This window comes from Rhinichthys klamathensis, unplaced genomic scaffold (genome assembly GCF_029890125.1).
Source record: "Rhinichthys klamathensis goyatoka isolate OS25496 unplaced genomic scaffold, OSU_Roscu_1.1 h1tg000303l_1, whole genome shotgun sequence".
Lineage (NCBI taxonomy): Eukaryota > Metazoa > Chordata > Actinopteri > Cypriniformes > Leuciscidae > Rhinichthys > Rhinichthys klamathensis.
This window is the reverse complement of record NW_026606822.1, coordinates 2225846-2297934: the sequence shown is the minus strand read 5'-3', so window position 1 is coordinate 2297934 and position 72089 is coordinate 2225846.

Genomic DNA, 72089 nt, shown 5'->3' with positions numbered 1-72089 from the left:
ACACCCGTAACACTCTCTACGGTTTACTGATTTATTGGTTTCTTTATTATTTTAGTTTGTTGTTTTTGGAGGTATTTTGGGGGGGGAGGCTTGCCTCTCAATTGGTACCCTCTGAAGACTAGAGGTCTTAGTTAGGTTACGGATAGGTGGGCTTAGGTCCGGAATCGTTTGTTCTATTATATTAGTTCGTTTTGTTTTCTGCTCATCAATTTATTATGGCAACTTTTGATTTAAATGAGTTTATAAATCAACCGAGTGATGCGGTGCTAGAAACGTGTAGAAAGGACGATTTGTTCCTTAATGCTCAACATTTTGAAATACCTGTTTCTAGAACATTGCTTAAGAAAGACTTAAAAGCTTGTTTGTTTGTTAGCTGGTTTAATTAGTAAAAGGGTGTTACCTTTAGTGGAGGATGTTCTTAAATCAGCAGAGTTTGCACCTTTGTAAAACAGGAAATGATGTAGGCCAGGCTCAAACTCACGTAGCTACTTCCCTGTTAGACTTTGCAAATTGTGTTTACTGAAAAAAGAGACAATCTTATTCCAAGGGTTTCTGAGCTGGTTTGAGACACTTCAAGAGGTTAAAAATGCAGCGCTTGGGCCACGGGCGGAGCTGTAACGGTGGTCGCTCCATCATCTCTAGATCACTTCATAGCATCTGTCAGTCAGTTCTGTCCGCCGACGGGCTTTTTCTCTCACATCCACAAATTATTAATCCCCCTCTCGCAGCAAGGCCATTGCGAGTCAGGTCAGCACTGATGAATTATTAACAGTTTATAAACATTATTTTTTCACACCTGTGGTATATGTGAGGAACCTATGGAGAGCTGCAGCCAGCGGTTTCACTCCGAGTAAAACACACCCAAGGTTGTCAGAAGATTGGACTGCCCTGCTGCGTGATCCGTCGGTGAAGCTGCGAAAATCAAGAAAACGATGCTTTGATCTCATGGAAAATCACATGTGGATTTGTGTTTGATTGAACTGTCTTTCTTTAATTATAGATTAGAGGCTCAAACAGATGATGAAAAATATACTAAATAATCCCAATTGAATGAACCTTTAACAAGATGACAGTATGTCAATGCGAGCAAGTATATATATCTGAGTGTTGACTGGGAAGATCAGCTTCCCTTAAGATTTCATAAAAATGTGACTGTAATGAGTTTTATCTCTGTACATGTCATATATACATACAGTATATACCCTACCGTTCGAGAGTTTGGGGTTAAAAGTGAAAGACATTTATAATGTAACAAATAGATTTCTATTTCTATTAGAAATAAACAAATTATTTGGTAACCCTTCCTTTTACAGTACAGTACTTATGTGTACTTACCTAGAAAGTACTGGCTTATAGAAGGTAAGTACATGGGTTAGGGGTAGGTTCAGGGTTAGTACCTAGTTATTACCCAGTAATTATAATTACTATAATAAGTACATAGTAAGTACATGGGTAACAGGACTGTAAAAGGAAGCGTTACCAATTATTTTCTAAAATATGTAATTCTGCATTTATATTTTGCACAACGTGTTTTAATGACTTGACATGATGTTATCCGACAAGCGCAGGGCCGGTTGGCAGTCACTGCGACCTTATCCAGCACGATTAACTGATGGCCGAGACATTAACACAAACCTGCAGGCTGAGTGAATGAGTAAACGCCCCGGTGACGATCAAGTTAGTATGATCAGATCAGCTGTCATTCAGTACAGTAACCAAAATCATAACAACAGTGAGATTTATACATTTTCGGAGGGAAATGCTGGTTGTCACATTCCTAAAGTGGCTTCTCAGCATATGATTTAAGCATCATTCATATCCGGAGAAGTATGTGGGAAGAGTTACATGTGGAAATGCATTTTAGGAATCACAGTTAAGGCCATGACAAAGTAGAATTCATTAGTTGGCCTTAGTGAATGACAAACTGTTCAAGTTCTTTGGAAGACAATTTGGAATCCTCCCTCTGCCAGTCCCTTAATGGAAATCATTTCAAATTCAATTCTAAATCTGGGCTCGCAACAAGGAATCACACATCCACTGGGAATTCCACATTTAATCTGTAAAGGTTACCCATTTGGCAAATAATGGCAACATCACGCGAGTGGCGCAAGATTGCGACCAATTTGGTTGAAGTACAGATATTTTCCCCTCTCTCCGACCTTGAAAGCTGGGAAAGCGGTCAGAGAGACGGGATCTGCTCCGGTCTGTCCGCTCTGGTGCTGGCGGAGGATCTTGGCACAGAGTCAGGGCTGTTTGGAGACGCTCGGAGGGAGGACTGAGAGGACTGAGGGCTGCGGGCCTTGCAGATGCTGCCAGATTCTGATACAAGTGGAGGTCAGCGGATTTAGAAACGGAGAGCAGAGAGAGGGGAATAATTCAGGAAGTCAGACGCCATTGATTCCTGAGAGTGGCAGACTGGGGCTGGGTGGGAATGGAGAGACCACAAGGGACAAAGTAGAGACAGAGAGAGAGAGAGAGAGAGAGAGAGAGAGAGAGAGAGAGAGAGAGAGAGAGAGAGAGAGAGAGAGAGAGAGAGAGAGAGAGAGAGAGAGAGAGAGAGAGAAAATGTGAGGGGAAAGGGTTGGAAATGACTCACAAACCACAGTACAGAGCTGTACAAAGGAAATGTTGTTGTGTTGGGTGATCTTAGAGTTGGGAAGTAACTACTTACAAGAAGTGACAAGAAAGTAAAAGCTCTTTGAGTAGAGGCAGACCAGTGCGAGTTTTATGTACTTGATATAGTTATACTGAACTAACAACATTTCATCATGTATCCACAGACCTGGGGATAGAGCTGGTAAGTCCCGCCCATCCGTAAAACTCCAAGTGGACCTCTAGGTTGAAAAAGCGTCAATGCAAGTGAATGAGAGAAAATAATTATTTTCTGATCCCGTTTGAATTGTGCCATGAATGTGAACATATGTTGTCTGTGAATTTTTAATATAATTTCTCATGTAACGAGTTTGACAGTATATTGTATGATTCTTTGGCTAGCAGTTGTGGAATACACATAACGAGAAAGACTACACGTCGCATATGTGACGTCACCGCATAACACATTTTCCCTCCACAAATCATGGTGCGATAATCTAAGGAATTAGATCGAGATGCATGTGTGTTTTGTACCCAAATGTCACCATTCAAACAAAGGCATGTTTAGCGGGATCCGTGTGCTAGTGGTGGTGACGTATATCAAACGCGTCGAAAGCAGCGAAGAGTTGTAGTCCACAAAGTGCTCTCACACAAAGTCTAACCGTATGAAAATTCTACCCGCTAAATTGTAGCATTCTTTACCCTAAAAATTATATAAAAAATTCACAGACAACATATGTTCACATTCATTGCAAAATTCAAACGGGATTAGAAAATAATTATTTTCTCTCATTCACTTGCATTGACGATTTTTCAACCTAGAGGTCCAGCGGGGTAAGAGGAAGGGGCGGGACTTACCAGCATGCACCACGGCTCAGTTGGACAATAAAAAATTATTGTTTTGTCACTCAAAACATTTTCCCTATGGAACACAAGATAATACAAGAGATGTTATCAAAATGTCAGACCTGCTCTTTCCATACATTCCATCCAAATGCACTGTGACAATATATATACTTCCATTGACAGTTTGTGTGTGTGTGTGTGTGTGATCGTAAAGACATTTAATGTCACAAAAGATTTCTATCTCTGAATAAATGCTTTTTTTCAAAGAATCCTGAAAAAAAAAAAGATTACATTTTCCATACACAAACAAAAAGCAGCTCTCTTCAACTCTTCATCAGTGATGATAATGTTTCTTGAGCATAAAATCATCATATTAGAATGATTCCTGAAGGATCATGTGACACTGAAGACTGGAGTAATGATGCTGAAAATTCAGCTTTGCATCACAGGAATAAATTACATTTTAAAATATATTCAAATAGAAAAAAAGTTGGAATGATATTTCACAATATTGCTGTTTTTTTACCAGATTTTTGAACCAAGAAATGCATCCCGGGTAAGCATAAGAGACCTCCTTCAAAAACATTTAAAAAATCCTACAGATTCCAAACTTTCACTGGATAATACCGCATAAGATGATTAGAAAAATACAACGTACAGTCGCTGTGGCAAATCCAATGTTCTTGTTTCCAGCTCATTGCAGAACAAAGATGATGATGATATTATTGAAGCCTTTGGGCAACACCACCTCGGCTTGAACCCGCATTACACACATTACAACTAAAGAGACAGCTGGACCAGGTCTGATGGCCAATCACACGACCAGACAATTCAAAGCCAAACTTCCTCAGACAGCCAATATAACTCTAAACCGCACGGCCCATGCCCTCTAATAGTATCATTTCTCAGTACATTTCTATCATTATTTGCTATTCCTCTAACAGGGCCAATCACAGGGGTTAGACGACAAAAAGCACAATGTAATTTTGCAAAATTGCCAAAGGTTCGTGCTTTCCTCATATACACTCTCTGGTCCAGTGTGTAAGTGGGACGTTGTATAAGCATATACAATTACACGGTGGCTCCGGCGAGCTTTTCACACCTCCAATAAAAGCCCACAAGAGCAGCATTTTGCCGTGTTGTATAAGGTCACTGATAATGGTTATGCAACACAATAATTGCATGTTCCACAAGATAGCAATTTTCTTTGAACACAATCTTTTGTGATTCATTTTAAGTCGCTGAAGCCGACTGTGAAGGTCAGCGTCTGATGCGAGTCGTGATGCGTCTTCTATGATTAGGCAACGATTTTGCCAGACGTTACCGTTCCCAAAGTAATTGCCTCTCGGAGACGGACGTGCTAATTTAATTGTGTAAATACATGTGGCTTGTTTTGTGGCGCTCCGAAAAGCGATGATGAAATGTTTGCGTTGAAGGGCTGACTGTTGCAAAGTGACTAGATTAAATTGTATGGTGCACGAGTCCTCGGAAAGGTCTCTAAGAAGATCCAATTACAGCACTTCACACACTCATCGTTTTACAGAGACCTAAAGAGAGGATGAAACTCAATTTTGCATTATTTCATCGAATGCATATTTTATTAGATTGTATATTTGGTTTCCTCCATAGCATGTCTCTCGTATTACTCCACAGTCTCTTTCCTCTCAAATATTGAAGTCATTTGAACTCAACATTAATAATTAATGAGCATTTGATTGCAAAGTAGCCATGTGATGAGCGGGATGCAGTCAGCAAGATCACGCTGTTGGGGTTTATTTTGTGATGATGACCAGATGACTGTACATTACCCATCACACATTGTTTTCTATATGACAAAGGAATTATTCCACTGTTTTCTTTTGTATATTTGCATTTCATCTTCGTGGGATCTTGCACAAAAACAAACACTTGTGATTTAGTTATAAGCACCAGCTGAGGTGCTTATGCCACATTTACCAGTGAGAAAAAAAGTTGTGTGTGACAATCACTGAGCTTTTCTTACACTGACAGTTAGTATGATTGCGATTTAATTGCCACAGATTAAAAAAATAATAATAATAATAACTAATTAAATTATTCAACTAATTCAATGGCTATTATTGAATTAGTTGAATAATTTAATTAGTTATTTTGAATTATTTTTTATACTGGTTTCATTCAATTTTAGTTAAAATTTTAGTCATTTTTATGGGTTTTTTATATTTCTATTTAGCTTTAATTTTTTTGGTTTCATTCAATTTTAGTTAAAATTTTAGTCATTTTTATGGTTTTTTTATATTTCTATTTAGCTTTCATTTTTTTTATTTCAGTTTTTTTGTACTGTCATTTAACAAACTTATTTCAGTTAGTTGTTAAAACAAGGTTTTTTTTAAGTTTAAGTTTTTTTTATCTAATATATATATATATTTTTTTCAATTACCAAAAACAATTCTTCTTAATAGTTTTAGTTTGGGGTTTTAGTTAACAATAACAACACTGAACTGTAAGGCTCTTTTCCCAAATTGAAAACTTGTGCCTACATTTTTAACTCCGATTTGACCAATATGAAAGTGTATGATGCCACACTATTGATAACAAAATACAGCATAAACCAGCCTAAGGTTGTTATCTGCTAATATGAAAAGTCGTCATGAAACGGAAGTTGTGTTAGTTGTGAAAGGGCTTCTCGAACAAGAAGAAATGTAGGCGGGACTTGATTTTGTGCATGGGGAATTGATTGCACGGTTGAGACTTTCTATTGGTGGATCTCATGTGAGTGACAGGTTACCCCACCCTCATCCCAGTAAACACGTCATCCGAGAAGAGAAGAGATGTTGCTGCAAGAAGAAGAGAAAGTTATTTTGATTAAAGATTATGAGGGCACATGAATTGTAAAAAATAATGATGTGCACGGATAAATCATTTATAATAAATCTAGCAATATTTTGATTTAATGGTGACTAAGATGTTATTTTCAAACTGGCTAGTACATTATTTACTCTCCACAACCAGTCTGGTGCTTAGGTAAGCAGTCTTCTATATGAGTCTGAACTATATAGTTGAAGATGACAGTAAATCTGAGGTGAGGGTTTGTTCTCCTGAGGATAGAGAGTCTACATCCTCCCCTCCTGCAATTCCTCACACCTCTTCTCCTCATCACACATCGCTGCCCTTGAAAAATGACCAGCGCGTCCGTCGAGCTTTCTGCCCTGTGTCTCGCTGCTCTGATGTCATTTAAATCTGCCGGTCGATGATGCTTTTCGGGGCCGGGTTTCATCTCAGTGTCATTGAGTAACAGAGGTTCCCCCACCTACTGTCCTTTGTGACTTCATCAAACCAGGTCAGGGAATGAGCGCCACCCCCTCTCGAAGCACTGACACCCCAGCGGTGTGGGTAATAAGAAAATATTAAAGGGAATTGAATCATGGGCTTCTCCCGCTGAATTGGTTATTGGTTTACGTGTGGAGGGGTGAAATTGTGAAAGTTATAAATATGAAGGGAACTGCCAGAGCAGCAGCAAAGATCGACTACATAACCAGAGGGGTGGAAGACAAAAACAAGAAGAAAATCAGCTGATGAATAGGACTGTCAGGCTAGGAAAGTTGCCATCTAAATGTAATGACGGAAATAACTAAACGACACTACCGTTCAAAAGATTTAGTTATATTTTTGGAAAAAAAATCTCTTAATGCTCACCAATCAAGGCTGCATTTATTTGATAAAGAAATACAGTAAAAGTAGTAATATTGTGAAATATTTACAATTTATTCCTGTGATGCAAAGCTGAATTTTCAGCATCATTCCTCCAGTCTTCAGTGTCACATGATCCTTCAGAAATCATTCTAATATGATGATTTGCTGCTCAAGAAACATTTCTTATTGTTATCAATGTTGAAAACAGATGTGCTGCGTGCTTAATATTTTTAGATTTTTTCAGGATTCTTTGATTAATAGAAAGTTCAAAAGAACAACATTTATTTGAAAACTTTGTAACGTTAAATGTTTTTAGTCACTTTTGAGTAGTTAAATCTCTCCTTGCGGAAAAAAAATCTTAATTTCTTTTTTTTTAAAACCATACTGGCGCCAAACTTTTGAACGCCAGTGTATATTTATCTGTAACTCAATAATAATATCCTAAACTACACATATTCTTATATTTAGTAAATCATATGTTCAGACGGATCATGTACATCAAGCGGTCCATTAACAATCAACATACACTGTAAAAAATGTCTAACCTCCCAACTCAACATTTTCTAGTGATTGGTCGCATCTAAATTTTTCAATTGGTAAAATATCATTTGCAGCATTTTACTTGGGCCAATTGAAAAATTTAGATGTGACCAGTCACTAGAGGTTAGACATTTTTTACACATTTGAGTCATTTTACATATCTTTTTTGCAAAATATTTAGTTAAAGGAATAGTAAAAATACAATTCTGTAACCATTTACTCAACATTATGTTGTTCCAAAACTGCATCACTTTGTTTCTTTTGTTGAACACAAAAGGACAGATTAAAGTCCAAACTGGCAGTTGTGCTATAGGTCTTCTGAAGGCATGTAATATAGTTGGAACAGGACCAGTGAATGAATCGTTCTTTTGAGCTGGTTCTTTTAAATAAGCCTGCTGATTAATGGACTGATTGATTCATTTAGATGAATTGGATTGTAACTCACTGACTCCAGTCGCAGCAGTTCACTGAGGGAAAGATGGAAAGTTCAGTCTGTTCCTCACACAATACTAAGGGAGAAGACTTAAAAATATCAAAATATGACATCTTTTGTTCCATAGAAGAAAGAAAGTCATTCAAGTTTGGATTCTTCTCCCTTAAATAGCTTCAATGTAGCCAGCAATGTTTCTTTAGTATCTTGTAGTAAGTACTTTTTCAAATGGGTAGTTTGAGTTTAAGCTCTTTAAAGTATGAGTAGCTTGGGAAGCTGTGATTTTGAAATATTTTCCTCAACATCGTTTCCTCATTCAACAGCTTTGAGACTTTTAGAGCTGCATTATACAGGCTGTAATTGTAACTGTGAGGTTTTAAATAATAAATTATGAATGTCAGACAGGATTTATGCGGGTAAGGCAGCTTGAAAACCATCAATTCTCCTAGGCACTACAAGACGCGTTTATCCTTGGGAGAACAGACGTGATGGGTTTATGTATTTTCATGAGATAGGCATCACTCACTTTTCTGCAGCACGCCAATGATTATTTTACCAAGTTCCTGAACTTTTCGTTTCATAACAAAATATTTATTAGCTTGCAGAAGCGACGTCTGAGCAGTAACTGAAGGAGGATGTGATTATGCAGCAAAAGAACATGTTTTTAACGTCTGCACCTGCGAGCGGATTGTTGATGTATAGACAAACACCTATGATTCGTCCCCATCGTGTTTCTTGTTTATATGATAACAAGTTGAGTTTCATTAGTATTCTATAAAGACAGTAGCTAAAGGCTTCGCTGATTGAATGGATTTGGAAGAAGAAACGCCATCCATAGAGAATCATTTTGGATGCAATTTGCAAGATTGCACAGTTATTGAGGGGTTGGGAAGCGCTGTACAATGCATTTTCAAACATGGAAACTATTCAACTCACCGGCTCCTATAGGGATCGAGATAGATAGGGAGTATTTGTGAGATTTATGTTCCATTGCTTGAGTGAATCGTTTCACCATTTGCTTTTGTTCTCTAATGGATTTCAAACAGAGACGGGTGTGTGATTACAGGTTTATGTGACACCGTGATGTTTGCAAAAGTCCTGGGACAATTCTAAAAAGCATGATACGTATCATAACGGTTTAAAAAAACATTACAAATTATAATAAAATGACAAGTTAAAGGAATAGTTCACCCAAAAATGACAATTATTCTTTCAGCCGAACATAATCAGAGTTACATTACCGTAAATACTATCCTGTCTCTTACCAGGTTATTTAATATAAATCTGATTGTGTTTGGCTGATAAAAGAAAGTCATATACATCTAGGATGGCTTGAGGGTGAGTAAATGATGGGATAATTTTCATTTTTAGGTGAGCTTCCTTTAAAGGTCCAGCAGAGACTATGAACACAATCAGAGTTACATTAAATACCATCCTGTCTCTTCCCAGCCTTGTAATGACATTGAATAGCACCAACGTTTTTGAAGCTCCAAAAACCGCATCCATCCATCATAAATGTAATCCACACGACTCCAGTGGGTTAATAAAGGCCTTCTGAAGCGAAGCGATGGGTTTTTTGTAAAAAAACTCGGGCACTATTCAATGCTATTACAAAGCTAGGCAGAGCCAGGTTATTTACCGTAATATAAATCTGATTGTGTTCGGCTGAAAAAAGAAAGTCATATACATCTAGGATGGCTTGAGGCTGAGTAAATTATGGTATAATTTTTATTTTTGAGTGAGCTATTCCTTTAAAGGTCCAGCAGAGACTAAAAGACCCATTGCTAACCAACCAATCCTTGAGCCCTTGGGTGGTGTGGTCAAGATTTGTCTGGTTTAGAACCATGGTAGTTATCTACCAGCTCGAATATTCAAACATTTTAAATTAAAATATAAAATGTTTGAATATTTGGTTTAATTTTGCACTCAATTAATTTCTCATTAACTAAAATTTTATTTTTGTTGACTAAAATTAGATTCCCTTTTAGTAAAACTGACTAAAGTTAATGACTGACATGCTGAAATATTGACAATATATTTTATTAAAAAACAAAATGTATGATTAAAAATGTGTAAAAACAATAACACTGGCCAAAAAGCATCTTCCTCATTGACGGCTATCCAAAAGTAGGCATCTATCCTGCTCAAATAAACAGTTTTGTAAGCAAAATACACAAACAATTAAATAATTATTTATAAATATACATACAAATATATATTACACACAAAATATAAATACAAAATAATATAAATCACTAATATTTCATTTTAGCATATAGTATAATGTTTCTCAACTGGTGGCATTGCACCGATGCATCTCAGAGTGTATCTTTAATGCGGTCTTTACTAAATATATAGTCAAAAACTGCTAGAAGGCACATCATATACTGTAAAACTACAGGAATAACAGGTAAAACAAGTATTTATATGGATGCCCACTACTGTATGATTGTAGGTTTTCTGAATTTGTGCTTGGTCATGCTTGTGGAGGTCTAACTGCCCTCACATCCTCTAATCTGGTTTCAGGTCCAGCTCTGCAACGCTTGTGTCCCGACAGCCCGACGGGCCTGATCAAACACACCAGGTCCTGCTTCTCTTTGAAACAGTGTGGCTGGGCTAATACTGAGCTGAGAAGTCACATCTGACAGGACCCGTGTCAGCGAGAGCCCATTAAAGATAAATGAGGAATGCTGATGGCATAGCTGTGCTGACAGGTCCAAGATCAGCCTGTGCCTCTCTGATCCTCTTCATTTCAAAACGCTCACAAAGGCTGGGATCTTTAGTTGAGCACATCACCTGGGTTTAATTGCACCATCGAATCACAAATCTATCAAACTGAATTATTGCGCTTAGCCATTCAGTGGCTTTTGAGACTCTAACAAAGGCACTTTGCTATACCTAAACTGGCTTTGCTATTCAGATATCAGGTGGTTGAATCTGAATATAATGCCCTTTAGATAAAGAGGGAGGACCTAGAAAGTGTGAGAGAAGATCATACGTGTGTGTGTGTGTGTGTGTGTGTGTGTGTGTGTGTGTGTGTGTGTGTGTGTGTGTGTGTGTGTGTGTGTGTGTGTGTGTGTGTGTGTGTGTGTGTGTGTGTGTGTGTGTGTGTGTGTGTGTGTACTTTTATGTGTGTGTGTGTGTGTGTGTGTGTGTGTATACTGTATATCCTTTAAATCCTTAAAAGTATTTCTGTAGTGTTTGAATGATTTCTATAGGGATTTTTAAAGCATAATGCATTTTTCTAGTTCCTTCTTCTCTATCTAAACGACATTATAATCAAATTTACCCACACAATATCTGAAGGACGGCACTATACACACACGCACACACACACACACACACACACACACACACACACACACACACACACACGCACGCACGCACGCACACACACACACACGCACACACACACACACACACACACAAAGGGCCAGACAACAAACATCAAAAACACACTCGTTTAAACTGAAAAATGATAAGTGTTGGCATTAGACTAGTTTGATAGATTTGCTTCCTAATCTTGTCTGTGTAGAGTTACATCTAGTCTTTCAAATTCAATGTCATGAACCCGACGACAACTCTTTCATGAGAAGTGCAAAGAGACCAGAAAGAGACTATTGCTGGAAACAAGCAAAAAGTCTGAATAAAAAGAAGATTGAGCCCTGAATCAAAACCAGTTAAGAAGAAGCAAGTTACTTGGAAGTAATTCAAGTGCTGACAAAAAAGATCTCCATATTTCCGCTTCTATAAACTTATGCACACATTTTTACTTTCAAGTGCATTATTCAAACTACAATTTTTTAAAGAAAGATCTGAGGGATAACATTTGTCAAAAGAATAAAAAATCTGCCACAAATGTTGAGAGCCTCAGAACATCTCTTTCCCTAATATAAGCCTGTCTTATATTAGTCAGGCTCTGAGAATGTGGCGGCGTCTCCCCAATGTGCCAAAAATGTCTCACTTTGTTCCACTCCAAAGCAAGACAACAGGCTTTCCCTGGATTAAGAACTTCTCTTGTTGTATACTGTCTCTCTCTCTCTCTTTTGCCATAAGCTGGTTGCGAACAGCAAACTGGTACCAGCACATGAATGTGGAAGGAACTTTGGCCTAGAGGTTCTGCTCAAAGAAACAGACTTGTTCTGTAATGAAAAGAGGGAGCATACGAGCATAAAGTGAATGCAGCAGGGGGTGCATGCATCTTTTATTATTTACAGATTCATTCACAGCAGACAACCTTGTATTGAACATTTTCTGTCTACATGTTTTATTTGTATGCATGTATGTGTGTATTTATTTACTTGCTTATTTATTTCTGCCAGCTTTAATGAATTCTTGATGGGTTTCCTGTCAGTTCAGGTCATAAAATCCACACTTTTGAGGGGAAATTCACTTCAAGATTATGTAAAAAAAAAATATATATATATATATATATATATATATATATATACACACCACCAACACATGGACAACAGCAACTTCTGAGGAAAAAATTATACTGACAATAGATCTGGAAATAAACAACAATAAATTGACACTAATGTAATCTCGTTGATTTAATGTCATTGTTTTCTCTCAAATATTTTCATATGCAATTAATCAGCATACCATGTCATTAATTTGATTCAAATCAGCCTGAATTCAAAATACAGCACATACATTACTCAACTTTCAACCAATAGCCTAATATAATATATATACCTACAATAGCCAAACCTATTCTTTTCCAGAAATATAATCTTTTTAAGCCATTTCATGTTCCCACTTGAATAGACCATAAGGGCTCATCTGTGCATTTCTGTTCTTGTCATTTCAGCAAGAAACGAAAGAAAGTCTCTCAATTTCCCCCTGAAACCCAAATGTCTTCCAGTGCCTTTTCCCTCCTATTTCAGAGCAATTACCAAAAGCAGACTTGACAGAGTGTCAAAGGACAAAAAGATCTGAGGAATTCACCTTCGTTCCATAATTGCAATTCAGTGTTAAATCTATAAAAGAAAATGCTGCATGTCAAGAGAAACACCTTTTCCATTGAGGATTAGTTTATTTATTTTCTTGAAATAAAATCAGTCCAAGCAGGAGGTCAAGGCTTGTAGTTAGCATGCTCCAGTTAGACCCTGCTGGTAAATGTCGTAGCACCATTATGCTTGCAAAATGTAAGTTTCTTCAAAAGCTCTGCATTTGGACTAAATACATACTTTACACATAAATAAATAAATAGCAAATGTAAATTAACTGCTTATAAACGCATCAAGTAATTTAGTTTTCAGACGCATGACATTTAAAATTGCATTTGATATGAGCTATTGAGATGAATGGGAATGCTAATGGATAGCTTTCTCAAGATAATACAGACTTTCAGCAGATTCTCTTATTAGGTTGCTCCCTTTAATAACTTATGCTGCAAGTCACTTCAATAAAAGCATCTCCTAAGTCACTACAGCTCCTTATTTACCATGTTTATTTGCATGCTTATGTTACACAGTCAAATACACCTTACTGTAAATTAATTCATGTCAAAGTCATTGATACTCACATCCAATAAACACCTCTACTAAAGATACAGAACACATTTAGTGGTAAATGCTTGAATTGCACTCTAGGCTAAAACATTAGCTAAAGTTGCCTTGGCACTAAGTGAAATTCAGAACCCATGCGAAACATCACCCAGTGGACATTAGCTTAAGTAATGCCACGTAGCTGTGAAAAATTTCAAAATTGCTTTTAAAGTACACAATCTTCACAAAAAAAGAAAACTAATGTAGGACTATTGGCTAATGAAGCGTAAATAGCATGGCTGTTGCCGCGTGCATCAAGGTGCTTTCCTATGGAGGAGATTGAAAATTGATTTTGTGGAGAATGACTGCAAATGAACTGCGGGGGGAATAGGGAGCACAATTTCCTCTCTCTGCAATAAAGCCGCGCTCGCTTGGGCTTTATTTCATTTTTAAACCACAAATCGTGTTAAACCTCAATACCTTTTTAATACTGTGATATCAGCATTTGTTTTACAAACAAAAAAGGAATTTGTGGTATCCAATCCATGCTAAATTTCTCACTTTATTTAGATTTTTTTTCTCTCCACTGCAGCCTCACCTGAGCTGAGCGTCTTATTTCCTCCAAATGATCAGAAGCCTCTAGAAAAGCAATTTGTCTGAAAATAACACACTGCATTTAGAAGCGCACTCATTCTGCTGAGAGTGAGGATGTACGCTGCCGCATAGTTACTTGTTTTACACTAGCAAAAGTACAGAAAATTACAATGTTGGGTTTTTTGTGGACATTGGCACCATGGTAATATTTAGTATTATACCACGGGCTGTTTAAATACTCGATTCTGATTGGCTGGAAGGTGTGCAGTAAAACCGTTTAATGCACAGGTAGTTCCAGTCAGTTTGATTACAGTTCGAAATTAATCTGCTACTATAAACATTGGTAACCATAGTAACAGAGTTACACTTGCAAAAGAGTGAGAGAGAGAGACACATATGAAAACGTTAGGTAGGCTCAGAGCCATAGAGAGAAAGAGTTGCGACGCTCTTTCGCTCGCGATGGCTGTCACGTGGTTCATGTAAGCCCCAATAGTTCCAAAACATACGCGGGCTGTCATGTTCTTCTATGGGACAGACAGCAGCGATTGCATTATTGACCGGTAAATATAAAATAAAACACACACCCAAGTACTTTTTCAGCTGTTACTGCATTATTGCATTTTGTTAATGTCAGTTATGCATTTGGAGAGGCATGTGACAACGAAATAGCCTACTACTGTATATTACTTAGATACGTTTTAGGCTCTTTTTTTTTTTTAAGGGAAAAGACAGAGCTAGATAAGATCGAAGATGACAAAGATGAGGTCAATACGAAAAAGACAACTAAATGGGCAGTTAACACTTTCAGTGACTTGTTGCGCCAAAGACAGAACAATTGTGATTTCGAGACCTATAACGTTACTCTGCTTCTCTTTTAAATGAGACATTTCGGGAGTTTTATGCCTCTGTTCAGTCTACCGCTGGACGCGAATACAGTGTTGCAAGTTTGATGCGTCTCAGAGCAGGTATAAACCGTCACATTACAAAATACAACATCATAAGGGATAAAGACTTCAAGTCAAGCAATGCCGTCTTTAACTCAGTTTTAAAGCGCTACAGGAAAAATGGAAAAGACACCAGCGTTCATCATCCGCGTAAGAAAAGTTTGGTTTGACATACAGCTAATTCATTTAAAATAAATGACATGATTAGTTCAAATAAAGCTTGCCTTGTCACTGTCAGTGTTGCCTATCATTCATAAATAATTTTAATAAATCCATGAATCATTAAGTTATAGGCCTATGCTTAAGCAACGAGGGGACTGTAGACTTTAAAGAAGAGACGCTCATAGGTAACTTGCGCACGCATCTCTATCTCTTTCTCTTTCTTCTCTTTCAGTTCTCTGTCTCTCTCTCTTAATAATGAATTTAAATAAATGTGATAATTCATTCAAATAAAAGCAATCCGGTGGCTCTACTTTATTTAAAGCGGACGGAGTGCTAGAACTAACGAGCCGTAACTTAAGAAAATAACCGTCATTTTTACACGTCTGTTAAAAAATTACATTGTAAACATCAGTTACAGCTTTAACTTCTTATTAACTTGGCAAATAACCGAGGTATAAGCGGGATAATCCACGGCTAGCCATGCATTAAAGGATTTTAATGCACGACGTAGAGGCAACCACCCTCCGCGTACGTCGTGCATTAAAATCCTTTAATGCATGGCTAGCCGTGGATTATCCCTTACTTGTTTTTTCATATATAAACTAAAGTAACATCATGTTATTCCTTTAATTGCTGTACCTTGGAGCACTGTGTAAATACATGAATGCTGTTCGATGTTCATACCACGGTATTCACGTTATTCAAACTACAGTAGTATGAACATCAGATATCAATCATCAAATATTATATTTGGTGCAATATGCAAATACCATTGTGCATGAATACAGTACTCATTATATGGTCAGTATATCACCATATGAACCATCACTGTACCATGGTACCACTACAGTACTGAACTACTGTAAGTGCTTGTTGAGATGCTACCTAACCTTGCAACCAAATACCATAGTATTACTACCGGTATACATACATGAATGTTGTCTGATGACCACAGTATTCTTTGAATCTTACAAAAGCTGAATTACTGTTGGACCAAACAGAATGGCAAAATAACGACTGCTTTTTAAAGATAATTACCAAACTGAGTGTATCCAATGCCATGTAAAATAATGGTGAGCAATATTCTCTTCTTATAAGCAAATATCTATGGCTTTTCTATACATAATATCTAATAATTATTATAATTATTTTTAAATATTCAAATTGCAATAAAAGGGGTGCATTATTTTGTAATGAAGCGTACAGTATAATCAGACTATTACAGCTTCTGAATACCGGCTCTCTGTGTAGAATATTTAAGTCCATTGTCAGCCATTTCATTTTCCAGTTCTCATTCTGGTTGACACCATCTGTGCACGGGTATAAAACAAGAGCCTATTTTCCTAAAGCAATTTTTAAAACATCTAATTTAGGAAAGCATAATTTATCAGTTGGACGCAGCGCATTCACTAACTAACCTCTCGACCGTAAAAATGAGTTGAAAATTAAAAATTCTTTACTCAAAGAGAGCCAAGTGATCAGTTGTGCTTGGCTGAAATGTAATTTTGGTGCAGTAATTAGTTGAATTAGACATATGAAGTTTGAGTCTGAAAATGATGTGACCCTGAATTAAACTGTAATGTTCTAGGTTTCCATTACAGTGAAAAATAAGCAGCAAGAGCACACTATACTAAATTCGAGAAGTTTGATATACTTGATATATACTTTACAGCTATGGTCATAAAATGTAGTTCTAACATCTACCATCAGGGGCAACCTGTCAAGGCAAACCATCTCGACACTTCGTGGTGACAAAAATATATATAATACTTTTATTCTGACATGGAACAGGTTTAAATAGGTTCTTTCATTTTCTGGTTCCCATAACATAAAAGGCCTATTTCAAAGACACTGTTGATGTTTTTATATAACAGTACATATGCTAATCAGCCATTTTAGAAAAAATTGCAACCATACACGGCATCGGTTTCAGCCAAGAACACTGAATTCAAATGCAAAGTCTTACTATTACAAAAGCAGAAAATGTAATTACATCAGTGACTGGTGTTTGAAATTCCTCAGAAACATTTCTTAACTCGCATACACAAGCTGCAGCATTTACATGGGCTTTAAATCCATGCCGGATTTGTGAAGGAAAACAATGAGCGAGAAAACATGAAGCACACCATGAGCATGGTAAAAAGTGATATTTGCCAAACATGCTGCTTAACTGCACAAAAGCAACCACATTATTTGGAATGAATAAACTTTGTTACGAGACTTTGGGATGTTCTTCTGGCCTTTAAAATGTATTCATTGTAACTTGATTAAACAAAGAGCTGAAGTTATCCACTGCTCACTGTGGGAATGGGTCATCATGTGGTTGACTTCACTCCAAAATGATGTCACTTCCTGGAGGATGATGTAGTTAAGGATTTGGCTTTTTCTATTGTTGTTAAAGGTGCAGTATGTAATATGGACTACTAGTGTTTGAAATGGGTACTGCAGGCCAAATTCAAAATATTGGAGTTGTTCCTCGTCCTCAGACTCGACGCTCACGCGGGTTGCCAAATATTTCTAAAAAATAGTAACTGGCTGTAGCATTGTTTTTCGGTGAAACAAGTATTTGAAGTTAGCCTCTTCCTAAATCTCTGCAAATATATCATGGTATTTTTATGCTTTACTATAGTCCAAAAAATTACATACAGCACACTTAAAGCTGCAGTCGGCAAGTCTGGCAGATTGAGTGGATTTAGGAAAATTTTGAATGTTTACAACTCTCATGCCCCTCCCCCACTATCAACGGACACCCTCCCACAGTCCCACCGAGTTCATGCTCGTCAGTGCGTGTGCACCAGATTTTCAGTGTACGCGCCCGTCTCATCAGCATCCATCAACACCATGGAGTATTTGGAGGTAGGGATGGGCGATATGGCCTAAAATCCATATTGCGATATACATTGCAGCCTCTTGCGATAACGATATATATCACGATATATAAATTATAATAGAACCATTTCAGAACAGGTTAGACAGACCATTAGGAAAGCCAAACTGCTAAATGTATTTGTTTTAAAAACATTTATTATGCAAAACTGTAATTATAGAACATAATGTTGTAGATGAATAGAATTCAAGTACACTAGCTGCAGAGACTTTAACAAAGAAAAAGCTTAAAGTATTGGGTTTCTTTCCTTTAGTGCACGCCTGTTTCACACATACTCCGTGTGCAGTGCATATGCAGTGCGGTGGTATGCGGCGCAGGAGCAGCACGCGCTATTGTGCTTTCACATATGGTGCGTTTGCAGTGCGCAACTGATCTACGGCTGTACCACAAACAACATTAATCCTCTATTTTTTATTTCAAATCACTATTTTTATTATTAGTGTCTTTTATAAAATAATATAAAAGAGTTTCAGCATTGTGATTCTATTTGTACACAGACATTAGGCTATTAATACGCACTCTTTCACAAGACTTAGGCTATTCACGTTTAAACTTAATACACATAAAAACGTATTATTACTTCTATATAGATGTATATATTAAGTTGCTCAAGCAAGTGGCAAAACATTTATACATTTATGTTAACATCGCAAACATTTTAAATTAAAACATACATAATTGACAAAAACAGCTCTCTCATACCTTTTCTTTTGCATTTAAATCTTTTTTACAAGAAATATTGCAATCACAAAGAACTTGTTTCACGAAGAGACAAGTGCATCCATTATGTCGCGTTGTTGAGGTAATGTTACTGTGTAGTTTCCTTGCTTTAATTACCCCGAGCTTAAAGTTAAAAAGAAAATGATTGAAAAATAGTATAATTTTTTTTTACTATATTAGTAAAAAAGATTACTATATTTTCATATCAATCCGTGTTCATTTTGACCATGAACCATGCGCTGTCACTTTAATTCAGCACGTGCAGCACAGCAGAAATAGACTGTGTGGAAACGATCGCTGCACTGCTGTATACACACCGCTCCTGAAACGCATTGCCGCACCGCATCCACGTGCAGGCCTGTTAACATGGGTACGGAAAAAATACATACATATACACTGCAAACAGAGTATGTGTGAAACAGGCGTTAGCCAGAACTGTTGCCCCTACAGAGTATAGTTTGCTGCTGCTCGTCGGACGGCTTAAATCTGAAGCAATGGATGTTGCACCGGTTTTTTTCACCAGCTCCTCCGTTTCGCTTTCAGACATGTTTACTCAAGATGACGAATACGATGATGCGTTGCAGCCGTTTGCAGCTCGTGGCTCTAAATTTTGCGGGTAGATTGCGTCAACATGCATTATCGCGATAGTGCAATATAATTAAAATTCATATCGTAGACCAATTTTTTATCGTTTATATTGCATATCGTTTATATCGCCCATTACTATTTGGAGGTATGCTGTCCTGGCTAATCTACCGATAGATTGCAATTGCTAACGTCATTTATACTCTAAATGAGCTAACTTGATTTTCCGCCATCACTCTTCGTTACTGCGCGAACTTCCGCGAACTTCAGGCGTGTGCATGTGTGATTGTAACGGGCGCGAGGGTGGCGTGTGCCCGATCTGTGATTGACAGTCAGATCTCACACCCCCCTGCGCTGATTGGACATGATGAACCGGGAGCTGTGGATTTTTGCTAAACAAATAACACGCTCCAGGTGGAGTTAGAAGCTCGGGTTTTTTTCTAAAACCACTTTATTTATGTTGTTCTGTCAGATTATAGTGTCGATTACACTGAATATGATCAAAAAAATGTAAAAGAATCAAATAAGGTATATTACAAACAACCAACAGGATGAAAAGTGATACTGAGGACACATGGGGGGGAATGGAAATTAATTACCAATTAAAATAATATTTCCAAGGGAAACATATTTTGTTTGTATCATTTTGATAAGAAAAAGGGGAACTTTTTTTAATAAATTGCCCTATTTTTTAAGGTTCATAAGGAGGCATGACAAAAACAGACATCTGTTCAAACTACGGGAAAGAAATTATTTACATATTATTTTATTTATTATTATTATTATTATTATTATATTTAATTAATATTATTATATTGAAAATATATTATTAATATATATTTATATATATATATAGGCTACTTTTATTATAGAATTATTTTATATTTGATCCAATATCAATATATTATGAGGACATCAAAACATAGGAATTACCTTTTTTTCAGTATTTGTCTCATTTTTACCACATGGACCTCATATGGCAGAAAATGTGATCTAAAGGTAAAGGAGCTCATGCTAATAAAACGTTTACAGGTCTGATCCATGCAGTTAAGAAGTGAACCACATACTGGAAGGCTACTAACATAAACCACTGAAAATACAGTATCACTTAAAGGTGCAATGTGTAACATTTTTGAGTATCTATTAACAGAAATGCCATATGACATCCATAACTATGTGTTCAGTGGTGTATAAAGAACTTACTTAATAAACCGTAATGTTTTTATTACCTTAGAATGAGGCATTTATATCTACATAGGCGCGGGAAGCGATATTTTTTTTCACAAGATGGTAGGGGAAGACTCATGAATATTCATTAGGGAACTCATCCCTGATTGGTCTTAACCCCAGTGACGGGTAGGTTTAGGGGCGGGGTTAGGGGTAGGTCATCAGACCAATCAGGGATGAGTTCCCTAATGAATATTCATGAGTCTTCCCCTACCATCCTGTGAAAAAAAATATCGCGCGCGGGAATCCCCTTCTATGAAGGTCGCCATATTGTGACGTCTTGTTTCTACAGTAGCCGAACGCGAACAAACAGCGCTACAGACCGCGTTTCGTCACTACCTTGAAAGAGAAGCCGCAGGAAGCTAGAAGAAGCTAGTCATAAACACCGTGAGTAGTGACTTTTCCCTTGTCAGTGGAGTAAATATGTAGTTGGATTGTTTCATGTAACTTAGTTCTTCTCCCTCGCTGTGTTATGGCTTTGCTATGTGGGGATAAATGTGCTGGTTAAGTTCGTGAGACAGCTGATTAGTAGGCTACTCTTGTCATTGACCGTAAAACAGTTACAGGAATCACCAACCCGTCGATCTTGGAAGCATTTTAAGTCGATCGAGTTTCCAAAATCAGAGAAAAAAAGCCTATTGTGTGTAGTAAGTGGTGTCTAGGGGATGCGGAGGCGCGCGCGCTGTTACAATCACGTCATTTTTGCCGCACGCACCTTTGGGCTCATGCGGACGCGTCGAGTTTAAACAAGGCTTAACGCTTTAACCAGCTCAGCCACAGTAACAGCTCATATTAGCCAGCTAAACTTTTACTACCCTATTAGAAAAAATATATAGTTGCACCCCCCGCCGCGCTCAAGTCAAAAAGACCGTCTCCACACACGCCCCAAATCAAATCAAACACACCTGAACAAGCTAATTAATGTCTTCAGGATTACTAAGGCTATAGGCAGGAGAGGTTTTTTTCAGTGTTGGAGCCAAACTCTGCAGGACAGCGGCTCTCTAGGACCGAACTTGCCTACCCCTGCTCTAGAGAGATTGTCCCTGTAGTTTGTACTGTACATTGCAAAAGAATATGCAACATGACAAATGGCCACACACTTCTAACGCAAGTAAAACATCCCATAACCAAACTTAACTTATCAAAATACACTAACTAAGAGAAGATAAAGAAGAGAGTTGTGGTGAGGACAGTACAGAGAGGGTTTTTTTAGCCTGATCCTCTACTTTATGTTCAGCAGAGCATCTCTGAAGGTGATTTATTTGGGTGTTAATCTGGTTTGGCAGTGCTTGTGTGTACGTGTGTGTGCTATATTTACAGGCTGGAGATGTGTCCCTACGACCTGCTTCACAGCTGCACACCAGAGATAGGAGCTTCAATCCAGAGGCCCCCACAAACACACACACACACACGTGTGTGTAACACTCACTGGCTGACAGACAGCTATACACGAAGACACACATGTATTGAGGAGCACTCCATCATGGGCAACACAGGACAGATAGTGCTGTTGTTTACAAAACCGAAGTGGCTTTAGGTGAAGGATAATTTCCTGTCTTTTTTGATTGGTTGTGTAAGAGAGGAAAAAATAAGACATCTTGTGGGTTTGGACTCATAGAAAAAAATCTGATGGATACATGCATGTGTGTGTATATGTGATTTTCAAGAACAACTAAAACATTACAAATATATCAATAGTTATGAAATATACTTCTCAGAGTAATTAAAAGATTATCTTTTTTTTTTATCAAGAGAAATATCTCAAACTCAACATGAAATGAAAAATGGACCATTCTTGTTTTATGGAATATTACAGTATTTATTATAAATGATAACTTCCCCCTCTTGCATTAACACCTCTTCTCCTCTCTGATGACGTGTTTACTGGCACGAGGGCGGGACTACCTGTCACTCACATGAGATCCACCAATCAATTCCGATTGGACAAAATCACCTTTTTTTGTGTTTTGTTTGAGAAGCCATTTCACTCACATATTATGTCACAATATGGAGGAAAAGATCACAAGTCTCCTTTTGCTCACTTTAATCTCATTACTGTCAAGGAGAAATCGTTGAGACATTCTCACTGTGATCTCATTGTGATTTTTCACATCAATAACTATCTCACGCGACATTCAATGACCATCACAAATCAAACTGAATCATGCATCATTCAATGCTTTCTTTTTTCTACCATTCCAAATTCTCTTGATGAGTTATTCCTCTCGTTAGCATACTCTGTTCAGTAAGGCGTGAAAACGCAGCTTTGAGGGGGATGGCATTCGGATTCGAGAAACAACAGGCATAGATGTCATAGAATGAGTTTAAGTGCGTAGAATTGTTTTTTACAGAGGCGGTACTCTTTCAGATGTAGATTGCTGTAAAATAATCAAGCATCAAACCACGTCTGCAATATCATCATCCGCAAATCAGCCAACAGGTGACAGCTGCCCAGCTATATTTAATTCTATCAGACATCCAGCGTGAGAGGATAGTGTAATTACCACTTCTTTCGATCTGTTTCTCTCTATATATCTTTCTGCTTTATTTATGGGTTTGCTAAGACGAGTATTTCTTTTAATGATTTGTTCAAAAATGAGGGGCGCAAACCAGGGTCCAGAAGATCACAGAGAAATATGATACAGAACACCCTAGCATAACATAGGAATGCTAAAGTAAACACATTAGCAACCACATATCAATGCCCTAGCAACCACCCAGAACCTCTTATCAACTACGCAGCAATACTCTTGCAACCCCTTTTTCTTCAGATAATGTCACAAATCTAGTTTACTATTTGTTTTCCCTCCCTTGCCCTATGATGTCCTTCTCCTGTAATCTCTAAATATTCCTTTTCAGCTGTTTTTTCATTTTCCAGCACCTTCTCCAGCTGTCGCTCCTCCATTCGCTCACAAATCTTCCCAGCGCTGGATCAGTGTCAGACAGCAGTGGTGTATAGTTAGATCAAATGTTTGCTGGTGAGTCTGACCACCCCTGAGAAGAAGTGACTGATAAAGGAGGGAATGGAGGACGAGTGGGGTTAGACAGGCCATATACTGCTGATAAAGTCAGGAAGCAGGAAGCATCAGGCCAAACACATTTCACAGGCTTTTTGCTTTCCTCCATGCACTAGTTGTTTATGATATTAAAGCTGTCTTTTTAGATGTTGTCTAAAACCCCTCACTGAAAAAAAGCAAAAATGCAACTGTAAATAGTGTGCGCTGGTTCTGGAATTTGTTTATTTTTTCATTCATTTTTTCCCATAGGGATTTTAAAATAGTCTTCGTTAAAGAGTTAAGCCATGAACCAAGCCAATCAGCTTGGAATCATAACATCGGGTGAATCATAACACTACAAACTTTGATTTGAAGCAAAACACTTTTTGAAAATCAGACAAAAATACATAAGGTACAAGACTGTGTACTTAATGAAGTTTTATGTAACAAAGTTCGGGAGGAGGACGTTCAGGTAATCAACCAATCAGCTCAAGAGGAAGCCGGTATAAATAAAGCTTTTCCTCACCTCCTGTCTCACGACAAGTGTCTCAGCATCCCTCCACCACCCCATCAACTCACACTCGGCTGGGTTTACCCCAGTATAGGGGGAGGACTCTGGGTTCGAGCTCTGAGCCCTCCCCCGGACAGCAAGCCAAATACGCATAAATACAACTTTAGATTTCATGTACGTGTGAACTTGTGAAACGGTTTTAGTGAAGGAAAGAACTACAATCCCATGAAGCATTGCGAACAGCTAGTTAGGGTTAAACTACTTATTTACAAACGTTATGTTAGACTACTAATTTACAAATGCTGATTATGTAAACATAAAACAATACGTTTATGGCAAAATATGCATATATATATATATATATATATATATATATATATATATATATATATATATATATATATATATATATACACACAAACATTTCAGTATTTTTAGAGCTTAGGGAGATCGATTCCGTCATTCGCAGTTGCTCATGGGAGTGGGTGGAGCTAAAGAGATATTTTGGAGCGTGTTGCTTTTTTCGACTCTCTGATTGGTGGAATCTTCTGCATCATAGGTGATGTCGTTTTTCAGCAGGAATTCCACTGTTAAACACGATTATTTCAAAAATAAGATGAAATAATGCGGGCTGACGCCTTCAGCAGAAGCAAATACCATGAACAACCTCATAGCTCACAGTAGGTCTGTCTTTAAAGGTTAATAAGTTATCATTCAAAATCAATTTCCTTCGTTTTTACTTCCGAATCCCAACTGTTGCACTCTATATAGTGTGTATTATCATCTATCATATCACATACGTTTTTGTTTTCCTGCTTGGGGTGCACTTGCAATATTAGTTTCTCGTTCCAAAAGCTATTGTAATTTAGTTTTATGTGACCATTTGACGCCCTCTTTCTGACTATTAAAATGTAACATGTTTTTGCTACTAAGATTATGTACAGTAAAATCCCGTACCTAGGAAGTCAGCAGGGAAGCTCAGTAGGTTTTAGCTACACACAGATTGAGTTCAGTAGCCTGAAGGTCATATTGCAGCAGGTTATTGTCTACAGAGGACATTGTCACTGAGGAGCCACATCTCTACAGGTGCTGTCTGAATGCCCAGAGGCACATTATCAATAGACTCACTGTCTCCCCCTTCCAGTTCAATGAAAAAAGCAGAAACAATTCAGTGAAACGTGTTACATGACCATGTTATACGACAAGTTTCTATACTGCTCTTCACATGTCGTACTGTTTTGTATGGCTGGCTGGAAAATTGAATGTTCAATAATTCACGATTTGCTCAATGAACAACTTTGCAGTGAAGTGCATGACATTTCTCACCCCAAATAACACATAAATAATTACTTCATTGACTCAACTGATTTTCGCTGTATTAACACAATATTATTATGAGCTAAAGTTCAAGATTAGTAACAGCAGGAGACTGGATAAAATCCTCCAATGTATGAAGTCCTGACAGACTCATTTTTTTCATGTCAAATGAACTTTGAATGATATATTCAGTATCACACTGCTCAGTGAAAAGCCCAGAGAAATTACCTTGACTGCTTTCTAAGACAAGCATCACTGTTGTTATTATTGCTCATACTTAGTGTTAGAGATTTAAACAATCTTTAAACTCATATATTACATTTCAGAACATAAATTACCCAGATCAAAATCCATTCATGTGGTGCTGGATAAGTTATCACTCCAAACAAACACCCAAACACACACCTGCAAAGCAAAACCATTGATAACACCCTACTAACTGCATAGCAACCTGCTAAAAACCTTTCAAAACATCTCAGCAACTGTAAAACACAGCAACACCCTGGCAAGCACACACAGAACACACAAAAAAAAGCATTCAAAATGCATCAACATCTGCATAGCAAAGCCATAGCAACCACACAAAACCCTAGCAACACCTTGGCAACCAATCACAACACCCCACCATCAGTTTGGTGCGTTTTGTATCAACAAAAGTAAAAACCTAGTTTAGAGTTTCCAAACTTTTCTGGATGGTAAACATTTCTCAAGCAAGGGACAAAGAAAAATGTCAGCATGACTGCTGAGCACCTGTTGTATCCGAAATGGTATTGTTACACAGATTATCTTCTGTCCTCCTTTCTGATGCAGATGTGGCAATTGGAGGATTTGATTCTGACTGCAGCTTATGACAAAATGCCAGGATGAGAGGAAGAAAAGGATGAGATGAGAGGGGAAGTAGCGGGAGGCAGAAGGTTTTTTGTTGTGCTGTTTGTCTCCTGCAGAGGAGGAGTGCTGAGAGGAGCAGGAAAGGGTGATTGAAACACAGTCCTGAAAAAATGCCCATTGTGAAAGACCAAAAGAAGATGAGAAAGAAACAAAAAGAGCAACAAAATGACTCTTAAGATTTTGTCATCTTCTGTCACTTCTACAGGTAACTCTCACCCTGTGGTTCTAAAATGCCGAACTGCAGTACACCTTTGCAATAAATGACAAAACTGCTTAATGCCATTCTGTAATCGTGTGCAGCAAACCTCTAAATCAGATTTGAATCACAAACAGCTCATGCAGCGAAAGTGTCATTTCCATAAACAGCTTCACAAATCTCTTTTCAAGGAATAGCTCACCCAAAAAATGAAGAAAATTCTGTCATCATTTACTCACCCTAATGTTGTTTCCAAACTGTATGGCTTTCCTCCTTTATTTTTCAGTGCTGTATGTTAGATTGATGCACCATAGGTGGTGACAAGTGACTTTATGAGTGAGTTGGTTCAATCTTTCACTCAAACGATTCATTCAAACTGCTGATTCATGCAGGAACAAAACAAACGCTGCGTCCGAAATCAAATACTTTCCTAGTATGCAAAAAGCAGTACGCCAACAGAGTATGTTCAAATACATAGTATTTTGAAAAATAGTAAGCGAAAAGTCCCCAGATGACCTACTACTACCAACGAGATTCTGTGCGAATTCGATGGACACATCCCGTGAGGCCATGGGAGAGGATTTATGAATGGAAGTGAAGCGACTACTGACGCTGGTAGGTAACATGATAATGACAGCATGGCGAGTGCCCCTTACAAAAAATAAGTAAACTTCAAGTACATTTTATTAAGTATACTTAAGTAAAGTTCAAGTATAAAGTATACTTGTAAGTATACTAATATCAGTGTAGCTAGAAGTATAGAGGGAATGCATTAACGTCACTTCCCCGCCGGAACACGCCCCCCTCAGCGGGACTGAGTGGCAGAAGAGCTGCTGCGTGACTGGAGTTAATAGGGGAAACTGCGTTAACGCGAGTAAAACAAACTATTATCAGTTTAAACTAAAAGTTGGACTCGATATAGTGTTCCTTACAACTTATCAAAAATCCAGTGATCCATGGATATTGACATGCAGCCAGGAATCGTGTTTCCTGACATTTATATGTGCCTGATTTCGACGCCGGGGAAATAAATGAAGACAATTTGCCTGTAAACGTTTTATATAAATACAATATAGATAGGTCTAAATCCGAGTGATCACTTACAATAATGTTATACTGTATATCATCATATCGTCCAGCCCTAAAACTTGTATAGTTTTTTGTCAGTGTTTATTTAAAAACATTATGCAGAATATAGTCTGTTCTGTAGCTTTTTGCAGTCTGTAAAAATATACAGTACCTCAGATTTCTGGTCAAATCTACTTGTACAGTCAATCGCAAAGCTCTTTCCCGTTTTAGATGTGTTTTGTGTGATTTTCACGGCATTCACGCTGAAAACAAATGCTGCCGCTCAGTCTTTTTGCCACTTGTGGGCGTGACCGCATTCACTCCGGCCGACGGTGACGTCATGCGCATACCCTCTATTCGGTTGTTAAGTCTGACGTCACGCGTGACGTTTAGCCTCTTCCGGGCCCAAGCGCTCCGCTCGTCCACTCCAGATCCTAGACTAAATAAACCCTTTTCTTAAGGGCTTTTTTCGCTTCAGTGCCAGTGGGTGTTACTAGGGATTAAGGGATAGCACCCACTGGCGCCAAAGTTTCTTCATTCGTTTAAGATTTGTAACTTACCTTATCAACTGCAGCCATTTTCTCTTATCTTTCTCGTCACAGGGAAAGCGGTAGAATGACAGTTGAATGTCACTTGTTTTTTAACTCCGATCTATTTAAACAACACGGGAACACGTTAAAACTCGGGCGAAAGCGGTAGGTAGGTAGAGAGGACCCGGCCTTTGGACCCGGAAACAGTATTATCGGAGAGTGGTTACGTCACGACTTAACAACCGGATACTTGTAAGTGTAATGTTTCAATATTACTTTGGACTAAATTAGTCCACTTTCTAGTGTATAAAAGTATACTTTTATATTCTAGCTTCATGCATCCTTTTTTATCAACACTTGAATGTGTGCATGTTTCATAAAAAAGCAACATTTTAAACAAAAAGCTAAGAAAATTTTTGTCAAAGACAACATCCGAATGGGATTCAGAAATATTCAAAACACAGATTGAGTAGATCGAGTACATCAACAACACCCTCAAAGCGTCACAGTTTCACTGGCGCTGCATTGGAGATGGTCCTCACTGCAGAACATGAAATCCACGGGGAGGAGTCGGATCCAGATCCAACTCCTCCCACCTTACATATACCTAAACCTACCCATCTCCGCCCCCTGATCCTTAAACACACCCCTAATCCCTAAACCCACCCCTAATCCTACCCATCTCCACCCCTTGGATCTTGATCCGACTCCTCGTGGATCTTATGTACTGCATTGAGGTGCTACTGGTGCATTGCGCCGGCCCGGGTGTCCCGTACGGTTTGCTCGCGCGCGTTAACCTCGCGCACGAGCAGATCCGTTTGCGCTCTGGAGAAGCGTTCAGTCTTTCCACTATCAAAGGGTGCTTCTCAATATCCCTCCTCGTCTCCTCGCTCCTCCGTCCTCCATCCTATGACCCGGAAACCAATCGAGCTCAGCCATCTTGAAGGACATCTCAATTCTCTAATTGCACCGCGAGGAGGCGAGGATCGAGGAGCGAGGAGGCTTCCAGAGGAGCTATGAGCGAGGATACACAGGTGTACCCTTTGCGGAAGAGTTTTATCGACTAAACATGACGCACGTATCAATTCTCCTCCCCCTTCACATCTGTCACAATCATTTGAATTTATACTTTATTTTTGTAGTTTACATAAACCACACAACTCACATATTTCAACAAGGTATCTTGCTTTATTATTATTATTTATTATGCATTTCTTAAATAAACAAACTTTAACAACATAAGGGCAGATCCTTTGAGCACTGCTGATGACGCAGTGAAGTTACGTCCCCCCCCTTGTGTGATATTCCTTTAAAATTATGTTTTAATAGATTTGATTATTATTATTATTTTAAAAAGTAGGCTACATCTTACTATGCAATTTCTTTAATAATTCCTTCGAGTTACTTACTTTCTCTCTACAAACTGGGTTGTAAATTAAAGACATTTGAGCTTCTGTGTGTTTTAATAAACTATTATTATTATTATTATTAGGCCTACTTGAAGTATACTCTACTGTGCAATAGTAATATATTTCTGTTATATTTTCTTCGTTATACAAAACTTTTATTTTGACATGTTGTCATGAAGACTTTAAAGTTTGTGATTGTATATGATTCGAATGAATGACGATAGTTTTATCAAATGAAATGGTAAAATTCTTGTGAAGTGACTCTCATAAAAGGTCTGCGATGAAGTTCAAATGTGTGCATGTCCTCCTCATAGACGCTGAAAACACCATGAGTGTCACGCGCGCTTCAGTGTGTAGCTAGTAGAGCACACATTGAGCGCTCATTCACAGAAACACGCAGAACATGCAGAGTTTATTTCTATAGCAGTCTTTTTGAGCTTTACACACTAGTACACTAGTTTACACACTAGTACATATCGAGATTTGATTCGTTGTACATCCCTACTTTTGATTTATTCTTTCAAAAATGGCCAAATTGCGTGACGTTCCGCTTTACAGTAGGCCAAGTTACATTTGTGACTGGATTCCGCGATTCGATCCGCTGCGCAAACACAGACGGCGGGGTGAATTTATGAATGAAAGTTCTGTCACAAAACGATGTTGTTACGAATACTCGCGCTTTTTTAAGTGGGTATACGGAGATCCTTGGCCTTTCCTAGTGGGTATACGGAAATCCTTGACATTTTCTAGTGGGTATACGGAGTATACCTGCGTATCACGTAGACTACACCACTGCCCAAAACACACCCATTAGGCTACTCATTAAGAGAATAGAGACAACCCTTTTAGACCATGCACCGACCGTTTCGCATAAGTGGATTCGGACACGCCCCCTAACTGCACTTGCGCCGCGCGTTTTAGACCATGCGCTTACATCGTTAAAATAGAGCCCTTAGACTTTTCTGTCAGTAGGCCTATAAGTCAAGTATATAGGGCAATTTTAAGTATATTTCTGAGAAGTACATTAGGTAGGTATATTTCTGAGAAGTATATAAATAGTTAGGGGCATGTTCATCCCCTAACCCTACACTAGGGTGACCACCATCAAACAACCCAAATGTGGGACGATTATAAGTTTGTGTGGGACAATGTGGGACATGTTACCAACATTAAAACATAACCTGAAATGGTTATATAATGTCTATCTAACTTAATAAAAACATTTGTATTCTGCCTTTCAGCTGATAAAAAAAAAATAGTTTGTTCTTTAGTCCCTTCTAGGAAACACCATCACAATGTAACATAACATGCCTTTATTTGACATGCCATTTAGATTCATCATCACTGAGCACAAAGGCAGCAGCAGGTATTATGCAGATAACTATTTTTTAAAACAGTTAAGTCCAACTAAAATCCAACAAATTAAATAATGAACAAATAAAATATAAAACAACATGAAATTAGTTAATTGACAGTCTTATATTAAGAATATATTGAACCAAAATATTTGTTTAGAAAGAACGTGATTTAAAACTTTAAATAAAAAATAAATAAAATCATTTTAATAAATAAGATTCTTTTAAATAAAAGAATGTGATTGTAAAATTTTACATTTACCGAATTATCCATTTGTTTTCTGACAGGGAACACATGGAACGAATCACCACTCCACATTTTGATTGACAGCCGTCACAACCTACCACTGACCGTGTGTACTCCTTTCCTTACAACCATTGGATAGGATTTCAAAAACCGCTGATGCATTTGTACTCCTGACGACGCGCTGTTAAATATAGGTGAAAAACTATGCCGCAAAAAGAGTAAATAAAATGCTTTCTTAAAAAGGCAATGGAACGAACGCACGTTTTCTTAATATAATAATTAAAAACCGACTGATGACAATGCGGGACATTTTCTCAATATGCGACGTGCGGAACAAGGGGTGAAAATGCTGTGCGGTACAACGCAAAGCGGGACGGGTGCATGGTCACCCTACCCTACACACATTCATACTAGAACATATTTTAGTTTTAACGGTGGTGCAGGAAGTTCAAATTCAAATGTAGTACCTGCAGACAGTAAGCAATTTCGGACGCACCGAAATCTTTATGAGTGAGTGATTGAATCGTTCATTCGATTCGTTCACAAACGCTGATTCATTGAGGAACAAAACACACGTCTGAGTCTGCATCCAAAACCGCATCTTGAGTAGTTACTTATTTTGAGTAAGTAATTACTTAGCGACCGCTAAAAAATTATATAGTAGCCTATATATAGTTATATATTATAAATGTGTGTAGAATGAATGTAATCCGGAAATACTACATTCGCCATGTTGTCATGTATCATGTCATTACTTGAAATGCAACATAAGTCGCTTTGGATAAAAGCGTCTGCCAAATGCATAAATGTAAATGTAAATCATGTGAACTACCAACGTCAGTTGCGTCGCTTCACCGTCATTCACAAATCCTCTCCTGTGGCCTCGGATGGTAAAGTGTGCACACTTCAGAATCTCACGGAAGAAGTAGGTCACCTGGGTAATCTTTTAGGAGTATGTGAATTCGACATACTTCTTTTGTCACATCCTGTTTTTAGTAGGGAAGTATGCGATTTCGGATGCAGCCTGACTAAGAATGAGTCATTGACACTGAATCATTCAGAATCTAAACATAACTACTGTTGCACATCTCTGCTGTGGCTTTCTTTTCTATGTCAGAGAACAAACTCTTAGTGTGTAAATGTTACCTATTCATTATCACAGCTGCAAAGACTGTATAACACTGAAAAGAGTGTGATAAAATAGCAGCCTTCAGATCCTGCTTTGTGTTCTAATATATATATATATATATATGGCCTTGGAGCAACATGGTGAGTTTAAAATTTCTTGGGTGGACTATTTCTTTGACTTTTCCTTTAAAAATCTCAAGCTCCCTCTATTTATACATTATTTATCAGCCGAAATCTCCAGGCATATTCAAAATGTAATTTCCTACAAGGTGATTTGTTTTGTTTCTGTCATACAGTAATTGGCAAATCCAACACTCTTATTCTAATTTGTTACAAAACTCGCATCAAGTCTATGGATGAAAGGGGTAATCCATCAAAAGAGAGGTAGCATCAATGCACACGGCACCAGTAACAAATATATGAAAATGTGCAGTCAATCAAAGACAACACTGTCTCTCTAGCTCCATACTGATAAATCCAGTTTATCTTGAAGTGTAAATAAGTAGCATGTGTTTGGGTGCTTTTGTAAGAAGGTATTCAAGGTCAAAAGTCAACCAGGATGCAATATCAACCATGATTTTCTTGTTTATATTCCTTGATTAGACTGCTAAAAAACTGGCGAAGGACTAGATTAAAAATGAACAATGATGTTTTGTATTCCCAGATGACTCTATAGCTGTATGCTTTATGTATTGTGCTATATACACTGATATGTACATTTTATTAAGTAAGTATAACAAAGACTACAGAGAATGTGATTCTGGCTTAAAAAATGTGTATCTTTTTCTGTAAAAGTACAAAAAATTGTCCCAAGAACAATGTTGATAGTTCTTTATTGATAAAGACTCAAAAAGAAAAAGTATTGCAAGAGACAGTGAAATACAGTGTGATTCTTGAGAGAGTGCCAGTCTCCATGGGAGGGCTCTGTTTGACAGACGGTGGTATGGAACGAAACGGACAAGGACATACAGAGGAGAGACAGACAGCTTTACTACTCTTTGAAAATCGCTCATCTGCCATCTCAAGGGTGCGTGAGTGTGTGTGTAAGTGCACGAGAGCTTCCCATCCATAACATCCTAATTTTCCAGCCACCTCTAACTGACACGCTGCCAGATTTACGACCACGGCCCTGACAGTAACAAACACGCAATGGTGTAATGATATGTGTCTGAGACAGAACCTACGGCATTTAATCCGTGTTGTTATGCCAGTTTTGCAGCTCAGAGTTCATTTGTGTTGACAGAATACAATAAATGGAAAGTTGTGCATGCAGCTTACATGCGTTTTTGCTGTAACTGCACGAAATACGATTAATAGAACACGGCTATACTGCCCGAAAATGAACAACTCCTATGCTTTATTTTATATAACTCAGCATCCCATGGTTGATTCCATCTTCCAGTGAACTGCAATTGCACTTGCATGACTTTTAAATCTGTCTTAACACTATCATCCATTAAAAGCAACCATTGTGTGTTTAAAAAATATGAAAGATCAGAACTCCGCAGTCCCTTTACCACACCACCCCTATTGTGAGATACAGAAGGCTTAAATACAATAGGGCTTTGCTTTCTGGGTCAGTGGGTCTGAGTGCCAAAAAACAGACTGTGAATAAGAGCAGGACGCAGGCCAAGGGACCCTAATGCACTTGTCGAACACACTTAAAAGATTAACTATCCTTTTAAGTACTTAAAAAACCCTTTGTGACGCTGAAAACCTCGACAATGACCGGATACTGCCTTCGAGAAGAAGATTAGGCGCTATAATGCCAGACAACAGTAAATAACATCAGGGATTGAGGCCCTTTTTACAACAAAGGCACTTTGTGCATGTGATGTGTCTTAAATATGAAATGCAGTTTAAGGGATCATCTCTTTTTATGAGGAAATGAGTATTAACAATAAGCTGTTAGAAGTGCGTTATGTAAAGAATGATACACCCATGAGTGCTTTTTAAACTCTGCCATTTACAGCAGACATTTTGTATATTTGTCCGTAAAGCTGTCTTAATAAAAGGCATATTTGAGACGAAATAAGGGAAAGTTATATGAATGTCATTGCATTAAATATTAAAATAAGTGGCATTTCTGTTAAAGAAAGATAAGACGCAAGCACACTTTTATGTTCAAAATGTATATATTTCCTATTTGGACACTTCGGTTGTCAAACTTCATGGAATTTGATGAGTTTGTTTTGAGAAAGTTCTAGCATTATTGCGGATGCCACTTGGTTTATTATTTAACTACATTAGGCACTGCATCCAAACGTAGATTCAACAGTATCCAAACAAACTATAGATTCGAAAGCTGGTTTTAAGTTTTAATAAACCCAGAAATCCCTTCAGGTGGGTGTACAGGTCTAGGCACGGGGCACTAACAAAAATATAAAGCAATTTCATACAAGAGCAACAGCGCTGGTGTGAACCGCAGGTCTTAAATGTGCAGTATATCAGCTTCAGGCCTAATGAATGAGTTCAGCTGAATGGACGTATCTGACTCACTCAGGTTGCTGTGATAATTACTGTCTGCTCATTAACGGACAGTCTAGGAAAACCTCTTCATCTGGCCGGCCGTCAGGGGGAAAGTCAATGATATAAATGACTTTTCCAGCACGATGAGCTAAGCTCTCATCAGGCAGAGCGAGGAAGTAAAGACGTAACTGAGCAGTCGTTTCCGTGTCGCACTCAATTACGAGTCTCGGCTTGGACTCCGTATTGAGAAACTTGTGCTCGTATCAACCCATCACAATCCAGTGTGTGCTTTAATTATACACATCTATTTAGTGAGAGAGATAGAACATGTAGCTTGGCTTTTAATTAAAATAGATGTTTCTGAAAAATATTTCTTTCCCAATAAAGACAAATTCTCTCTAACCCTCAAAACCATCGTCAAACTAAAAGTGCGCATTGTAACGGTCACCAGCTGGAGTGCCCTTGAGGGCCACCAGAGGGCACTCCACATCAGACTATTGTCATTCCCTCACAAACTACATCTCCCATAACTCACTGCCCGGACTCTTCATCCATTATCACATTCACCTGTGTCTCATTATCTGGTTTAGCTCCCCCCATTTAATGCCCCGTTCACACGAAGGGAAGACGCAGATTTTTCCCTGCGGTTTGGCCTCCCATTTACACGAAAACCCCGTTTTTAATCACAGAAAACGATTATTTCTAAAAAACTCCGGCCAAAGTGGAGATTTCTGATAACGCTGGTTTTGTGTTGCTGTGTCAACTGGGAGAAACAGGGTTTTAGGTTCTCAAACGTCACATTATGCGCCAGAAAATGCTTAACGTCACGTGAGCGCCCAGTTTGGCATAGTTATGATGGCGCTCGACGGCGTATTTATGCGGGTTGATGTAAATGACAACTTTTTTGAAAACGATGTTGTGTGCACGATGTTATTATTGAAAACGGAGGGTGGGAAATATTCTTTTCTCTAAATACCCGGCTATGTGTAAATGTGGCCTAAGCCTGGTTTTCTCATTCATTATCTGCGAAGTCTTGTTTAGTGTTACACTGCAATTTCGTGCATTGTCCCTGGTTTCATGTCTCTTGGTGTTGGATTTCTTGCTTGTTCCGTGGATTACTCTTTTGCGTGTGTTCCCTGCCTTGTTGTGTTTGTTTGTATGACTCGCTACCTGTGTCTGATGCCTGTACTTTGGATTACCCTGTTCAATAAATACTGCATTTGGATCCCCAACCTTGTCTCTGAGCAGTTCGTGACAGACATGTTGATGTCAGTCACTATTGAAGGTTATTAAAAATTGTTCATAAAATCAAAACATAACTAGTCTCTTTTAAGAAAGATTTAGTGAAAAGTAATTTTAGAGTGTGGGACATGATTCTCTGATGAATCAGTGAATCATTTGGAACGATTTGTGTCGTTCTTAGAATTCTTACAAAAATAGAGCATTCATTTTACTACAAGGTTAACTTGATTTATAATCAAACTTCGGTATTCCTTGGAAGAAAAAAGAGGGATATCTCCGATTGTTGGATGAACTACTCTGAAGTAGGGAAGATCACATCTACTTACAAAGCATTATGGATTTTGTAGGCAATCAATAGTAGCATCAATGGTTCTCAGTATGTAATGTCTGGAAGATTCCCTCTGTTTGTGCATGTTTACAATGTATAAAATGGATAATACTTTCCAACAGAGAGCTTTTATTTTACTCCACTCAATATGTGTCAGACAAACTCTCCCTCCCTGTTCAAGTATCTGTGCGAGAAAAAGGTTTGTAGAGTTCGGCAAAGTGCAAATGGAGCAATCAAAAGAAAAAAGCAACAAATACAGCATTTTGATGGAGAGCTGTCCACTCAAACCTTGTTGGGGAATAAATAAAACAAAAAAGGAGAGTTTGAGATGAGATTTTCACAATAAATATTCAGGCACACACATCAAATGTCTTAAGTACCACTTTGAGCATCTAATCTACACATGTAATCTCTGTAAATATACCCTGTGACTTATAAACATATATTTGAGGTTAATGAAGTCTTTTATGCAGCTCTTGGCTGAAGAGGATCAGTCTGTGGTGGGTGTAGTTCAGAGTCGATGTGATTCATCGCTTACACGAACATTCACTTGCTCATTCCCCTGGTGTACATCCAGTTCATACTAACTTTATTTTCAGCTTCTAGAAGGCAAATATCTCTACTGGCTTTATATAAAAATGGCCCTAATTTTTCCCAATATAAAATATTTTTTGCCCGTCTCGGTTGAATGACTTTGCATTGCTTTCAAAACACTGCGCTGTTTGTTTGAGTGGGTCGACCAATGCCTATTTATACCTGTATATATTTAATTGATTGTCCTTAAAATAAATAAAACATTGAAAATTATAATGAATATTACATTTCTATCTATCTATCTGTCTATCTATTGAATACTTATATACTGAAGTATTCTGAAGTGTTAACATTTATTATGGATAATTTGAGCTCAAATTAGCTGTTTAGTTGGTGTCAATGGGTCAGATGGCTTTTAATTATTGCTCTACCAAAGAAAAACTACAGCAAATCTATCTCTCAATACCAGCTGCTAGTTTATGACTAATTGCTTATGCGACATAATTAAAGTACTTCATTAACAGTACTCCTCAACCTCAAAGTTAGGTTCAGATGCCAGATCCAATCACACAACATAATTACCATGTGTAAAAAATCAAACGACAGCCTATTGTTTTCATTCCCTGACATTGTTCCATATATTTTCAGAAGACAATGCATATGAAACATTAAAGGAATGTTCAGATTCAGGGGCTATGAACTGGATAATATTAGCCAAATACCCTTCATCCGTACAGCCATAATTACATGCCTGGATTCTGTAATACGGCTGATTGAAGCTATTGGCAAAAACGTATTTTTTTAATGTTGGTTCAATGCCTAAAATACCTCAAAAGTTCTTTGCTGGTTTTGCTTCAGGTACAAGGTTTTACACTGGACATCAAGTGGCAACTCAACTCATAATTTTCTTACAAAAGTAAACAAAATTGAATATATCTTTCATATATATAATTTTCATATAACTTTCATTTTCAATGTATTATTTATTTCAAGGATAATCTTTACTTTTGTATACAAAATGATTTAGTGTGTATCTATTCAAGTTCATTTTATTAAGAATAGCCTGAAAAGTTCAAGTATATTTTTACTTTAAGTGTAACTAATTTACTAAAAGTTTTTCGTTTTTACTGCAACTATACTACAAGTGAACTTATATGTACAGTTTACTAGTCGATAGGCCTACGTTTAGCAAAAGAAAAATGTTTTTATGAAAGTACACTTTGAAGTAAACTCTCAGTAAAGGTAATAGTTTTATACTTAAAGTATACTTGTAAGCTTCTTCTTTTTTTAAAGCAACATTTTAAACAAAAAAGCTGAGAAAATCACATTTTTGTCAAATATGCATTACTCACCCTCAAGCCGTTCGAGATGCATATGTCAATCTTGTTTCAGACGAACACATTTTCAGTTATTTTACAAAATGTCTTAGACCCTTCAGTGGATATAATGTGAAGCAATGGGGTCCACCTCCTTCAAGTCCCAAAATGTGCATACATCCTTCACAAAAGTAATCAATCCGGCTCCAGGGGGATAAACGAAGGCCTTCTGAGGGTAATCCGTGCGGTTTTGTCGTAAAAATATACATATTTAAAACTTTATAAATGAAAATATCTGACTTCCGGCAACGATCCACGCGCGTTCACGGGTGATGGAAGTCGGCGTACGAGGTAGGACGTAGCGTAGGAACCATCGTGACGTAGACATCGTTTTGCGAAAATATCTGAAAATATCTAAAAAATATATAAAAGTAAAAAATATATAAAAGTCAGAAAATATCTGACTTCCGGCAACGATCGACGCGCGTTCACGGGTGATGGAAGTCGGCGTACGTGGTAGGACGTAGCGTAGGAACCGTCGTGACGTAGACGTTGTTTTGCTCTGCTCTCTGGCTGCGCAGGCGCGTTCGTTCTACGTCACGATGGTTCCTACGCTACATCCTACCTCGTACGCCGACTTCCATCACCCGTGAACGCGCGTCGATCGTTGCCGGAAGTCAGATAGCCTATTTTCATTTATAAAGTTTTAAATATGTATATTTTTACGACAAAACCGCACGGATTACCCTCAGAAGGCCTTCGTTTATCCCCCTGGAGCCGGATTGATTACTTTTGTGAAGGATGTATGCACATTTTGGGACTTGAAGGAGGTGGACCCCATTGCTTCACATTATATCCACTGAAGGGTCTAAGACATTTTGTAAAATAACTGAAAATGTGTTCGTCTGAAACAAGATTGACATATGCATCTCGAACGGCTTGAGGGTGAGTAATGCATGGGTTAAATATCATTTTTGGCCGAACTATCCCTTTAATAGCACACGTCTTTTTCGTAAGGGCAGGACCAAGGTCGCCAGTTAAGAACCACTGCAACTGCCAAAAACTGTGATGATTGGGATATTGATAACCATAGGAATGTTTTAATTTGTTTGGAGGAGCTCTTTTGAACAGTAATGTATAATTATCTAGCAATCATTAATAAACTGTCAGCAGCAACATGCAGCATATTGGTTACTCTGCAACCGCATGGCTAGAGGAAACATCTTTGATGGAGAGAGACGATATCAGCCTTTGTGTGTCAACGACGTACCTCATGTGGTTTTCTAACTCTTTTTACCTGAGAGAAGCTGTCAGCATCAGCACTGCATTAACACCTAGCAAATTTGATTGTAGAATGCTATTGTCACTTTCATAAATAACCACATTTTGCGTACAAAACAGGATTGAGTGCTGTATTTAGCGGCAGTGTGTTTGTGCCTACAGGTCCTACAGAAGCATATGATTGAACTGCTATTGCCAGCTTGTTCTTGTCGAAGAATAATTGGGTTCTTTTTTGAATTCTGGAAGAGCACCAGGTACACAAAGACATGCTGCCACAGATGTGAATGGGAGTGAGATGGAAGCTTGTAAAACCATTGTTCAAGTCCATTTTCTCCTCTTCATCAGGCTTGGCTGAGCAATACATCAGCCCATCATCTCGCATCTTCCGACAGTAATTCTTCTCGTGTGCAATGCAAACCCAATCAATCAGCCGACTCCACCTGTAATCCTGTAAATTCCTCAGCATCCGTCAACGTCGCCGCTCGTCTGTCTCAACCGGGCCAGTCGAGATTTATTACCATCTCCGAGACTATTAGCTGGAACAAAAGGAAAAAGAATGAGGACAAGAGCAGCTTTCAGGAACGTGGTGAGGTGAAAAGAAAAAGAGACGACAGAATTAAAAGTGGAATAATATCCTGGAGGGAAGGAAAAATAGAACGGATTGAAAGTTGAATAACATCTGGGAAGAGAGAGAGAGAGAATAGGAATAAACAATGACACATCGCAGCTCTGGAGGCACTTCCCATGTGGCAAATCAAACAGTAACGAAGGTCTATTAGTATCATTCAGCTGGCAGCTCTTTATGGAGCACTAGAAGGACAGGACTTGTTAAATATGATTTAGAGTTCATGGCTTTTTTCCACTGATAATGAACATTTAGAGCTGTCCACACTCAAATGTTTAATCATTTAGCTGGTGATATACAGTCAAATGAAACAACTCGGTGAATATCCTGATTTTGATGTGCTTTTCACATTAGAGTAATGACTGTTTGACCCCTTCTTTTTGCACAACTTTAAAGGGGACCTATTATGTCTTATCTTGATTTAGTTTTTGGGCTCTGGTCTGCATGCTTGAAATGTTTAAAAAAACACATTATTTTCACATATTTTACATTGTTGCAGCTCCTCTCTTCCCAGTCTGTCAGTAACACTCTGTTTAGTTCCTGTCTGTATGAAGCCCCTCCTTGCGAAAAGAGTAATGTGCTCTGATTGGTCGGCTGGACCAGTGTGTTGTGATTGGTCAACCGCTTCAAGCTCATTTGGAAAATTTGGGTAAAAAAAAATGGGGGGAAAGCTTTATTAAAAAGGTGAAAAATAAAATTAACTAAAATGAAAATGGAAAACAAATAAAAACTAATTCAAAACAATATCCAATTTATCAATAATCTCAATAATACAAAAAAAAACACTGAAGAAAAAAAAATCTCAGTATCTAAATATAAAATATTTCAACCAAAATATCAGGACTTCTAAAATGAACTCAAACATTTCTCATAAAACTTTTGTAATTCCTCCTTTTTTTACAAGAAACATCCGAGATAAAGTTGAAAATGAGAACTTGGGAGCTATGAAAAAAGTGTCTGTGTTAATATAATTAATGATTTTAGCCATAATGATGTGCAATTACAAGCATTTCCACTAAATAATCACATACAGTACGAAGCACATTCTCATCAGAATACTCAGATATTATATAATGAAACAGAAACATGAGCGCTGTGGAGTATGACTCAGAAAGAGGAGGAATAAGAAGCGGGTCATATCGGTCAGGAAATGGCCCTATCCGTTTTCTTCAGTCGTTCATATCTTTGAGCTGAGCGATAGAGCTCATTTAGTAAATGAGTGTTCACCTCACACTCACTCTCGTGGTAAATGTCAAATGTGCTGATACATGATATAGACATTACAGTTTAATCAAACAAAAGCTGAAATGTCAGTCAATGATGAGCAATAATGAAACTGCCAAAGACGTATCAGTGAAGTAGCGAGCGGAGCGTTTAGCTTAATATTTCTTCAGTGCGTTTATGTGTTTTTATATGGTCAGTTGGTTTATTAGTGGTGCTTGTAAAGGCAACCGTCCGTTTGTGCTACAGACATGAATAATAACGCATATCGAGTGGTTTATTGAGGAGAGGTGTGTCTCATTACTTTTCTAAGCGATCAGATTTATGATGGCAGATGATAAAAATGAGTGATAAAACACAAACTTACAGTGAAGGAGGGACCAGAACCACATCAACAGACCAGAATAACAGAGAGACTCGAGGGAGGACTTTTTCTGACTTGGCCCAGTTAACAATCGCCTATAGCAATCTATAGAAACCACATAGAAATATGATGAAAACACAACAGTTTAACATATAAAATATTTTAAACTGAGTATCTATCTATCTATCTATCTATCTATCTATCTATCTATCTATCTATCTATCTATCTATCTATCTATCTATCTATCTATCTATCTATCTATCTATCTATCTATCTATCTATCTATCTATCTATCTGTCTGTCTGTCTGATGTCGCCTCACCCTTACAGTATTGCCAAGTGAATTATAATTGATTAAGAGTTTATGTGGCTTGTGTTCTGATGTGGCCAACTACCAGCTGAAAATTAGAACTGTAAGAATAAAAGAAAAAAAGAAAAACAACAGCAGTTGCAACCACAGCTGCAGCTACAGCACATTATTACTCATTAGATCTCACATTTCTCCACAGCGCTCAGGTCTGACACGGCTGACTTTCCCCCCTACACACACGCACTTCACGGCTCCGTGGGAGTCAGTCTGCAGTGCGTGTGTGCATGTGTGTTTGAAACGTGCCAGACAGAACAGGAGGTCATGTGCAGCTCCAACAGACTGTGAGATTGAGGAAGTCTGCTGCCAGGTTTCTATAAAGAGAGACAGTCAATGCAAATAATGTTCGAGGAAGGGCGTTAAACATGCTATCATATGAAAAACAGCTTTACTGTTTAAATTGTTGTACCAGGTCATGCAAGCTTTCTGTTTGATAGTTCAGCCATAAATGGAAATTATGTATGACTTTCTTTCTATTGTGAAACACAAAAGAATGTATATACACTCACTGGCCACTACATCTGTTCAACTGCTCATTAACACAAATATCTAAACAGCCAATCACGGCAATGCATTTAGGCATGTAGACATGGTCAAGGCAATCTGCTGAAGTTCAAACTAAGAATGGGGAAGAAAGATGATTTAAGTGACTTAAGTGATTGAACGTGGCGCCAGATGGGCTGGTCTGAGTATTTCAGAACCTGCTGGTCTACTGGGATTTTCACGCACAACCATCTCTAGGGTTTACAGAAAATGGTCCAAAAAAGAGAAAATATTCCATGAGTGGCAGTTCTGTGGGTAGAAATGCATTGTTGATGCCAGAGGTCAGAATGGCCAGACTGGTTCGAGCTGATAGAAAGGCAACAGTAACTCAAATATCCACAAGATTATCTCTGAACGCATAACACGTCGAACCTTGAAGCAGATGAGCAACACAGCAGAAGACATGGGTGCCACTCCTGTCAGCTGTCAAACTGAGGCTACAATTCACACCTAAAATTGGACAATAGAAGATTGGAAAAACGTTGCCTAGTCTGATGAGTCTCGATTTCTTCAGATGGTAGAGTCAGAATTTGGCGTAAACATGAAAGCATGGATTCATCCTGCCTTGTATCAGCGGTTCAGGCTGCTGGTGGGGATTGAATGGTGAGGGGGATTTTTTTCTTGGCACCTTAGTAGCAACTGAGTAACGTTTAAACGCCACAGTCTACCTGAGTATTATTGCTGACCATGTCCATCCCTGTATGACCACTGTGCACCAATCTTCTGATGGCTACTTCCAGCAGGATAATGTGCCATGTCACAAAGATCATATCATCTCACACTGGTTTCACTAGTTCACTATACTCAATGGCCTCCAGTCACCAGATCTCAATCCAATAGAGCAGCTTTGGCATGTGGTGGATCGTGAGATTCGCATCATGGATGTGCAGCCGACAAATCTGCAGCAACTGCTATCATGTCAATGTGGATAGTTAGTTTTTAATCAATACTTTATTCCCTCAAGTGGTTGTGTACTTAAAACACAATACAGCCAAATACAATGTTGAGTCTTGTATCAAAGAGCCTACTTTTATTTACTGACTTTTGCAACCATGTGTAATCACATCCTCTTCATCGTAAGCCGCTTGCTCATTCTTTAGTGGATCTTCAGGTTTGTTGACTTACCATCCTCTGCCTTAATTACATTAAATGAATTAGAGAAAAAACAAGCTTCACAGAACACAAGAGGGATGAGAGGGCAGAGTGTAGAGCGCATTAAGAATCTGAAGTGATGTAGGTCTGATCGATGCTCTCACTGCATCCTGCACAAAGTCACCGTTATAAAACCTTTCTCAGAGCGCTAAAGGGGATGCTAATTGATTCTGAGATGAGAATCTGTTTGCCGATCGATCATCGTTAATCTCTATGGAGGGAACTTCCTTCTTGCAGTGTAACATTGCCGGATTGGATACATTGTGGAGGATCCCCACAAATGTGCTTGTTTTTACATTTGACTTTTTATTGCTACAGATATTGGTCCACTGTAGAGTTTCAGAAGAGATATTCTGTGCTAAAATTAGTAAAAATACCAAAGCCTGTTATCAAAAGTCATACATTTTAATACAGCCTCAAGCATTTGTGTCCTTTTTTTTCAAATCCATTGAGAAATATCACAGAGAAAGACTTTTGAAAAGACAGAATCCAGTGCCAATTTTGAATGGCCGTCAACAGAGAAAGATGCATAAAAGGAATATTACGGCTTAGACTCAATGAACAGCACTTGAGGCATATGTTAACTCTTTCCCCGTCATTGACGGAATTTTTGGCAATCCAATCCAAATGATCATGTGCTGTATGGTTAGTGGGTTTAGATCACTTTTGTTGCCCGCAGAAGTGATGATTATGAACCCGCACCGACCTAGAAGCACAAAGAGTCTCCAGGAGGACAGAGCAATTTCCTTCTGTCCATTCACGAAGAACTCGATAGCGGAGGTCTGATAATTACCAACACACCCCCATTCGCTTCGACAGGCCAGAGAGGGAGAACCTCAGATGTGTGGAAATGACGCTGGGACAGAACCTGTGAGCGCAGCTTTCTACTCCGCTGCATTCTCATTAAAACAATCTCCACTAACAGCGGTCTCCAGGCGGCCCGAGATGTTCACGCAGACCTTTTGTGTTAATCTTTGTCGGCCATTATTTATATATTTAATACAGAGAGGGAAAGATGATCTATTCAGCCGTAAGTCTTGGGAGTATGAAAGAGGAAACTCATTAGTTGGTGCCTCTGGAAGAGTGTAATTGCAATTGGCAGGATAAAAAGCAAAAACAATTTAAATTGTTAATGTCCAACAATGAGCTCGAGCTCCTGATTGCAGAGGGCAAACAAGCCTTAATGAGAGAATAAGCCTGTAAAAAAGGCAGACATATGGGACTGAATCTAATAGCATAGAAGGATATGGTACCTTCCTCCATATCTCATGAGGCCAAATGTTAACATTTGTTTAGCATATTGGTTGGCTTTACAATCATTGGAAAATCTTGTTTCACTGTCACTGATGCCTACTCAATCTCGCAAGTGGGTGAAAAATAAGAAAGAATTTATTCAACAACAAAAAAACCTTTTACGAAGACCCACATATTCTGATTATGGTAATACAATTCATCCTGTCAGGCCACAATGATTGTGTGTGTGTGTGTGTGTGTGTGTGTGTGTGTGTGTGTGTTTTTTCTTTCTATTAAAACCAGCATAAAGTAGATTCAGTACAACAAACACTACCATGATGTATTTAATTAAATTTCAATTATATTTATAAATGTTTTAATGTTTTTGAAAATCTCATAAACTCACCCAGGATGAAAATTATTGTAAAAACAGTAATATTATGAAATATTATTACAATTAAAATAATTTTGCTTTCGAATATTCAGTCACATGATATTTTTTAGAAATCATTAAAATGCTAATTTGCTGCTCAGGAAACATGTCTTACTATTATCAATGTTGAAAACAATTATGCTATTCATTTATCACCATGTGAAAAGAGAAAAGAAATGTGAATATTCTTCACATTAAAGCTGTAAAGACTGCTTGTTTTAAAACTGTTTGTTTTAATTATCTGACAAGAACATTCAAATTGTAGGCTGCCAACAAAAAAAAAAAAAGACTAATTGTTCTACCTGTGAAGACTTTATTTTGGTTTTTGTAAAAAATATATAAAAAAAAGTCAAGGTTGTCTGAACAATCACTAAAACCATGACTTCAATCACCATTTAAAGCAAAATATCATTGTGAGTTATCTTTGCTGGAGTTCTTCCAAAGAAAGCATTGTGTATTGCCTTTATGTAGGGCAGAGGACAGATAAAAACCAAGATTGAGGTCAAGGTATGAAAGTAAAGGTCACCATCACAGGAAACCTTTGGCTGAGGTTTAGCTGTTGTATACCGACACCTCCTACTTCAGCAATTGCCTGGTCATAGGGTCTTAAATGAGAGGGGAGACAGATATCAAATGCTACGGATAAGGTGGGCTCTCAGAAAAAAAAAAAGTACACTTCTGTTCTTTTTCATCATTCTCTCTTTTTTAGTTAGTAATGGCGGGTTGTAAAAGGGATTACCGTGGAGGGCTAGCTCCATGTCAGATAAAACTCTTACAAAAAGCTGATCATTAGAGGAGAATTACCAGGGACAGATAATGGAATTACATTAATGAGATTTTTTGGTCTGGAGTCAAGGGGTGATAAACATATCTCTACTTTCTGAGGAGAGATAACAGAAAGGGGTTCAGCTGCCCAGTGATGAGATGATTTGAGAAATGTAAAGTGTTAAAGAGGACCTATTGTGCTTTTTTACATTTTCATCTTTCTTTAGTGTGTAATGTTGCTGTTTGAACATGAAAAAGGTCTGCAAAGTTACAACGTGCATGTCACAATATCCCTCATTTAAATAATTCCCATCCAAATATGCAAAATAAAAGGAACAAGGCCTGTTTGAGTTGCATTACAGTGTGTTAAAACGTGCGGTTATGGTGAGGGGCGTGACACTTCCCAAACGGTCGACCAATCACAACACACTGGTCCAGCCAACCAATCAAAGCACATTACGCTTTTTGGAAGGAGGGGCTTCATAGAGACAGGAACTAAACAGGGGTGCGTTTCCCGTACAACGACGTAACTCGATGCTTCACTACCATAGTACGATGCATCGTTGAAGAAATCAACTAGTTAGTCATGACTGTTTCCCGAAACCATATTGTCGCAAAGTGGTTGTTCAACCACGTTGGTTTATGACGTGGATGCTGTTTGCGAATGTTCGTTGGAACGATGGTTTCGGGAAACACCGACTTGTTGAACTACTGATAACGACGGAACTTGCGACCATAGTTGGCTAACGATGCTTTCGGGAAACGCACCCCAGAGTGTTACAGACAAACTGGGAAGAGAGGTTGTGTTGTCAAAATATGTGAAAATAATGTGTGTTTTTTTTAACATTGAAGCATGAAAACACATTCTAGTAGACCCTAAACAAAAACTCTTTATAAAAGGGCATTATAGGTCCTTTTTAAAAGGAATTTGATCAGGATATAGTGACTTTTCCTAATGCAATAGGAGTTCAAACACTTCTCATCAAATACAAATAATCTTCCAAAACCCAAATATCTGAGTCAAGTCTTCTGTATTTCTAAGCAAAACAAAGTTGTTTAACAAGAAATAAAACATAGGCCAGGACTTGATTTTATCCATTGTGAATTGATTGGATCAAGAAAGTAAATGGGGTAAATTTTGATTTCATGTTGACTTCAGAGCTTTATTCTCTGACTGCATGTCAACAGTTGTCTTATTTGCTTCTCTAAAGCATTTAAGGAGACATGATTGAGAACTCCATTAATTCTCCTGAGCCTTACAGAGCCACTTCTAGCCAATAAAAAATTTCTGTGGATCATAAGCATTGGGCACGCTCACAAACGTAGAAAATATTATGCTTCTGTGTCTGAATTCATGAGCCGTGCTCATAAATCATCTGGGTTCTCTGGTAGAGAGCGAGGCGTATAGCATGTGCTCATTGTGAACCATATGCCCTGACTACTTTTGTCCTTGGGTCCATCTCCTATATTCAGAAAATTGCATTCCATTCACGACAAAACCTTTATTTTGCCCTTTAACTTTATTCAAGTTAATACAAGTCCATCTATCATTTGACCATTTCTCATCTCCTTTGTTACCCAAAAAGAAAACTATTTTAAAAGAATTGGCTCCCGTAAAAAGCTCTACCCAGAATGTATGGCTTTGTGCTGAAATTGCTTTTGAAATACATTACATAAAGCACGAATATTTATTATTTTGTACTGAGTCATTCTTGTGTCATGCACAGTCCTCTAGATAGATTTAGCTGTGCTTCATTCCTCATTGAATTGATTACTGTCACTCTCACCTGTTAGGGAAGAAAGGGATAAAGACAATTAAAGGATGAGATATCTTTAGTGTGCAGATGAGAAAGTTAAACATCTTATTTGAAGTACAAATCAAACAGTAATAGCTTTGTGGATTAGTGCAACACATAATGATGAAATTGTGATACAGCTTGGCTAAATGGTAAAAGTCTAGTGAGGCGGAGAAGATTTGGGGTTTGATGCAGGAAAACTGCAGGCCATTATAAATGCCAAATGAATGGTTAAGGAGACAGAGTTTCAATCTGCGACGATCAATGTTGCGAGATGTTTTGCACTCCACAAATCACTCAGATTGCCACCCTCTGCAGCCTGGGGTGAGTTTTACTTGAGGGGTGTTTACTGTCATTTTAATGAAAGGGTGGGGGATGAAGGGTGGGATGAGTGGGATTGAAAAGAATGGAAAAGGTGATGTATTGTCAAAGTATGTTTTATCAACGGCACATCCACAGTCCTATATGAACATTTTCCAAGTGAAAGTAAAAATTGCTTTTGATGAGTAACTTTTCAAAACATATTTATTGTACTTTTTGTACTGGCTATGACGAAAAAAATGGATTCTGGTACATCATAGGGTGCTTTCACATTTAATTTGATTGCCTGGTTCAAAGCCGTGTTCGATTTCTCCCCCATCCGCCTATTGTTTGGTAATGACGACGCAGGAGAAGCTAATGCTAAAAGCTAATGCTAATGCTCACCTTGGTTTAGTCTTGGAAGCGTAAGCACATAGCGGCACTTGCATCTATCTCCCACAAATGTACTGCAAATATTCTCGAAGTCCGCGTCTGCCTAAGGCGAGCAGAGATGAGATATACATTCTCTTTGCTTGCAGTGCGTCAGTCACGCTTGCCAGAAAAGTGAGTGAGAAAGACACACAAACACACAGTTTTATCTAACACATACATCATCAACAGTGGTTCACTTCTGAGATTTAGTACGATTGAGTTCATATCAGCAGTGAAATGTACCAGAGTTCACGTGAACTGTACACCAGATCACTGTTTTTATGCAGACATGGGTACATTTCGCGGGTTTGGAAAAACAGAGTTCAAATCATCCAAACGAAATCGAACTCTGACGTCAATCTAACCCTGGTGCGCACCAAAAGTGCTATCGTGAAAGCACCCGTTCCCTTTTGTTACACCAGTAGGTGGCAACAAGTAACTATCTTTATGAGTGAATCCTCGAATCATTCATTCATCTAATTCATTTAAAAACAATTGCTGTGCATGTCCTAATTCTGAGGCTGCATCCTTCGAAGGCAACATTTGAAGGCCAATTGCATCACAGTGGAGCGACGAAGGCTGTCCCAATTCACAGGCTCCTTCGAATGCGGCCTTTGTTTCCCGTGAAATGAAGGATACGACAGATGAATTCTTTGCAGCCTTGCCTACCCCAGAATTCATTGCGCGCCAGAGACGAAAGGATTTTTTTAGAGGAATTGCCAGACTACTCTTTAAACGTAAGTATTGGGTTTCAACTTACTCAATAATGATACAAATGTAAAAAAAAACAGAAATTTTTTTTAATAGTGGTTCAGATGTTGACTTACTAAGATGTGATTATATATAGTTTATACTCTTTATTATATGCATAAATGGGCCATGGTGAACATATTTAGACTGTCTGAAAACAAAACAGGGTTCACAAACTGATTAATATAACTTTAAAAAAAAAAATCTAGTACAAACGTTACGGTCACTCATCAATTGCCAGCCCTTAAACTGTTATACAACAATGATGTTCAATTGTGCTACAGGAGTCGTCCTGTTACCTTCTCATTAATGTTATTATACTATCACCCAAACGTGAACTTTGATTTGTTAATGACTAGTCAGTATGAGTCAAACAAAGGTTCACAGCAACATCAAAAATTCATTTAAATCATCTAAGGCTCCAGCATTCACTCAGATGTATCCACTAGTTTACATCCAGATAAACAGAATCATTTGTGCTCAACTCTTTCATTCTCCTTCATTTGTCTTTCCACCTACAGTTCGTGTGGTCTCCGGCTAGCGGGTATAGCATTCGGTGGAGCTGGTCTCATTAGTAACCCTGGGCGAATGAAAGGTCCCTCTGACTTATTAGGTTTAATTACTCTCTCTTTCTCTCTCTCTTTCTCTCTCTTTCTCTCTCTTTCTCTCTCTCTCTCTCTCTCTCTCTCTCTCTCTCTCTCTCTCTCTCTCTCTCTCTCTCTCTCTCTCTCTCTCTCTCTCTCTCTCTCTCTCTCTCTCCTCAACATCTCAGAACCTCCCCAGCATCCCTTTAATCTAGACAGACATGCTGGTCTTGGATGATTTCCTCTAAACAAGAAGTCAGCTGGTCTAACTAAACGAATTCAACAGTTCAAGGTTGCTATTGTTCCCTTGATGCCACAGGAAAAAAAAGTGTGGGGGGGGGGGGGGGTGGGGGGACAGAGAAAATAAGAAAAAGAGACAGAAAGGTGCAATGCGGGAGCAATGCAAATGACACTTTCACAAATTGGTGTTCCATTACTTTTTTTAAAGCATTAAATCCCATATCTCCCTTTTGTTGTGAGAACATGATGATAAACAAACTACTATAGGCTTTATGTCAAACGTCACATGAACAAATGGGAAAGTAGGGTTCATCGGATCCGCTTGTCGGAGAAAGTGTTAACAGCAGTGTCAACTGACTGCGATATCTATGGACATTTAAGGTAATCAGCAAATCACAGTTAGTTATTTTTATTGTTGCCGTTTATTCAATTTTAATATCCGAATGTTAGTGAGAAACTTTTAGATATCAATCTGCATATGCGATAGACATTGGTTATGCTCATCTCTGCTCACTCCTTTGAAGGCATCTTGAGTAAAACCGCTATATATACAACACAGCACATACAAAAGGTCTGAACCGGAACACTCATTTCTGTCATGACAACTCTCGGAGTGTTTTGCATGGTAATGGATTTGACAATGTTGATATGTTTGGTTTTGCTGGAATAGATCTGCTATACGCTGATGCTGCTGCAGAGCAAGTACAGGACTTGCTACTGCCAATACATGCACGACACGCTGCTGTGAGCAAATGAGACATGCTGCTGCTGTACAATATAGTGTACATGAACTAACCATAGTAGATCTATACAGGTGGAGCTGGGGAAGGTGGAGGGTTTCTGAAAGCGCGCTGCACTGCTAAAGCAAATATTCCTAAAGAAAAATATTCCTACAAATATTTGAAGTTTGATCAGAGTGCTCATTGGCCACTGATACAACAGGAACAAATCAGCTGTGCTCTATAGAGAATGACGTGATTGCAAGCAGATTGAGTTAAGGACTATTAGCCTGCACCATCTAGAGTTCATGACAGAACTTTGTATAACACAAAACTAACCTTAAAAACTAGGGATGGAAAATTAATGTGTTCATTTCAATAAAAAGTGACTGATGTAGCGACATCGAGATGTGCCTTAATTAGCTCAAATTATGCATAGGGAATTTTAATAATTAATCATGAGTATGATTAATATATTGCATATTACAGTTAAATTATCGAAATTGAAAATAGATCGATTGTATATATGAATGATCAATCATAACGAATTATAATTCCTCATTCATATATCAATGGTCTCATTTCAGATCGATTATATGAGATAACTTTAAGGGAATCAATTGGTTATCAAACAATCGGTTTGTCCAGCAAACGGCTGTAAGATTAACCCATCAATTAATTCAACAACGTTATCCCTTTTTATAAACTCCAAGAAATCTCAATGTTCCGGCCGTGAACATTAATTTTCTCGTGTTTATAAAATTTACGTTACTGATATAGTAACAACTTGTAAAGCTTTGTAGCTATAGGATCGCATTTCATTGACTTGTAAAATATGAGCATTCAAAACAATCAAGAATATAATGGTTTTAATAAAATGAAACTACGGATACAGAATTCTACATTTAAACACGGGATACATGTATGTACAGTAAACAGTAAAACAAATGAGACAGACGAATAACAAACAGGAGTGAGAGAGAGAGATTGCGAGAGCGCAAGATTGGGAGTGAGAGAGAGAGAGAGAGAGAGAGAGAGAGAGTGAGAAGATGAGAAGATGAGAGATCCAGCTGGTTTGGCGAAATTCATCACAGACACAGAACCTTTTTAGACACCAAGAATCAACAGATCTTAAACCTTGAAAGAATGGTAAACGGTTACTTGCACAGGTAACGCTCTCTGGCGTGATGTGAAGAAAGCACGTGTCTGTGTCTCTGTCCTTGCGTCATGCGCTCACGTGGTCTTTCAGAGCGGGCAAAGCGCGTTAGTTTGAATGCAGGCTTAAAGGTCTTTGGTTCTCCTGGTGTTGCTGAGGAAAACTGTGTCTTGCGTGTGTGTCCTTAGGAGCGGGTGCGTGCTTTCTCAGCTCTTCTGGGCGAGCGTGGTCGCTGCAGATTCGAAGAGTCTCCTTCAGGTTGAAGTTGCCGATTACGTTCATTTCACTGAAACTAAACGTAAGAAAAGTCCGAAGACGAAAATAAAGAAAGATTAAAGAAAACGGAGAAAGCTCCCCGAAGGAGCCATGGATCCTCTCACAGGAAAAGCTCTCATGTGGCGTAGAAACTGCATCGAACAGATTGTGGCGTTCGAGTTTTGAAGGAGCTAGAGGCACGCCTTTCCTGCGTGTCCTATCCAATCGTTTGGGGAGGAGGCGTGTTGTCAAACTTCTGTGTTTGCGAAAACACACGCCCTCCGGGTCATGTGCATGGAAGATAACATTTAGTAAAAATACACTTCTAAACTGGTATTGATAAAGTATGCCTCATGTTGCACTTTGGTTCAGTGATTCGATCTTATTCGATTCCTCTGATTCCAATCATACCAAGCGCGACATTCCTAGGGCTAGTAAAATGCAGATACATGATTTTCGTGATTAAACGAATGTCAAACTGATTACATACCATAAAAGCTTATAGTTACATCATTTTGGTCACATGGGGATTGTAAAACACAACAAGAGAAACACTTCATACGTTTAAAGAGGTAGGCATTTAAAAGTTCATGAATGAGTGTTTCTGCGTGTGTGTGTGTAGCAGAGTTCAGTTAGAGTTTGCCGGGGTGGTGGACTCTCGCTCACTCCCCCTCCGGGGAGTTTCGTGTGTGTGCGTACTCCTCTGAGTTGATGAGTTTAATCATTTGAGTGGTGGTGATCACGTTATTACACTTATGCTCTGTGTGTGAGGTGATTAAAAGAGAGGAGACCCTAAGGGGTCGAGTGGTCTTTGGCCGGACTCACGAGATGTCATCTCGAGTCACATGTTCAGAGCTGGCTCGATTAGTAAGCAAAGCACTTCGTTGTTCATTCATCAGAGAAGACGCTGCATGTGCGAATGAGTCAATGATTTAATCAATTCAAAACACTGTCCCCTTTGTTTCACGAATGGAAGAGACTTTAGTAAATTAGAATCTAGTTAATTTACTCAACATACCAGAGCTGGCTCGATTACCTATCTGATTATCACTACATTCCCCCTTTTGGCGGTTTGGCAGGACCCGTGTGGGCGGCCTCGTTAAACCGTCACATTGGTCAGATGGTAGGTAAGTCATGAAAGTAGGATGGCAGGTGGAACCTGATGGTAGGATAGCAGGTAAGTCATGAATGTCGGATGGCAGGTGGTTGTTAGGACTGAGGGCTCAGCCCGATGAGGTTCGGCGTGGTCTCTGACTTGGCTCCCCCTTTTCCGGGGATGCTGTCTGAGACCTTCAGGCACGGCTTTCGTGAGCTTGGCTGAAGATGTTTGCATCTCGTTGAGTCTCCTTTGCAGAGTGGAGGCCAATTACCGTAGGGATGTACTCTGTGTTGTGAGTTGCAGTCTTAGCTGTGGGACCTCAGTCCGAATTTCAGTCACATGGTTCACTGCGTTGGCACTGGGCATACCAATGCTTAACAGAGTTCTGACAGCAGCGGCGGCTCCGAGCAAAGCTCCCAGGAACCGTTTGGAGTGGCGGTTGTGTCCACCTAACTCGGCTTGTGTGACAGTCATTTTATCAAGTTGGTTGAGCATGTGCTCGGCCTTGGCGTGAGCGAGGGAGTCCTCTGTCCATCGGGCACGGGTCCAGCTGTACAGCTGGGCTGCTGTGCTGGGGTGAGGTGCTCTGTAGACGTTGCGGGGGTTGCGTCGAACACACACTTTCGGGGTGTGGGTCCTGCAGTTGGTGATCAGGAGTTGTTGTCCTCTCCGGACGATGCCTGCTGTCGGACCTGGTGAGATGTCCGATTGCGGCTGTCCTCTGGTTGGCTGGAGGCACAGGCATCGCGAACCACAGCAGCATCCTGGTAAAAGTGAAAGGGAGAGAGAAAGAGAGAAAGGGAGGAAAAATTTCGCCGGTATGCCACTTGCTTCGGTGTCTTGCAAGTGTCTCTGGTGCTGCGGCGTGCAGCGGCATACATTGGCATTACCCCCCTTTTGCACTGTGGCATCACAAGCTGTGGCGCGGTGATGGCATCAGGTGCAGAACGCTGAATGTTGTTTAGTGCACGCAGCATGTGCTTGTTGACGCAGGTTGGCTGAAGCACCGGTCGTCGGTTTTTGCAGACGGCGTCCGTGGGTGGTTGGAGGGGATGAGAGGTGGTTTCTCATAGTGTCCATTGTTTTGTCATAGTCTTTGGTAAGCTGAAAGGTTAAGGTAAGGGGAAGCAGGGGCTCTGTGACTTTTGTCACACTTGTGGGGAGAGACTAATGCATGACCCTAAAAGTTCAGAACCACGGTTTAACGGGTTGACTAGGTATGTAGCATAAAGCTAGGCGTTTCACGTGTGGCTAGCTAGTGAAGTGTGTCTTGTATCCTTATCTTAGCTGTGGATGTTAGGAGGCCAAGACTTTATGTGGTTCCGAGAGTATGTCCTGTGAAGGGGATAGCCGAGATGAAATAATTGTCTTAAGACGAAATTATTTCTCTGGACTTAACTAGTGGGTCACTCCGGCTTGACGAAGTGAATGATAGGGGGAAAAAGGACAGCTGTCCTATTCGAATAATGCTTATTATCAATTCTCTGGACTATAGTTGTGCCCTAGTGAAGTGCTGAAATACTTGTGTTTCAGGGTCACAAAAATGAGTGCGCTTGTTGAAAATAAACACAATCACAAGTACAGGTGTCTCTGTTTCCTTTCTGGGCCCTATGGGGACTGGAACCACATTTGAATAAGAGAGGAAATTAAAATAAAAACTAAAGCACAATGGAATAAAATGATCAAACACAGGAATGATCTGAAGTCGAGAATAATCAGTGGCATTAGTGACTAAACTTTGGATTTGCTTTGATCAACACTTTATAGTGGGTTGTAGCGGTTGCATGTTCAAAACCACATCGTGTGTGTCCCTCCAAAGGTTTAGTCAACATGCAGATGAAAATTCCTATGGTTATACAAATTCTTCTGTAGTTAGTTACGCAGTTTACATGTAGTTAAACTTAAGTTTAATTAACAGGGGATCTGCGAAGTTAGTCTTCAACGGTTAGCAAGGAGTATTCCTAAACCAGTGAAGGTGAACTTTAGCTAATAAGAATTGCAAACACGGAAAGTGGATAATTAGAAACCCTAACTGGTGTTGAGGAAAGTATTCTAGAATACTTTGCCCTGTGGAACACAGGCGGTGATTAAGGGTTCAAGTAAATGATGCTAGCTGCTAACTGTGGAAGTTATTTAGCTTAGCCTATGCTGTACGGGAGCTAGGTTAGGTTAGCTTAGCCTAAGTTAGCTTGATGCTAGGCTAGATTTAGCTTAGCCACCCAGGCTGGTTTGTTTACAAAAGTGACATTACGAGTTAACATGGGAACCAGAGCATGTCAGAACAATTCAACAGTACTTGAAGAATGTCTGTACATTTTACATGAATCACACACGTTTTAACGGGTTAACAGGAGGCGCCTATACTTTGTTTTTCAAGAACTTGATGTTCCATTTAGTAAACTGCAGATGTGTTTTGGCATTTGCTAATTGTACTAATGGAACTTTTCTCTTTACCTTACATGACTTATTCTATTTGTTTACAAAGTAAGGAAATAGAATTGCTGCAAGTCAAAGCTTGTCTTATTCTATTTGTTTACAGAGTAAGGAAATTGAGAATCTAAGGCTCTTTTACTTGAAGTAGAGATGTCAATTCCAGCTATTGTTTTATCGGCATTTAGACAAGCCAGCGATCGAAACACGTATTGCACGTTTTGTTTTAGTTGGATCGCGATGATCAAGTGCACGCCCGTGGGTTAACGGTAGTTTAGAACTCAGGTGATTTTACTACACTCTGGCGTCAAGGTAACGTATACCCTATTTGGAGCTGGTGTTCTATGTAACTCTTCACTGTCACGGAACCTAATGTTTAGCGGTGCCGATTTACTCAACATCTAGAAACCGTTTGTTTCAAAAGAGTCGTGCATAGTCTGTCGGCCGTTGAGGCTTACATGTCCGTCTAAGATTCCTTTAAATCAGTAAAATTCTCATTTTACAGACGCAGAGTCTTGCAACTCTTTGAGCACACTTTCATCTACTTTTAAAAGTTTTATGTCCGATGTTGATCAAGGACCTTTTAGCTGAGTCTTGCACGGTGTTCGTGCAGTGTGTCTTCTGGTTTTGCAGTTCAGGAATTTGGGGTTTTAGGAATTCTTACTGAGGGGACCTTCACGCATCGTTGAGTGGGCATTGCGTGGGGGCAGAAGAACTATGGTGGCTGACGGGTTTTGGAGGGAAAGTTTCTTGAAACTTGTGTCCTCAGTCACAGGTTCGTTGTAAATTCCACAGCAAACTCGTTCGGAGCCGGTGGTGGTAGCACAGGTTCTTCTAGGTCTGTGCTGCTGGGTGTCTGTGACGTGTGTTCACCGGTTGGAGACTGCAGGTGAAAAATCAATGTCCTGTAGATTGTCAGAGATGTGTGGAAGGCGGGCTTTTTCACCCCCCCTTTTCAGCTCTTGTGCGTTGGCTGAAATGTGCGGACCGGTCAGGGGAAACTTGTGGTGTGTGTTTCCCCTTTTCAGGTCATGCTGCAGTCTATAAGAGTGTGGCAACTCTGTGTGATCGGTGCCAAGTTCGTGTTCGAGATCTTGTCTCTGTTGAACGGGCTTGTGGATGGTCGCACGGGCCTCTTTTGAGTTTTTCGCAGGCCGTGCGCTTTCGAGTCTCTTTCAGTTCGGTCTCTGCTCTTTGCAAGAGGCTTCACTTTGTCGGAGTTTCTCGTCGAGTTCCTCTCTGGTTCTTTTCTCTGACTATTCACTTCGGTCTGTGTCGATGAAGGTTAGCCAGGGCAGTTTGAAGTCTTTCCACTTCCTTTTGTAGCTCGGGGTCGTTGTCATCCTCGGCGTTGCAACCTTGTGCTCCAGGGCGATGCGGCTCCTTTGTGGAGGCGTGCTTGCGCGGTGAGCTGGAAAGTGAGGTTTTGACGTGTTTGGCCCAGTCTTTGTCGTGAGAGCTTTGGCTGGGTTGGTGCGACATTAGCGTGTCCACGTCTGCGTCCAGCTGCTCTTGGCTCGGGCTCTGTCACTGGCGACCTTGGGCAGGAATGGAGGTGTCATGAATCTCAGCCATGTCTCCATGTTGTCCCAGCGGGTTGTGGGACTGTAGGACCGGAACATACTGGCTTCACTGTGGGCGAGAGGAACACAACACACACAGAGAGACCAATGCAAGTTCGTCTATGTCTAACAAGCTATAATACCGGCTAGGCCGTGTATGAAAATTCTGGTTAACTGAGGCAGACAGTTAAACCGTTCGGTGGGACAATTTGGGTAGGTCATCATGTGTCTGAATGAAGGTTTTTGACAGGGCGCTAGCTTAGGGGTCACCTGTTTATGCTAACGACTTGGTTGTCAAACTATTCTTCAGCTTTCCTTGGTGTCTCAAGAGGTTCTGTCTCTAGGTGAACTGAAAGGAACAGAGCACAACAGAACAGAGCAATGGCAAGATAGCAAAGTTTGAAGTAACCTGCAACCATCAAAAATGGAAAGGTCTGTAATGAAATGGCATTAATAGTACACGAGAAGTGTTAAAAGGGGAAAAGGAGGCCTAAGCCTGCAGTTTGTGGCTTTGAGAGGGAGCCAAACACTCCCATGACCGGGGAATCTCTAGATTCTGTGGCCAATATTAAGTGGATGGGTTTAATACCTTTTTCTAGTTTGCCTGGGGTGAAATGAGGTCATTCCGCTCGAAGTCAGCATCGTGGTTGGTCCTTCTGTCGCCCCAAACACTTGACAGCAGTGTCCCGGGCCTTTCGGTGCATCTGTACCTAGGTGCGCCCTCTCAAGCAACTTGACCTGGAACACAACCGGCGGTGCCGAATTGGTAATGTCGTGTTGCGGGCCGCACGAAGGGAAAGATACAGGAAAGTCCGAGACCCGTGCTCAGTCAGTGCTGGTGACGCAGATCAGATGAACCAGCCCGCCGGACCTCGAGCAGAGCTGACTGTCAAATCGCCACAGCCCGAGAGAGATTTCTACCTACAAACACAAAACAGGATGAAGAACAATTGAACCTCAACGTGAATTAAAGCTCTTTTATCTAAATCAAATTGAGTGTCTCTTTTTTTTTTTTTTTAGAAAAATCAAAGGCAACGGCTTTACTAAAATTATGGTAAAAACAAAGGGAATTATGACAATGTTAATTATCAGAATAACCTAGTCTCCCTTCGGAGGAGAGTTTTAGAGCCGCAGGAAGAGCACAGGAGGAAGCAGGCTGTAGTGGCGCGTTTGGGCCACAAAGGGGTTTGGGCCACTTCCTCTTAGTGGTCAAGCTGGCTGACAGAGAACTTGATTTAAATTGCATTCAAACTGGTTTAAATACGATTCAAATCAAGCGTATTCATAGATGTTAAGTAACTTCTAGAACAGCAAGGAGACAGTTGTAATAAAATCAAATCAAAATTATTAAAAATAATTTGAAAAGGGAAATATAGAAAAAGCCATAAAACAATTCCCAACGGGCAATGAGACTTAATTCAAATTAACCTTGAAATCTGTTTGCTTCAAACCAAATTTGAATAAGTGTAGGAAATTAAGGGTTGGCCTTATATTTGATGATCACGACCACAGTGAGGTGTCAGTGGTAGTAACCAACATAAGATCAACTGGGAGAAAGCCATTTCAAAACAGAGCGGTCATCAGAAACTGCTAAGACATAATTTTGAATTTTTAAGTTCAAATGTGGTTTGAACCAAAATCCAAAACAAGTGCACACAGTTAAGGCAGGGAAAATCATGTTAGTAAACGAGGCTGTAAATTGCCATGCATTGAAAGTTAGAAACACGAGTTCAAAATCTCACTGGTAAACTTTGAAGTTGTGGGAAGAGAAAATTGAAGAAAAGACACTTTACCGCTAGTGTCCACACGATGGCGCTATTTCGCTCATGGAGGGCGTGGAGGCAATCTGATACTGGAAAACACTCAAGGGCGCACCCTAGCGTTTGGCAGTAGTATTGCAACCAGCCCGCTTTCGAGTGTCTCGGGGGACATGCACTGTCTCATTTAAATCTCGACGGATTTCTTTCCGGTGCTATACTTATTTTAAACACATTGGCAGGTTTTCTTCGCTGCGTTGTGCAAGGAAACAGGAATTATTCATCTGTTTTTCAACTCCAAATAACATTTATCAAATGGCATTGATTAGAAATGTTTTCAGTTTTGGATTTTTATCGGTGCTATATTTATTTAACACGTTAGCAGGTTTTCTTCGCTGCGTCGTGCAAAAGGAAACAGGAATTATTCATCTGTTTTCGACTCCAAGCATATATCAAATAGCACTTGTGATAATATGCTTTTCGGTTTTTTACAATTGAGTAGCTAAGTCAATGTTTTTTCAAACCAGGAGTTCATCGTTACTCTAACGATTATAATATCAGGCCTTTTACTACTGAATCAAAGGAATCTCGCTCTGATCAGATTTACGTCTCACACTAAAAAGAGATTTCTTCGTCTTAATAGGCGGTTTTAAACATATTAAAATGTATCACCTGCAGAGAGTTTTCTTCATCTCTTAACAGGACATCTGCAATATTAATACTGCAGTGTACTCAGCATTTAACAGTGATAAACATGTCTATGCATATTTTAGCAGCTGTTAAAATGTAACGTTACTGACTGACGTCGGTTTTTGCCTCAGTCAGTTAGGAGTGAGTTCGCGTTGCGACTTATCTCACAATTTAAAAATTCCATATCGTGCGTGCACAAAATTATTAATAACCATATAAACAGATTGAAACTGAATTTGCTCATAAAACAAAGTTTGAAATGCCTGCATTCTCCACCAAATTGTAGCGACATCGAGATGTGCCTTAATTAGCTCAAATTATGCATAGGGAATTTTAATAATTAATCATGAGTATGATTAATATATTGCATATTACAGTTAAATTATCGAAATTGAAAATAGATCGATTGTATATATGAATGATCAATCATAACGAATTATAATTCCTCATTCATATATCAATGGTCTCATTTCAGATCGATTATATGAGATAACTTTAAGGGAATCAATTGGTTATCAAACAATCGGTTTGTCCAGCAAACGGCTGTAAGATTAACCCATCAATTAATTCAACAACGTTATCCCTTTTTATAAACTCCAAGAAATCTCAATGTTCCGGCCGTGAACATTAATTTTCTCGTGTTTATAAAATTTACGTTACTGATATAGTTACAACTTGTAAAGCTTTGTAGCTATAGGATCGCATTTCATTGACTTGTAAAATATGAGCATTCAAAACAATCAAGAATATAATGGTTTTAATAAAATGAAACTACGGATACAGAATTCTACATTTAAACACGGGATACATGTATGTACAGTAAACAGTAAAACAAATGAGACAGACGAATAACAAACAGGAGTGAGAGAGAGAGATTGCGAGAGCGCAAGATTGGGAGTGAGAGAGAGAGAGAGAGAGAGAGAGAGAGAGAGAGAGAGAGAGAGAGAGAGAGAGAGAGAGAGAAGATGAGAAGATGAGAGATCCAGCTGGTTTGGCGAAATTCATCACAGACACAGAACCTTTTTAGACACCAAGAATCAACAGATCTTAAACCTTGAAAGAATGGTAAACGGTTACTTGCACAGGTAACGCTCTCTGGCGTGATGTGAAGAAAGCACGTGTCTGTGTCTCTGTCCTTGCGTCATGCGCTCACGTGGTCTTTCAGAGCGGGCAAAGCGCGTTAGTTTGAATGCAGGCTTAAAGGTCTTTGGTTCTCCTGGTGTTGCTGAGGAAAACTGTGTCTTGCGTGTGTGTCCTTAGGAGCGGGTGCGTGCTTTCTCAGCTCTTCTGGGCGAGCGTGGTCGCTGCAGATTCGAAGAGTCTCCTTCAGGTTGAAGTTGCCGATTACGTTCATTTCACTGAAACTAAACGTAAGAAAAGTCCGAAGACGAAAATAAAGAAAGATTAAAGAAAACGGAGAAAGCTCCCCGAAGGAGCCATGGATCCTCTCACAGGAAAAGCTCTCATGTGGCGTAGAAACTGCATCGAACAGATTGTGGCGTTCGAGTTTTGAAGGAGCTAGAGGCACGCCTTTCCTGCGTGTCCTATCCAATCGTTTGGGGAGGAGGCGTGTTGTCAAACTTCTGTGTTTGCGAAAACACACGCCCTCCGGGTCATGTGCATGGAAGATAACATTTAGTAAAAATACACTTCTAAACTGGTATTGATAAAGTATGCCTCATGTTGCACTTTGGTTCAGTGATTCGATCTTATTCGATTCCTCTGATTCCAATCATACCAAGCGCGACATTCCTAGGGCTAGTAAAATGCAGATACATGATTTTCGTGATTAAACGAATGTCAAACTGATTACATACCATAAAAGCTTATAGTTACATCATTTTGGTCACATGGGGATTGTAAAACACAACAAGAGAAACACTTCATACGTTTAAAGAGGTAGGCATTTAAAAGTTCATGAATGAGTGTTTCTGCGTGTGTGTGTGTAGCAGAGTTCAGTTAGAGTTTGCCGGGGTGGTGGACTCTCGCTCACTCCCCCTCCGGGGAGTTTCGTGTGTGTGCGTACTCCTCTGAGTTGATGAGTTTAATCATTTGAGTGGTGGTGATCACGTTATTACACTTATGCTCTGTGTGTGAGGTGATTAAAAGAGAGGAGACCCTAAGGGGTCGAGTGGTCTTTGGCCGGACTCACGAGATGTCATCTCGAGTCACATGTTCAGAGCTGGCTCGATTAGTAAGCAAAGCACTTCGTTGTTCATTCATCAGAGAAGACGCTGCATGTGCGAATGAGTCAATGATTTAATCAATTCAAAACACTGTCCCCTTTGTTTCACGAATGGAAGAGACTTTAGTAAATTAGAATCTAGTTAATTTACTCAACATACCAGAGCTGGCTCGATTACCTATCTGATTATCACTACACTGACAACTTGCCCCTTACCCATTTGAATTCCATAAATTGTATTAAAATAATTTTTAGCATTAAAAATGTTTACCATTATACATTCTGCTATAATATTTATGATATAATTATAATGTCTTTTTTGACATAATAATTAATGAAATGGCAAACCTCAACCAAAATGAATAGAAAATTAAACACCTCATATAACATTTGATTTGACATCCTGAGGTCGATGATCAACATTTTCTACTGTTCACTGATCATTTTCTGCAAAAGAAAATTGACTTCTGAAGAAATTCAAGAGTACAAACAATGACTGGCAAAGGTGACACGCGGATAGTCAGCCATAAAATCTCAAATTAATTAAATATGTATACAGTTATAGCCCGAGGCAGGTGCCTGAGAATGCCATTATCTGAACTGAATAATTCCAGAGTTCTGTAATATTAAACAACACTTCTGCCTAGGGGAAAGCCTGTCCTGACACTCTTGAAGGCCAGCCCTGAAAATTAATGTCGGCTGAAAAGCATATTTAATATGTTAACCTAAAATGGTAAATAAACTGTACTTTGTTTTGAAGTGCCAGTATTAATACTGTATGTTATTAAGTGGCCTCAGAATACTCCCAGAATACAATAAATATAGATTCCATTTATGCGAGGAAAATAATAGAGCATGCTCACGATGGTGTGGGCGGTGAAAACCTCTATAGAAATGTATCCGGTAACTCCTCCCAAGGAAATATGATTTTTTTTTTTCACCTGTAAATCCTAACAATTAGGAAAGTATTAGCACACCTCTCCTCATCATGCTGCATAATTTGAGATATCATTCATATACGTGGCAAAAACAATGAAAGTTATGCATTATAGCTTATTGTTGGGGTTAAGGGTTTGTTCAAATCACTAACCCAAAGTATGAATGATCCTTAACTTATTCCAAAAAAATAGACTACAGAAAACAAAAAGTAAACAAGACAACTGATTACCATATAGAGTTCTCTAAAGCAAGAAAAGGGCTGATTAGATGGACATTAAAACATTTTTATCTCAGTTTTATCTCAGTGCTGCAGCTTTTCTATCAGGATCTTGTGTCAGGAAGATCTAATCGTGCGGGTGTGTGAATCGGCAAATAAACACGCCTACGTTTCCCCCGGTCAACAAGTAATTACTATAAACATTCCACAAGTCCCTTCTGAACATCCTTTGAAATGAGCAACTATTGAATGTTCATCTATATCCTTTACGACCTTTATGACATGTTTACTGTCATTAATTAGGGAGTAGTGTGTAGGCTGCACATTTACCTAAGCTTATTGATTTCAGCCTCCCTCGAAAACAGAAAACGGTTCTGTACACCGACTCACTCTTTAATCTGTGAAATAGAATATTTGGAGGTGCTCTAGTTTAAAAGTAGAACCAAAATAAAAATGTAATGTTTATTTAATGGCGATGTAAGTCGGAACACACAAGAACTTTGTGTTGCTGAAATACACTCACCTAAAGGATTATTAGGAACACCTGTTCAATTTCTCATTAATGCAATTGTCTAATCAACCAAACACATGGCAGTTGCTTCAATGCATTTAGGGGTGTGGTCCTGGTCAAGACAATCTCCTGAACTCCAAACTGAATGTCAGAATGGGAAAGAAAGGTGATTTAAGCAATTTTGAGCGTGGCATGATTGTTGGTGCAAGACAGGTATTTCACAATCTGCTCAGTTACTGGGATTTTCACGCACAACCATTTCTAGGGTTTACAAAGAATGGTGTGAAAAGGGAAAAACATCCAGTATGCGGCAGTCCTGTGGGCGAAAATGCCTTGTTGATGCTAGAGGTCAGAGGAGAATGGGCCGACTGATTCAATCTGATAGAAGAGCAACTTTGACTGAAATAACCACTCGTTACAACCGAGGTATGAAGCAAAGCATTTGTGAAGCCACAACACGCACAACCTTGAGGCGGATGGGCTACAACAGCAGAAGACCCCACCGGGGACCACTCATCTCCACTACAAATAGGAAAAAGAGGCTACAATTTGCAAGAGCTCACCAAAATTGGACAGTTGAAGACTGGAAAAATGTTGCCTGGTCTGATGAGTCTCGATTTCTGTTGAGACATTCAGATGGTAGAGTCAGAATTTGGCGTAAACAGAATGAGAACATGGATCCATCATGCCTTGTTACCACTGTGCAGGCTGGTGGTGGTGGTGTAATGGTGTGGGGGATGTTTTCTTGGCACACTTTAGGCCCCTTAGTGCCAATTGGGCATTGTTTAAATGCCACGGCCTACCTGAGCATTGTTTCTGACCATGTCCATCCCTTTATGGCCACCATGTACCCATCCTCTGATGGCTACTTCCAGCAGGATAATGCACCATGTCACAAAGCTCGAATCATTTCAAATTGGTTTGTTGAACATGACAATGAGTTCACTGTACTAAAATGGCCCCCACAGTCACCAGATCTCAACCCAATAGAGCATCTTTGGGATGTGGTGGAACGGGAGCTTCGTGCCCTGGATGTGCATCCCACAAATCTCCATCAACTGCAAGATGCTATCCTATCAATATGGGCCAACATTTCTAAAGAATGCTATCAGCACCTTGTTGAATCAATGCCACGTAGAATTAAGGCAGTTCTGAAGGCTAAAGGGGGTCAAACACAGTATTAGTATGGTGTTCCTAATAATCCTTTAGGTGAGTGTAAAGCGCATAATAAAACCTCATACTCTAATACTTAAATACAAATAAACTGGCATAAATAAATAGTTTTATAAATTTAAAAATAAAAATACAAAAATATATCATTAAAAATATAAATAAAGAAGACTGTGGGGGGGGGGGGGGATGAAGCATTTAAAATGTACGTGTGGTTGAGGTTTGATTTCTAATAACTCAGCCCACACCAAGATCAAACACTTTCTCAAATACCCCAACATACAAAAGCAGACTAAAGACTGACTAAACTATACACTGGCTAAAGAGAGAATAAAGTGCAACACTTCTGCCATGAAACATGCGATCAATAATTATTGGAGGGAAAATGATCAAAGAAAGTAAACAAAATGGGTCTCGTGGAGATTAACACATTAATCTTTTATCTTTAAAAGTTTAAAACTTCTGATTTCACACCATCTGGGTGCTAAAACAAAACTCTGGCATGAAATGTGACCAAAGGATGTCAGTTACATAATCCTCAGATTATTTTCTCTTCACGAGTTACTGGATTTTCAAAATTGGCACATGCTTTCACATAATCCCCTAGTGCTGGGCAAAATTAATATGGAGGAAAAACCTCGTTTTGATAATTGACATATTAAATGAAGCCTAATTATTTTATCAATTACATTCAATTTATTTCATTAGATGTTCCAACAGCAGAGAGAGAGAGAACAGAGTGGAAAATTGATATATAATGAGAATCAATGTAATAACTTTTAATTGGTATGCATGCTAATTACTTCTGCAAATTGATTGTCTCATCCTTATGGATTTGAGCAGATTCTTGCAGGCATCACAGCGCCTTCATTGGGGTTGATCTATTGACATTTGTCAGAGCTGAGAGGTCTTCTTTGTGAAGTATCCTGTGGGGAAACTCCATATTTTTCCGATGAAGAGCTGATTTCTGACAACTAGCCTGTTTATAAGCGTCATGCTGGTAAAGAGACACTTCTCTGAAAAGAAGTTTGAAAGACGCTTTTAAGTGCACATGACCCATTCAGCATGTTTACTATGTGCATCAAATCCCTGATAGCCATTTAAAAAATCTGCTTATTATATGAAGCTGTTCCTAAAATCAAAATGGATTTACTTTTAAAATCCAATTGATTCAAGATGGATAAAAACAACTCAATCATTGACAACTTGTCGCATCATCCCTGCAAATTGCTCAGTATGAAGGTCATTTTAGACATGAGCATAATAAAGCTGACAAAATGCCAGTTGATGACACCTATAAGAATATTAAGATGTCAACTTTAAACATGTTGTCAAATGCCATTAAAGAATATCATTCAAAAATGTCCAATTATCCTGACTTACAGATGTACGTTATTGTTAATACATTGGACATAAACGTCTTTCAGATAAAATAGGGGTTAAAAGAACATAAACTACTGACATTTCACGCTCGCATTGGGATCTCAACAGCTGCACCTGTCAGTGTTTGCCCAACTCAAAAGAAAGGAAAGAAAGGTTTTGAGTGCATTTTCGGTGTGCTTTCCGAAGAAAGACTTGTAGTTGCAGACTACTCGGTTTGAATTCTAGACCCTGCATTGTTCCCTGATTTGTTCAGTACAGCTGCAGAGTGGATTATTGATGACAACCTCACAATACATTTGCTGCAAACATAGCGAGACTTATCAGAGTCAACACAGATGAAAACAACACAGTCTATCATTCAATGATCCTAAATTACAGTGCTGCCATGTAAAATGAAAGACTCATTTAAAAGTATCAACTCAATTTTCACCTAAGTTTTCTTCACGTGAATAAAAATCAACACAAATGAGACGATGACATCCAGCAAGAATGTAGTGCAATAAAATGATTGTGGATATCAGTTCAGATCGTTTGGTCTAAGATTTTGATGAGAAATGTTTGAGAGCTCTGATCTTTGATTGCAGACTTTGGTATTTGAGCAGTTCCAGACATTTTTGAGATCTCTTCTGAACTTCAAGAGAAGAATCGTGAGATAAGAAAAGGAGACAGTTCATCTTCATTTGCACTCCACTTAATCTCATCGCTGTCTAGAAACAATGAAGATATTAAAGAAATCTCCTTATTCCAAAAAAGCTAAATACAAAATACATTAACATTAAAAACATTCCTATGTAAAGCATGGAATGAAAAAAAGTGAAATACTTCTAATAAGGGCGTTTATATTTGTGACATACTGAGGCATGAAATGAACATTCACTGCTTTGAATGAATTAATATCAATCTGTCTCCTAGTGATATATACATTTATTTTAATAAGTGCGTTTTAATCTCCATAACATCTATCGTGAATACTCTCAGATCTACCTTATCTTCATGTGCAGCTGTCTAAAAACCCTAAAACTCTCCATCTTAAGAAAACAAATCACATGAAACACATCAATAAAAGAATGATTAGAATGATTAGAAACGTACCCCATCAACCCCTAACATTTCCCACGACACACATCAGCCCCCTTCGTTATCACGACTTCATCGCGTTAGATTTAAGGGTGGAAACCTTGTTTGGATGATGGAGTGCTGTAATTATAGACTTCGCTGTCCTCATTGCTCACAGGTGTTGGGACCAAATTATGGAGAATGAAAATAATTAATCCCAGTGCAGGCTAAAGAGGAGCACTGCACTATGGGGGGTGATGGAGGTGGGGGGACGAAACCCGATCATGAAGATGGATGGATATTTCTAAATTCATTTAAACTTGTGGGCTGTTCGAGAGTATAATTATCGGTTTTAATGTAGCTTTAGTGGATGTATACTGAGTAGAGAACACGGTTAGGGTGTTGCAGACCACTTTTGATGTACTTAAAGCAATGCAACAGGAGTAGAGACAGATGTATTGTGACGTAGGCCTACATTCGGGTTAAATGAATAATCAGAGAAATCTTGGTAACACTTTATTTCGATGGTCCACTTTAGACATTCTACTAACTATATGTAACTTTGCAACTACATGTCAACTAACTCTGATTATAGTCTGGTTAATATCTGCTAACACTTTATTTTGATGGTCCCTGTAACAGTGCTGACACGGAGCAGACGAGGACGATGATGTAATGAATCCAAGTGCAGTTTATTATATATAAGACAGCAACTTACTTCAATACCCAACAAAGTAACAAGGCAAACATGAGGGACTTAAATACTTGGACTAATGACTAACAAGAAACACCTGTAAGCAATCAAATAATGAGCCAATGACAAACAGAGCAGAGCATCATACGACAAGACAAACCAATGAGAATATAACACATGTGCTGCGACCCAATTCAGAGGCTGCATCCTTCGAAGGGCGCATTCGGCGCGACGAAGGCGGTCTTAATTCAAAGGCTCATCCAAATGCGGCCTTTGTTTCCCGTGCAATGAAGGATAACACAGATGGATCCTTTGCGGCCTTGCCTACCCCCGAATTCATTGCGCGCCAGTGACGAGTCGACGACTTTTTTGAGAGAAATTGCTGAATTACTAGCCTGGGAAAACCCAGACAACTTCCGGCAAATTTAGATTTGCTCTGAAAGTTAGTCTGGCAAAGAGCTCATTCAAGCTCATTTCCAATCCGTTGAAATCGAGGCACCAATCAGAAACGTTGGGGCGGGCTTTACACGATGACGACAGCGCTGGGATTTTGAAGCAGATTTTGTAGCCTACATTACAAAGATGGATGCCGCCGTCGAACATCACTCGTTCGAATCAGCTATCGCGTCTGTTTTAAGCGATTTGAACGTTTCCTTTTAGTTAAAAACCGAGCAAAGAACAACACTCGGAGATGTTTCTCCGCCGCTCTGCATACGTCATCTCCTTCATCGCTCTGATTGGGTTTAGGTCTATCCGCGACGTCCGTTGGTGACGCCCCTCTGGAAATGATTTGTCTATGACGCTTTGCCAGACCATAACTCAGTTACAACTGAGAATGGTTTTAACCAGGCTACTGAATTACACTTTTAAATGTAAGTATTACATTTCAAAACACTCAAATATCTAATAATACAAATGTAAAAATAAAACTTTAAAGCGGTTCAAATGTTGACATATCTTACTAATGGCGCTTTTCCACTACACAGTACCAGCTCGCCTCGGCTCGGCTCGGCTCGACTCGACTCGCCTTTGTTTGGTTTTCCACTGTGTAAAAGTTGTACCTGTACCTGCTTTCGGGTACTTTTTTTCGTACCACCTCCGGCGAGGTTCTAAGTGAGCTGAGGCGAGCTAAGCCGATACTAAAATGTGACGTGAAAACAATGCCGACTGCTGATTGGTCACAGAGAATCTGCGTCATCATTGCACGCGCCAGATGGAGTATCCAGAATAACCCCGCCATTTTTAAATAGTTTGGCCAGAGATAGTTACTAAACTTACTACTATTATTATGTCAACTCGGAAGAATACGCCGTGGTCAAACGAGGAGGTGCAGACATTCCTTTGTTTGGTTGCCGAAGAGAGGATCCAGCGAGAGCTTGATGGGGCAACGAGGAACGAAATGCGTCGCTATGACGACCGGGTACTATTTGTGGCGGTACTTTCTGCAATGGAAAACGGAGCGAAAAGCGAGCCGAGGCGAGCCAAGGCGAGTCGAGTCGAGTCGAGCTGGTACTGGTAATGGAAAAGCGCCATAAGATGCGATTAGATATAGTTTATACTCTTTATTATATACAGAAATGGTCCATGGTGAACATATCTAGACAGTTTGTGAACCGCATGAGGGCAAGGGAAACCCATGACAAGGAACCAGGAAACATGACTGAGACAAATTTCAAAATAAACGACATGAAAGCATGAACAAAACCAACAAGTCCCCAACAGACATACTGACCGAATAACTTTGCAAGTACATCAACTTATTCTACTAACCCATACCCTAACACCTAGACCCTAACCGAACCGTCAATGAGAGATAGTTGACATGTTTCAAAGTTACTAAGAAGAATGTCTAAAGTGGACCATCGAAATAAAGTGCAACCGAAAACTTCTGAAAAGGAACGTTTTTTCAGAGGTGGAACAAGAGGATGTTGATGACAGATTACCAAGAAAAACATTTCTTTGGAATAATGTGCAACAATTAATCGTGTACTAGAAAGATGAATTAGCGATGTCAAATTTACACTTGGGTGCATTTAGATCAAAAAGAGAAGTTGTCTAATGTTCAAAGGACATCACACATGAATCCATAAACATTTCTTATGGCCTGTGAAAACACTGTTGAGGTTCTAAAGCAGTATTTTAACATTGCATAAAGCTCAGTGGAGGTTAATGCCATCTTTTATGCTTAACTGGGACGAAATCTTCATTTTCTCCTTTCAGTTTTGACAGATGCGATTCAAACCGTCACATTTTAAAAGGTCTCCTTCAGTCTGGAGATAACTGTCTGGCTGTGGCCAAGGCATCAGTGTCTGTCACATTTATAAAGGGATTCAAACAGTCTGTTAGTCAGCGATTTGCCAGTCTGTGGGACTTCAACGTCGTCGTGTCCATGTCGGCTTTCCTTACATGCCTCAGTAAGCATTTGGCTTTCAAAAGAGACTTCTGAAAATGATGATACATTTTGTAATGTTCAGACACTTTGTACAATTAAATGCTTATCTTGATTTAGTTTTGTTTTTGTCTCTTTGTTCTACTTCCTTCATCTATCTGCCTAAAAGAAAACGAATTGCTCAGAAGTTGCTCTTTCATAGCCTGAAAGACATAAAGGGGGTTCTCAGTTATTTGACTATCAACTGTCTCAGATGTTTTTTCCTAAAGATCCCTTTGGAGCAATAAAAAAAGAAACACATAAGACAATAATATACAGTAGTTCAAAAGTTTGGGGTCAAAATTTCAAAAGTTTGAGGGTTCGAAAAGTATGAGGTAAGATTTTTTTATATATATATATAGAAACTAATACTTTTCAGTGATTACTGATCAAAAGTGACAGTAAATTCATTTTTTTATGTTACAAAAGATTTCTTTTTTTTTTAAATGCTGTTCTTTTGAACTTCATATTTATGAACGAATCCTGAAAGAAGATTAATCATGGTTTCCACAAAATTATTGAGCAGAACAACTGTTTTCAACACTGATAATAATACAAAAAGTTTCTTGAGCAACAAATCAGCAAATTAAAATGATTACTGAAGGATCATGTGACACTGAAGACTGTAATGTAATGATGCTGAAAATTCAGCTTTGCATCACACGAATAAATCACATTTTAAAATATATTACAATAGAAAATAGTTATTTTAATATTTCACAATGTTACTGTTTTTACTGTATTTTTGATAAAATAAATGCAGCCTTGGTGAGCAGAAGAGACTTCTTTCAAAAACATTTAAAAATCTCACAGACCCCAAACTTTGAACGGTATAGCTCAGTCACATCCTGAGAATGTTTGAGATGGAAAATTTTACATGATTTTAAAATGTGAGATCAGCATATTTTCTCTATCAAGAAACATCGGAGATTATACAGTGTTTAATAGATATATAGGCTACAAATAGGCTCCATTTACTCTCATTATTGTCAAGAAGAAACAACTGAGATACTATTAGTAATTTTCTTACCTGTGGATTCCATTTTCACCTCAGTATCTTCATCGGGTTTTCATAATTGATGTCCTGGTTTTTTGAAGACAATTTGGTTGTAAATACAGACAATGTAATATGAAAAAAGAAGAATTAGGCCCTCTTCATTGAAATAAAACTCACAGCAGTTGTTTAATTATAGAGAGAAATTTAGGATTTAGAAATTTAGAAAATTAAGTTTAAATTTAGGGCATCACTTCATCATCTCATCTATCATTTTACACTTTGACAAATATTATGAAAGCTGCCCAGTCTTGTGGATCTCCTCTACAGACTTTCAAACCAAGGCATTTACAAAGAGAGTGACATTGGGAAATAATGTGCCGAAGGTGTTGGATTTCTTCACCTAGATCATTAGTAATTTCTATTTGTGTGTGTGTGTGTGTGTGTGTGTTTATTACTTCATGCCATTGTATAAGATATGAGCTCTTTTCATATCCTCAGGCTAATCATTCTGCTCTTTGTTTTCCTTC